Consider the following 72,089-nt stretch of genomic DNA (forward strand, 5'->3'; position numbering starts at 1 on the left):
TCTAATTGGTTATTTTCTTCACATATCATTCAACATCTTACCTCTTGAATATGTTGTCATCAAACATGTTATTGACTAAACAAGAAAGAGAAACCAAGGAAAGAAAACAGTATGCAAAATGTTATGCTACCTGAGTTCCATGGCTATGTACACAAGTTATTCACCATCGTATCCCTCAATGGACTTTAATTTAGCTTCTAAAGTATCCAGTCATCTAGCGAATTCGATACCTTTAGTGGTAGTCTAAGTAAAGCAAATAAAATGCATGTGCAAAGCAAGCTATTTCCAAATTCATCAATATGAATAACAGATCCTATGTAGTGGGGGACCCAAAGTATTGATGCATGTCTTGTAGACTTTATAGGGATTTACAGTTGGATAACATGTACATTGTATCCAGTATTCTGTGTACCCCTTCTTCGTGCAGATGTATATTCAAGTCTGAAGGCTGCGCATTGCTAGAATTGATAGCACTCGAGAGATATGTGGCCCTTTGTATTCATCTGTTCTAGCATAAATAATGAGAGAGTCAGCACATGTTTTTTCTCTGTACAACACGCACCCTCGAAAGCTGCCCAATTAAACCGTTTTGTATTGCCAAAAACAGACGTGCATGGAAACATTTCATGAAGAAGGGTTTAAGCTGTGCTTCACAAAGAACATTCAGCATATTCGTGTGGGTTCCTTCCCATGAACAGTTAAATACAAATGTACATGAGGACTTTCATAATCGTGAAATAAAACCATATGAAAAGCAGAAAACCCACTGGCAAAATCCTTCACATCATCTAATGTGAGATATACAGAGAAAACATGACATATTCAATTTAATCAACTTTCAATGGTTGAGCGCGCTTGGGGAAGACGTGCAGTAAAACGGGCTATTTTCCTGCGCTTCGGGAAAGCGAGTGTAACTACTAGTGAATCAAATACCACAAAGCATGAATTTGTCTTGTGATATACAGAAACTTGTTTACTCAAGTTATAAGGAGTTTATTCTTTTGTACACTGCAGACAGCAAGTCAGAGTTGGGGGTATGAGCAGCCTAGACTAGCTTTCTGCCACACGGCTAAACATAAACCACTCAGAGCTGAATTAAAAAAGAAAATCCCCTTTTAATCTTTTGCACTACACCAACTACTTACACTATTTGAGGAGAAAGGCAAAGTGCTTGCACAGCCCTCAGGTCTGAAACTTTGGAAGCTAGCCAAGTGGTCCAGGGAACCTGCCACCCTCCTCACTCCCACCAGACACTATTGGATACGGCCTCACCAGAGATCCCGCAAAAAAGCTGCGATCCCTCTCGCCTGGCATTTATAAAACATGCGCTCAAAGTCTCTATATGTGAACACCACCCAATTTGTTCCGTGACTTCACCAGAGCCTGCCACTTTTCACCACCATGTGACGCCTCAGCAATGTTCCCCTTGCTTTTAGCAACCTCCTCACTCTTATGAAAAAAGGATAAAATATACATCTCACCAGCACCCTGCTTTCCTTCAGCACCACGGCGATAATCGAGGTAATAAATCCTCCAACAGGTGCCTTGATACTACTACACGCCATGCAAGGGTCCTTTATATAATAATTGGACTCGAAACATACACATAATTTACTCAGTCTTACCTATATAGTTGTTCTAAGAATAGCACTATTCCTTGTCCAGGCTTTGCTATGCTTTCTGCTCCTTTCAATGGTCCATACTATCTCCATCATTACCAAATAAGTATATTTTATGATCAATTCCTTAATAGTAACATCACAAACCTTAAGAAAGCAATACATCAGGAAATAGCTCACTCTGGCCATCCTGTTGCCTTTGTACTCAGCTATGTACATTCTAAGCATCTGGATCTTCGCTTTCAAAGTATCTATACGCTTGAGTATTACAACCATACCTCATTTACTAGCAAGGGTGTTGGACTTTTGTTATTGTGTATATGACCATATGTTGATGATCTCTATGGTTAATTAATCTATCCATCAGAGTGAAAGTCAAACTGAAATCGCACACAATGATATTTGGAGAAAGTTACTCAAATTCACAGCCAAGTCCTGCAAACGTACATAGTGATGTTGAATTGGGCCAAAAGAGGTTGCAAACATATAAAATACTCAATTTGTTTATAGCTATGTTAAACCCCATCTGCAATTTGGATGTCCGGTTTCCATCATCAGTTTTATATTTAATACAGAGTGCCAGTAAAACTGACATCCATCCGTAGGCTACTATAGTGCTAGCTGAAGCAGCTTTTTCATTACATTTACATTTAATAACTGAGCTAATGCTTTCCCCCTGACAAATTAGTTTCTAGCAGAAAACATATATCCACTGATAGACCATAGATATATTTCTTGAATTATCTGTGTTTACGGTAGTTAATCACCATATTGACATTTGGGAAGACACAGATCATGGTTCGAGTTCTAATAATTCACATTTAGAAAATGTCTTTTTTTAACCTTGTAGCTAGCTTACAAATGCTAATATCGCGCATTTAAAAATGTACTTCCCACCACAATTGACCTTACATTTCTCCTCTGCCCTATCCGTCTTCCCTGCCCATCCTTACAACCAACCCTCACTGTTCCTCCAGCTAGGTGTAAACAAAAATGCTGATGGTTCTGTGAACTTCCCTCCTATCTTCACTGAGTATAGCCAGTGGGTTATACTTAGCTGCATTTTGAGGACACACACTGGGCCTCATTCCAAGTGTTACAGTCCAGAAACAAGGGCACCCGCTTACCGGCACCCTTGTTTCCAGACCGCCACACTACGAGGCTGCCTGCAGGGGCCGTAGAGTTAGGCAGGTCTAACCCTGCCGGGCACTTCCTATGGGACTCCATGAGAATGGGGAGTTACCAAATACACTGCCTGACTTCCCACGCCGCCGGGACCTGTAATTTCCTAGTGGCACCCATAAATCAGGTGGCGGATTCAGTGTCTCCGGCCCGACGGCAAGCCACCAGTGGCACCGACATGTTACATCCGAATTCGGAATGACGCCCACTGTGTCATTGTTATCTGCATTTGAGCATAGTCACTTTGTTAAACTTAGCTTTTTTTTAGTACAGCCACTGAGTTATATTTAGCTGCATTCCTGAGTATAGCCACTGTTAAATGCAGCAGCATTTTTTAGTGCAGCTAATGAGTTTAAATAAGCCACATTTTGAGCTAGCCACTGTTTAGAATGTAGCTGTGCTTTGCATTCTCCCCTTTCTTAATTCAGCTGCATCTACTAAACCAAAATACCGGCCAGGAAACACAGGTACTTATCACACTCCATATCTATGGAAGATAGCCAAAGGCACGGCGACCCATCCACAGCCATCTATTATACACTACTCTAAGACACATTGCACAACACCTTTGCCAAAAGAATGCAGCTATCCCCCATGAAAAAATGTTTGTCATGCTGCACACATAGTGAGCCTCCTGCTCTCGCATACTCTCCAGACTGCCTCACAACACCCATCCACATGCCATCTTGACATGGATAGACAACAGGGACTTGGCCTCCCCTACTTACCATTGTATTGGTTAAAATGTGCACACGCATTCTAAACTCCTCTAAAGAAATATCCCATAGCTAGACTTCGGTCCCCTGAGGGTGTTCACCTACATCGTTTTGAGACCATACAAATGGGAAAAGGCACTATACAAATTACAATTACATTACATTACATAGCAGTTGGGGGATCTAGGAAGTATTGACATTTAGGGTAGGAACATCAAAAAGAAGAGAACAACATCTATCTCATTTTATCCAATCTCTTTACCTCTTCACATTACTCTTTTCCATCTCTGTTACTTTCTCCCTCTTGCCAACTCACCACACCAAGCTACCCCTCCTGCCGTCCCTTCTTTGAGCTCTATCAATACCCCTCTCCTTAACCCACAAGCCTTGTGCAATTTCTATAATTCTTTAAGTGGCTTTGAATTTCATTCAACAAGCTTTGTTGGTTCTTGTTCTTTACATGTCTTATATTCAATATTGTCTAGTAATTTACACTTTCATGCCTGTACTATTTTACCTTGTGTACCAAACTTGTAAAAATTCATTGTTGATATTATCATCCTTTCCTGTTTCCTAGCCATGCCATTGCAAAGACCAGGAAATATTCAAACAGTAATGCCATAGTTGTGGTATCATTCTGCACTTGTCAGATGCAGTCCAGAAAATATCCTTGCATACAAACATTTCGAACCATATACACATTGTTTGTGGTGTGCCCTTGGTTTAAGGGGAATTAACACAACTCTATGCGCATGAGCCATTGACATAGGTTGTTGAAGGAAGTATTGCCATATTACATTTTTGATATTTTGGATCTGCATTTTTGCTATTATTGGAGAGCAGGGTGTTTGGATCAGAAGCGCCCATATAGTATAATTATTTCAACAGAGCAATCCCACAAGTGGGTGGATTGCGCAATATCAAATGAGTTAAAAGTACAATTTGATCAATCACAATCTGTCTTTCCTGGGCGTGATTGTGCAATCAAAGATTTGGGGTTGTATTACTCCGGGTTAAATGTTCATGACGGAAATGACCGCATGAGAAATGTACGTTATACAAAATTGTTTGTACATTTCCATTTCGTACATCCATGGTAAAACAACCCCAAATGTATAAAACACTAACCCCCACCCACACCCCCGCTCCCCTACTTACCTTTCATTCCGATGTGCTTTGTCCCTGCAACGCTGGTTCCCTTTCACGTTTGTGATCGGGAACCGGCGCCACAGGATCCTTTCCTTTTTACTTTTTTTTTCATGTTTGCAGGACAGCTGTGGCAGTGTCCGGGACTGTGGGACAGCTGCAGGGGAGCCCCCCGCAACCCCTGATCCCTATGCTATATAGTATAGTGAGTGGGGTGTTGTGGGGGACACCCCCGCAGTCACAGCAGCCTTTTTTTTGGAGGGGGGACTGCGGGACAGCTGTGGGGGACACCCCTGCAACCCCCACTCACAGTATAGTAAGCAGGAGTTGGTGGACACACCCCTGCAGCCCCCGCAGCCCTGGACATTTGGTGGTACCTAGTTTTGAACTTTTAGATGGGTAGGCCATTTGGATTCGGTCTTTTTGGCCGAAACCCAATCGACGGCGCACCAATAACTTCTCAGGCTTCAATGGATAAAAATTGTTACCGTGACATAGTCCCTTTTTTATTTTTAATTATAGCAGCCTTTTTTGCCTTTTTTATGTTACGTCAGGAGACCACTGCCATTCCAGAGGGATCACGTACCTGTTCAACTAGCGGTGGCCATTTTGCTTATTTCTTTTAGGCCTCATGCACTACACACTGAGTCCATCTCCCGAGGGAGAAAAAAAAAAACATATCCCGGTAAATCCCAGGGTTTGATTTGGCTTTCAGGCCCAGGTGGGGGGCGGTAGGCAGGCGGACATGGCCTTTAACAGTCCGCTGCCCAAGCTGAGGCCTAGCTTCACTCGGGCCTACCTTAGCTTGGGCTGACAGGACCTTAAAGACCATGTCCGCCGCCTCCACCCCATCAGGGTGTGAAAGCCACATTCACAGGTTGGCACGGTAGTGAGTAAAGACCAAAGCCAAGAGCAGGACATTCAAAATAACAGGGGAGTATGTACAAGCATGGCAGAACAATGCCTAACAAGGCTGCAGCGAGGATAAATACGGTGGGGGGAGGTAATTTCATTGTAATTGTTTAATTATATGTGAGGCTGTATTATGTTACATTATGTACATTTATACCACGCACAGCTTCCATTTCCTTCGTGAGCTCTCTATGTGTGACTTGAATGCTCTTTATGGTTCCACCCTCATTCACCTGATGCCTTTCAGCACGGTTTCTCACCAGTTTTCTTTCTCTTCTGTTACAGAACTGTAAGGACCAGAATCCCTGGTGGTGGCAAACAAGCAGGGCCAGGGAGATGTAAACGCTCTACACAGCAAGGCCTGCACACCCTCACCAGGGCCAGGGAGATGAAAACGCTCTACGCAGCAAGGCCTGTACCCCCTCACCAGAAAATAGTTTCTAGCTCACCAACAAAACCAACAGCTTACTGCAAGAAATGAATAACGAAGTTTCAGACCCACAGCATGCAGATACACCATAAAGGATTGCTGACACACCGGTGCTGGAAATGAGTGAGGGGCTAAGAGGGTTTTTTAAAGGTTTTTACCTCTGTAACCCAGATCCTGCTCCATATTGTCAGGTGGGCACTGGGACAAATGGAAGGTCGGAGGTAGAATCAGGAAAAACACATTTTATAAGTACAATGTATGGAAGGCAAAGTGTGCAGTTCAGGGGTGAGGTCAGAAGGAGTAGACATTGACCCATAGACCAGGCAGAGGAAGAAAGGTTGAGCAGACTGCTGTGGAGTTGTTGGCAAAGAGTGTGCAGAGTTCATGTGAGGTACTGGTTGTGAGAGAGAGTGGTATCATTTTTGAACGTCTTAAGTTTTGAATGGGAGAGTGAGTGTGAGAGTGAATGGGATAAGGAGGGGTGAGAGTAGTGGAGGAAGGAAGGGCTGAGGATAGCTTGAGTGAGGAGTTGGTTAGAGTAGCAGATTGAGGAGGGCAGATAGCGGCGTGAGGAAGGGGTGAGAGTAGGAAAGGGCAGGGGGGTGAGAATAGTAGAGTAAGGAGGGGTGAGAGGATACGAGTGAGGAGGAAAAAGGATGGGAATGTGGATCATCTGAGGGAAAGGAGAGAGGGACATACAGTGAGAAGGAGGGAGAAGGGAGGAGAGGGGATATTGGATTAGAGTAGGAGAGCAAGGAGAGATATGTAGTAAGACCAGTGAGAGCAGTGAAAGGGCGCACATGTATAAGCAAATAGAACAGGGTGGCTGTTACTGACACAATCACACCATCAATTTTCTTGAACAATCTGGGGAAGGGTTCCAGGCTAGGGAAACCCTTAAGAAGTGCTGGAGGGAGTAAAATAGATATTCCTTTGCCATGGATCCTCTAACCATTAGCCAGCAAGTTTTTCTTAGATATTAAGGTTATTTATACCTAGTGAACATCATCCTGGGGGTAATGGAAGATTAGGCTATGGAGGAGGGAGCCCACGGGAGAGGAGAGAGGAAGACGAAGTAGATTGAGCCCCCTGCACCCTAAACACAAAACCAATAACCAGAAATATTTGTTTTTGTTCTAATTGATTGATATTTTTTAAATTTTATTTCTATCGCGCTGGTACACAAGTGTTTCAGAGCGCGACAAGGCAAGGGAGGGGAACATGGGAAAACAACAAAAACGATCTTACTAGGCCCAGTGACATTGAGAACGCGCAAGTGCATGGGAGAGGGGGAGGGGAAAAGTGCATGGAAGGAGGGAGAAGTGGAAAGTGCGAAGCAGAGGAGAAACAGATAAATAACAATAAATTAATAATAAAGGCAACAAACAGTGGTAATACAGCCAGCAATTTGCAAGTGCTAGGTTTAAGGCAGCAGACAGGGTAGGTCTGGTAAGTGCAGGAAGAAAAAGGGGGGCTGTATGGGTACAGATACAGAACCCAGTGCAAGGGGTGGCCCGGAGGCAGTGCGGGAGGGTGGCAGGATGAGCAGGTACCTGGGCCCGAAGGACAGAGGGTGGCCAGGTGCATAGTGCCAAGAGAGAACAGATCAACAGGGGAGAGGGGGAGTGAAGGCAAAAGAAAAGAGGAAGGTCTTGCTTCCGGAACCGGAGATGGTTCTCCTCAAGTTTTAGAGTGGCAGGGAGGCTATTCCAGAGGGAGCCCTAGCCGAAGACAGACATCTACCCCCAGCTCGTTTCTTTGAAAAATGACTGACCCTGAGGGAGTTGGAGGAAGAGGAGCGAAGAACCCGAGAAGGGAGGTATTTGCGGAGGGATAGCTGAAGGTATTTTGGACCCAGGCCCCAGAAAGCCTTGTGGACAATGCAGAGGGTTTTGAATTTAATCCTTGCATCCACTGGGAGCCAGTGGAGAGATTTCAGAGCTGGAGAGATACAATCCCAGGGCTTGAGGCCAAGGACAAGTCTTGCAGTCCTGTTCTGGATTATTTGCAGAGGGCAGAGAGTAGAGACAGGTAGATTTAAAAAGAGGCTGTTGCAATAGTCCAAGCTAGAGAGAACTAGAGCTTGGGATACCATGAGCTTCTAGGGGAAGGAGAGGAATGGGAGAGTACCTCTGAGGAGGTGCAGTTGGAAATTTGACTTTTTAGAGACCTCAGAGATGTGGGCGGGGAAGGAAAGGGTGAAGTCAAAGATGACCCTGAGGTTCTTAGCCTCGCAGGTGGGGGTAGGAGGAGGGCCAAGGGAGGCCGGCCAGAGAGTGAGGCGAAAGGATGGTGAAGGTGTGCCGATGAGGAGGATCTCCGTCTTGCTGGCATTCAGACAAAGATCATTGGCAGAACACCAATCTTGAATGGCAGTTAGGCAATCAGAGATGAGAGAGGGAGAGAAGGTGGCAGAGGGCAGCCTGAAAATGACTTGAGTGTCGTCGGCGTAGCACTGGAAATTTGAGCAGAAAGTGTCAATGCAGTGGGCGAGAGTTGCCAGGTATTTGTTGAAAAGCCAGGGCGAGAGGTTAGATCCCTGAGGAACACCACAGGTAGAGAGCAAGATAGATGAAAAGAAGGACCCAAGTTGGACCTGGGAGGGTCGATCTGAGAGGAAAGAGGTCAGCCAGGACAGAGCCTGATCAGTGATACCCAGGTTTTCACAGAGACGATTGAGCAGGATGGTATGGTTGACCGTGTCGAAGGCAGTAGAGAGATCGAGGAGGATGAGGACAGAGGGAATGTTAGAGTCAAGGTTGGAGAGCAGATCTTCATGGATGTTCAGGAGAGCAGTTTCCGTGCCTCTGGCAGCTCTGAAGCTAGACTGGTGGTCATGGAGACAGCCAACAGAATTGGAATGAAGGTTAAGCAGAGAGATGGCCAACTTTTCCAGGTGTTTGCCAAGAACGGGAGTAATGGAAATTGGGTGATAGTTAGCTGGACAAAAAGGATCAGCTGTAGGTTTCTTTAGACGAGGATGCACAAAGGAGTACTTCAGAGGGGAGGGGAAGGATCCCGAGGCAAAGGAGTGGTTGCAAAAATCAGCAAGTGCCGGAGCGAGGGTGTCAATGTGGTCCTTGATGGTTTTGGAGGAACAGGGATGAACCTGTTCTGATGAGGCTTTCATAGATCAGACTTGTCTGGCAACCTCGTCAGGGGTGAACAGAGGAAAGGACGAGAAGGATGGTGGGAGGGTGGCTAAAGGAGGGTCAGCAAGCACAGATGGAGAGAGGAGAGGGGGGTATGGGTGGAGAGGGTGGACAGGATGTTCTGGGTTTTTTAAATGAAGTGAGAGTCAAGGGCATTGCAATGAGCCTGGGAGGCAACAGGTGGGGTAGAGACTGCAGCAGGGTTTTCCAGCTCCTTGCAGATTTTAAAGAGTTCGTCCGAGTTGTTAGATGCCACAGAGACACAAGCTTAAATGTGGACTCTCTTCTTGGTGAGGACAGAGAGTCGGTATTGCCTTTGTAGCAGGCGACAGGCTAGTTTGTCAGATGATGAACAGGAAGTTCTCCATTTCCTCTCAGCTGCCCTACACTTACGTTTAAGTGTAGCTAGGTCAGAGTCATACCAGGAATTGCACTTGGCTTTGGACTTCAAACAGATCCTCATGACAGGGGCAAGAGCCTCAATCGTATCAGAAAGTGAAGAGTAGAGCAGAGATAGGGCTGTGTCAGGATGTGAGACAGCCAAAGGTGGAGGAGGGGGAGAGAAAGTGGCGGCAAAAGCCTCAACTGACACATGCTTCATGGGCCAGATATCCGAGAAGGTAGGAGGTAGTATTGGGGTAGGCTTGGCTTGGGGGGAAGAGAGGGCGAGATGAGAGGAGGGAGTGATCTCTCCAGGAGAGAGGAGTGGTCAGAGGGATGGAGAGGGGGAGGTCAGAGGAGATCAAGACATCCAGTGTGTGACCTGCCGAGTGAGTCGGGCCAGAGGGGAGGGTGGACAGGGAGAGGGAGTCGCAGAGGTCACGGAAGAGTACAGAGGAGGAGCAAGGAGAATCTAAATGTATATTTAGGTCACCGAGGAGGAGGAGTTGAGTGGTAGAGGCCAGAAGGGAGGAGGAGACGTCTGCCCACTCAGAGAGAAATTAGGTAATGTGACCAAGAGGCCGGTAGATGGTAACCACAGTAAGAGAATGGGTAGGCGAGAGAGAAAGCCTACAGACAAGGCATTAAAAAGAGGAGTAGGTCTGAGTGGGAATGATAGAGGCAGGAATCCACTCAGGAAAGATCAGGGCTACCCCCCACCGGACCAGGAGGATCTGGGTGCTGAGAGGATCTTGTAGCCATCAGGGAGGAGAGTGTCAAAGCTTGTGACAGAGCTGGCCGTGAACCATGTCTCAGTAAGATCAAGGACATCAAGGTCTAGTTCTTCAAGGAGGTGGCAGATGTCAGAGGAGTGTTTGACAGCAGAGCGAGAATTGAGAGTGGCAATATGAAGAAGGTTGCCAGCCTTAAAGACCTTCCGGGGTGGGGTACAGATCAGGGGTATGCCCTGCGGAGGAGAAAGAGCCCTAGTAGGGGCAGAGGAGGAGGAGGCAGAGATTGAGGGCAAGGTAGCCAAGGGGGAAGAGGAGGGGACAGCAGGAGATGAGAGGAAATTGATGAGGCGAGGGAAGCACCTATCAAAGAGGAGGAGATTGGCCTGAGGGCCCTGGACCATGGCAGTGCCATTTAGGTAAAAAAAAAAAAAACTATATGTGCTTCTTATGAGTGAAACCACCTTTTGAAAATTGGAATTTAGAATTTTGATTGTTGATGTTGAATTTTTCTTTCATTTTTTTATTTTTCTCCTATTATTTTAGAATGTTTTTGGGATCCCTTTTAGGTGCTGCTACCTTTGGGGACCCTTACGCACGTGAAATCTACCCCAGTTGATTTGTACATGCGACAACACAATGCACTCAGACATCCATACCACAGTTAAATGGGTATGTGCATGATAGTAAGTACTTCACAAGCACCATGTTCCTCTTAAACAACAGTTTTCATTGCACAACAGTTTTCATTGCTCGCCTATGTGAGGTTCGAGTGCAACTTGCACCCGTATTTTCTAGTAGTGTATCTCTTTAAATACCTCACACTCACTTTCCACCCAGCATTGACTTTTGGCTACTAATCACGTAATAAATAGGCTTCTCTGCCAACTCAGGCGAGACAAACTCATTTCATAGGTACTAAGCTTTCCCTTAACGCACAGAGCGTTTGTTCTTGAATAACCCAACACTACATTAACAAGCGTCTAGTAGTCATGGTGACAGTCTGCCTCTTGTGCTAGCACAGAGTCGGGACCCAAGGCGTACGTGCAGCCACGCGACGCCTTGGTATCACCATGGCAACCAATAAATACCGCCCTTGTCATTCGCGCTCGAACTCCTGCGGCAGCGTCTGACATTGAAGGAGCGTTTCTGCTGAGTAACGGTAAGCAGATTTTTCGCGCTCGAGATCAGAACATGTTTGAAGATTGACTGCATTCTGATACCTTTTTCACATAACCTTTAACAGGATTGATTACTCAGACTGGACTGGTCCATAATGAACATTAGTGTCCTATGGATTATGAGGTACATTTGATTGATTACACATATTTTTATACGCTACACCAAGGACATCTTTAACAGTCCATTTGCATATCTTTGATTATGTTTCTTGTTTCTTTTTCTTTCCACTCTGACAACCACTACTATATCGTTGGAATACTTAAACACATCTTGGAATTGGTATGTGTGTCCATATACGTTTGATTTTGAATTGATTGTGCATTGGCTGTTCCTGCATTGTGTTGAATTATTGTTTTGTAACGGCGACAGATTGGGCATATTAAAATCATTGTACGGCCCTGATGAAGGTTAAATTAACCGAAATGCATTGGCTAACATACACAATATTATAGCCAGTATCTTTAAGCCCATCCACTTTGAATATGAGAATGAATATTCAGGAGTGATGAGAACATTAATAGATGCGCAATAAATATTATATTTTTTTGAGAAAACGACGGACTATGTCTAAATTGAATTTTTACGTAAATACAGTAATTACAGCAGGAATTGGAAGGTGCCTACTATAAGGGCAAACTGAGAGCACCAGTCTTAATAGAGTTATTCCACTCTATGTTTTTTTTTTCATATATTTTGGTCCTTATGCCATAGGATCTTCATCAGACAGGTTGCCCGGGGCTAAAACTTGATCAATGAATACTAAATGAATCATGATTGATTAAAACTACAGTAACAGGACGTGGTGCCCACCTTCAACCTCTTTGTGAGTGCCATTTAGGTAGACATTAATGATGACTTTAGAGGAGTCGAAGGAAGCCATGAGAACATCCCAGCGAGTGCCACCATTAATGGGAGAGGAGGAGATAGGGCAGAGCACAGAGACCATATGAGGAGTCCATAGATCTGGCGAAGGAACGACAAAGAGGATGTCGGTAAGGGTCTGTCTGGCGGAAGCATTGGAGTAGGTGTCGGCGATAGGAAGACCAGGGTTAGAGGCCAAGATATCCTTTTTGAACTTCTTCCTACCAGACTTAGTGAGAAGGGAAGGATAGTCAATGGAGAAGCAATTGGAAAAGATAGGAGAAACAGAAAGCGCCATTGGGGTAGAAGTGATGAGAGGATGGAGATACTGGGGGGATAAGGCAGGTAGGTGTGGGACAGAAGAGAGTGGTGAGATCACTGGGCTGGCAAGTTACAGAGAAGAAACAGTATACAAGCAAAATACAGACAATTTCGCAATGGCCAGCAAGATTTGACTTTTTAGAACAAAGCAAAAACAGCAAGATTTGTTTTTTTAGCACAAAGCAAAAAAACAGCAAGATTTGACTTTTTAGCACAAAGCAAAAACAGCAAGATTTGTCTTTTTAGTATAAAGCAAAAACAGCAATAATAATAATAAAAAAATAATAATAAAAAGCATTTGAAACATCTTCAAACTTCTGATGGTTATTAAGACCATTGGCGACAGTATAAAGAAGTCTCAGAACTTTTGGGAGACAGGAAGAGATAACATTTTGTGGCTGTACCTGAGTGCACCATATTTTTGTAGTCAGACTAAATATGTGATACTTGCCAAGCTGTGAATAAAAAGTGGAAGAATTATTCTTGTGAACTAAATGTCTTAGAAACCTTTTATAGGCAGAACAGTGCATTCAGTGGCTGTAACTGAGTGGTTTGTCTTTGTGTGTCCAGTCCATTAACTTGTCAAAGGGTCTTAACATTCTTTGGTGGCAGGAGGGGATCATATAATACCAATGCCGAGTGCCTGTATGTATGAAACACAACATATGCATGGGGAGTAGGAGGCAAGCAAGTAGAGGTTGTCTAAAATCATCCAGTGCAGCAGTAGTTTGCACTGGGAATGCCAGAACGGTGCTCAGGAAATTGAGGCATCAAAGTAGCTTTCAGTGGCACCTGTTGGAGAGGAGATGGTAATAAATGCTCAGGAATTGAGGTTGGCAGAAAAGGTCTAGTGCGCTGTCCTTGGAGCAGAACGGGGAGAGGTGCAAATTGCCTCTATTTATGAGCTAGGAGACATAGGGCCTCATTATAACTCAGGCGGTCCGGAAATAACGGTGGCGGTAAACCCGCCGCCACCGTTGTTTCCGGACCGCCTGATCCCGACTCCTGCAGGCGGGAGGTGATGTTCCCGCCAGGTCTGACCTGGCGGGTTTAACACCGCCCGCCTGCAGGCAGCCGAGGAAACACCGGCAGCATTACGAGATGCTGCCGGTGTTTCCATGATCCCCATTCCCATCGAGTCCCATAGGACTCGATGGGAATGGGGATTAACAGCATTCCGCCTCCGTGATTCCCGGAAAACCGGGGTTGTAATGCCCTGGTAATTTCGGGAATCACAGAGGCGGAATGGTAATACGAGTCCGGCGGTAACCAGGCGGTTTTACCGCCGCGGTTACCGCCGGACTCGTAATGAGGCCCATAATACACTGGGTATGGAAGCCTGATCGTGCAGGAGCCACTATGCACAGGGTGCATTAGCATGATGAGGCAGGAGACACATCTAAGAGTGTAGAAGAGCAGGCTTTGAGATATTGCTGGTATCACCCTGTCACATCCAGTGATATTGAATAGGATGCTAAATAAATGACCCATCTGAGCATCTGAGCACAGTGACCTTCTCACCTCATTTCATGAACCGCATGTCAACATCAACGTGGCTGATTTCAGTCTCATGAGACCTCTGAGAACCCAACAGAATGAGACACGGTTCCAATTTGAAAAGATGCACTGCTGTAACAGGAGAAAATATAATTATATAATGAACTTTGTAAGGAAGAAAATGCAACAACTCGTGTAATCAATACACCACATTCAGAAATGTCAAGAGCAATATCTCCTTCATCAGCAGGGTGTATTTTGCTTTTGTCGAATAAGCCACCCGACCCAACTCATATGAGCACCATTGACAGCGATGAGCTAGAGATGGTGAGTGGGTGGGGTACAGTATTCACACAATCTGGGATCATCAATATGGGTGGGTCTAAAAGAGCAAACAACAGGCCTTCAGCAGATCAGATGGGGAATGTATTTCAGCACGATCCATTTCAGATAATTAAGGATGATCATACAGTACAGCACACAATCAGCACGAGGTCCACCTTGCCAGCAACAAATGCGAGAGATGGTGTAGAATACCTAAGCGGCCACCTGTCAGAACACAGTGTGAGGGTGTCTTTAGCCCGGTTGAGACTAGTGTATCTGACTGCAGGAGAAGACTTGAAGTGACACATTTTTAAAAATGAACATTGAGGAAGATTATGACAAGCCACTTAGATATTGCCAATACACCAGATCCAATAATGAAAATGTGATGACCACTTCAAGCCGCACACCCATTAGTTGAGTGGTGTTGCTTAGCCACTGTGAAACAAAGTGCTCCAGTAATTAACTTCTAGTGTGGGTGAGGTCTGTCATTTCGATACTGCCCAACTCGTGAGGGACAACTCATTGCAGTGATGTGTATGCCTGTTTTGCTGCATTTTTTTGGGAGGTATATTTTTATAATTTCTAAACATAGTCAGGAGTTGGGGAATGGGGCATAGAAGGTTGGCATGGGGTGCTTGCCCCGCTTGAAAATTCAGCAAGCAATTTGGGGAAACAGTCATAAAGTTTTTCCCATCTTCAAGTTTCACCAAAACCTTCATGTCATGACAAGGTGCCATTGACTTTCATGACTACTCTTCTGTTGTTAACTCCTGCTCCTATTTTAAAACCACGCCAATGTAGGGGAGATTTACCTTTCAACAGCGCTTAACACTACCAACATGAGAGGTTCCTTAGTTATTCCCCCTGCCTGAGAGCCACAAGTGTGAGAATTGTTTGTGTTTTACAGGCTAGCTCAGAGACATCGACAATAAAATTTCATTGGTTCTACTCACTACCTGGTTGCTGCCAAAATGAACATTCTTCAAGTTCTTCCATCTAATTGAAAGCCAACGATATGAGAATTGTTTGAGTTCTCTCCACTAGCTCAGATCTACCCACATGAGAATATTTTGGAAAATCTCTGCTAGTTGTGAGCCACCAACATGGGAATTTTTCGAGGTCTCTCCTCTATTGGAGATCCCACAACACTAGATTTCTTTAGGATCTCTTTACTATCTGGCAGATGCCTAAAAGAGAATTAATGGGAGTTGCCTCTCAATCTGAGAAGCATGAACATGAAGAATCGTTTGGGTTCTTCCCACAACCTTTTTAGTCTTCCATGCCCTGTAAAGGGGAAATCCAGGCTCAACAGTATCTATCATCCAGGCTGAAATACGCAGAAGAATGATGCACAAATATAAAAGTGAAAAAACGTGTTGTGTTAATTATAACAATGGAACAATATCTCAATGGAAGCACACATATTTATGTTCTAATTAGTAAATCACCACAATTGGTCAACAAGTAGAAGTAGTATTTGTGTATTTAATGCTATAGACAGGATAGAATTATTGTTCAGTTTTAAGATTGACATAATACATGGCTTGAGATTTGCCACAATCTTCAGCCCTGATCAAACAGTCGATAGTGAACCAGAGGCTGCTGAAGAAGGTGACAAGATGCATGTGATAGTCCAAGGTATGCAGCCAGTATTTCACACTGTTAGGCGGAAACCTGTGCAGTTCCCTCTGGGACCACTGCAGAAGATTTAGGACTACAGGTGTTTGCAGTAAACCGACTTGGTAGCAGTCTGTACCACACAGATTCACTTGGTAGCTGTGGCTGAGCAGTCAGACTTCCCTCAAGAAGAGTTGGGCAGTATGTGGAGTATACAAAATAGGGCAATTTACACAGTAGAACAAGCAAACACGGACAGAGCTTCGGTGTAAAGATATATAGTTATTTATTTATAAAAACACATCTATGAAAACACACTGGCACTAATACGGTAAACACTTCAAGCACAATTACTATAAGAAAAATCAATCCCCCTAACAATAGTTCGACAAGTCTAGGTTCAACGGCACCACTTATTTGCAGACAGAGGTGAATGCTTTAACCTAGATGGCACTCTAGTATTCGTTAGGACGGGAGAGAAAAAGGCAGGGTATGAAATCAACTCGGTACCAACACTTTTACGAACAAATGCAAGGCAAGTAAGGCAGGGTCTACTGTAGATCATAAGTTCAGAGGCCAGGCCCACTCGGAGAGAGGCGAGGCAATATGTCCCAAAAAGTATCACAGTGGAAATGCACTTCCAGTCTTTGTTGCAAATTGTTATCGAAAAGGTTGGACTAGTTCAGAACAGAAAGATGAGAAAGCTTGGAGGCGACCCAATGGAGAGGCGAGGATTCAGACACCTCACACTAACCGACACCAGGGAAGCCAGGCGGACACGGTACCTTGTTTGTGGAGAGACAGCTCCGGCGGGGGCAGTTGTTCCTGGTGGTGGATGCACGTCGGGTCTTTGCCAAGAGAAGAGATGATCTCGTCGTCGAAGGGAAGTTGCAGATCGTTGCACCACCAGGGAAGAGACCAGCCGCGGAGTGCTCCGTCACAAGGCACCACCTTTTGGTCACGGCACAGGGGTAGTGGCTATCCAGTTGCCGGGGTGCTCTGCACGGTCAATTCGACCACTACGTCCTGGAACGAAGAAAAAAGCAAAGGGGACTGGTTGTTCCCACCAGTCAGGGGAAGAGCCTCTCCAGCAGGGAGATCTCCTCTGTCGTCGGGAAGTGGTGAGTCGGTTCAGCAGGGCTCCACCAGAGGTGTCGTCGTTGCAGGTCGGCTCAGCTTTACCCTCGTCGGATTCTTAGGTCCTGTGGCGACTTCTGAAGATCCTGTCCCAAAAGCCCTGCTTTTATGCAGAAAACCCCCATTCATTCAGCCTAGCTGTCACTCAAAACACGCTAAGTGGTGAGCGGAGTGGCTCACCACTTGGGCCAATCACACCAGAGTGCGACTTGAGTTGGCAAGGCAACTCAGTCCAGGGTGCCTAAACCCCCTCCCACACCCCCTGTGGTACCCAGACAGAATGGCACCACTTTGGAGGGCCTCTGTGTAGAGGCCCGCCAAAAGTGGAACAAATGGCTCAACCTTTGGTTTAGGAGTCACAGAAACGGACACAGACGCCATTTTAAAAACCGAGTTCTGGCAGAAAATACCAACCGATAGATTTATTTAAGATAAATAAACCGGTGGCATGTTAAAGATTAACGAGAAAAAGTATTAACCTCCAACAATGGGAAGAATCCCATAGGGTTATACTCGGGGTCGAATATAACAAGTAGTTTCCACTGCCACCAGCCAAAACTCGACGAGGGGGGGCGGGACAGTGCCCCCTCGAATAACAGACCCAGGAGTAATCGAATTACCCCTACTAGTACGTCCACAATAGGATGGTGTGTACTAGTTCTGTTAGTAAATTTAGGCCTAGTAAAGCCAATGGTGACTTTACATGCCCGAGGAGACAGTAGTCAGTCCCCGGGTATGGAGTCTATGATGGAGGTCCGCTAGGACGCCCCAGTGCTACGGCACGGAGGGTGCGGTGTAACACACATAGAAAAACATATGAGACCCTATGGGATAAAAGACCCCATAGCTCAAAGAACACATTGACATTCAAAGAAATTACACACATTCATGTCCAAGAGTGGGGAAAAAGAGTCTCACTCTTGGCAGGATGGAAAAAAACAAACTCCAGAAATCCAGCAAAGCTGCTGGGGGACTCACTAGGTTAGGAAATTCAGCCTAAACAGAGAATTCTCCCTAACACAGACAAAATCTAACAAGTACATTACATATTGAAGATCTTTTTGGTGGGTAATGGCCAGACCCCCTAAGCAGAGGGGAGACTGTGACCTTTTTCGAATAAAATTCCAATGTTGAGGGCACTTAACTTTTTAGAGTTGGATCAAATTAAGTGTGACTATCATTTAAGTGTCACACGAGTCAAGGCCCAAAACGTCACTGCCGGTGGCAAGTTTGGTACGTGAAAAAAGAGTTAAAATACTTAAAATGGACTATGATGTGACCATTTGCTAGGACTAGAGAAATGAGAAGGTCACTGAATTCAAAGGCATGTCCAAAAACTGGACTAAAAGCGAAAGGATGCAGTAAGAAAACGTACAGCCAATAACATGCTGTAAGAGGGTCATTCAGAAATCTAGATTAGTTGTGCAAGAGAACTGTAAGGTGCACAGCTCAAAGGACCTGTCAAAGGACTGTTGTTTACTACCATCTGTTTAACAGAATGAACTACTTTTGCATCTCTAGTAAATTTTGTTCAACATTATTTCTCCTTTCATGAAACACCCAAAACTGTTCTCACGATAAGTACAGATGTTCTTCCTTAGCTCAACACATAGCTCCATTCATACTCAACACATTTCTTAAATTTCTGGCCACCTATATAAAGCCTGGCTCACCTCCTATTCCTTTGTGTGTTTTATTAGGCTGCAAGCAAAAGAGTTACACCGGTCAGACTCACACTTTGATGGTATTTGGAGGGCTTTGAAGAGTCATTTACAGGAATGTGCTGTGTTTTCCTTGCTTGCTCTTTTTGTTGTTTCTTGTCATTGAGATTACTTTGAGTCAATGTTATGTATTTTGCCAGTGAGTACAGTGTCTTGTGTTTGTTTCACTTTAACAAATGCCTTTTCCATTGCTGCATTTCCCCTTTTTTTTATCCCTTTATTAAATATACGACAAAACAATCCCACATCTATTTGTTTCCCCAAAGGTACCAAAACCACAAAAATACAGTTGACATGTTTTTTTTTCTTTCTCTGCATTGTTTCTTGCATCATACTCTATTGCATTTTAATAGTTTTATGTTGCAGTTAAAGGTTGGGTTGTACTTGCAGATTCTTATAGTATAATTGCAGGTTGTAGTCACTGTAAGACCTTATCCTGTGGGAAAGGTGGATGAAAAAATGCCACTTTTACTGGGTTCACAAAGTAGGCCAGCTGGTAAAACATTTAAATCTACATAGCTGTGGATCATCACACAAGGTTGAAAGCAGGTTCTCTCCCTTGTTGCACCGTATTGGAATGAAGTAAAAAGACAAAGGCCCTGGTCAGGTTGGTCATGTTTCAGGTTGAGTTCACGTAGATGGGCCAGAGGGAGAACCTCACTCTGGGATGCATTGTGACAGCTAACCTGTTTGGTGGCCTTCTGAAAAGGTTATAGCACAGAGCAGACATTAGACAGTAGCTGCCACTGACATGGTGTTAACAATACCCTATCTAGAGACCTTTTTGGAGTGTTGCATTAATTAATGATGTCATTACATTGCACACATATGTTGTCTAGCCTGTGCACAGTACAGTTCCAATGTGTGGCCATTGAGGGCTTCAGGTTGTGCAGTGGCAATTTGTTTCAAACGTGACGTTGGCACAGTGTATTTTTGTCATGGTAAGCCCGTCTGTAATGGGAGCAGATCTCTTGGGCCACACAAAGATTTTGTTGGCAGGATGGAAATCGGCGATAAAGCATGTGGCCACCAGGTGAAGGAGATGAGCAAAGCAGGAGGTGTTCATTTAATTCCTTGCCAATTCATGAGGCATCAAGGGCATGGTTGCCACTGTGCTCTGCTACAAAGCCTAAATTCAAAATATGAGGCTTTATTCACTGCACCTTTACTTTCTGCACCTTCCCAAACAACATTAACACACCTGTAGTATATGCCCTGAAACATTTGCATGCACAATGATGCCTGATGCCACAAGACACTTTCTACTGCCCCCGTTAAATACTCTGGTAGTGTTCTAGGCTGTTGGAGATATGAAAAACCAACCAATGTGCAGCATTGACTGATGACTGTGTAGTCAATACTCTGACCACATGTCCATGGTTAAGTGGATTTTTGCCTTACTGTCTATGGTAAAGCCTACACCACTTTAGACATAACTTTGTCATAATATTGCTGTACAATTCTGGCACCGATTTGTGAGAGACAGAATGTAGGCCATGAATATCCCTGTGGTGAATGACTTTCTCAAATGTTTACAGAATCCAGAGATTCCACTAATGAGTATTCAATAAAACTATTCCAAACATAAGAGCCTGGTTAGCATCGAACAGGCGTTGTCTGACATTGGACAAATGGACACAACTAGGTCTGTAATTTTTGGACAACATGAATCAGCAATGATTGAAAAAGATTCCAGATATATTATCAACACATGATACTAAATCATTCTGAGACTTATTTAGTAATAGGGAAATCAAAAGAGAGAATTCCATTCCCAGCAATCGATCATATGGAGCTAAATCTGTTGGATGAACTTGTTAGTTTGTGGGATTGAAGCAAGACTTCTAAAAATTATAAGAATGTATAAGCTTAATAATATCCGGTTTCACAATTTGGGAAGACTTTGAAGCAGCAAGTAGTGGAAAAAGATAACTATATTATCAACTCATGGTACTACATAATTTTGGAAAAGCACCCCAAGCATCAGATTGATCAATCGATTATCAGCACAAATTTGCGAGGAGTTCATAATGTCATCTTTTCACTTTGCTGCTGGTTCTCTGGAAGGTCTGCTCCGAAACTGAAACTTCACTGTTGAAAGACGCGCTCTGTATGTGCTGATGTCTCGATTGAAAACAGCATTATGTTCCGGGCCTAGACCAATTAGCCAATGCGGTTATCAAGAAAATTAAAGATTCCTGAGAGCGTGGCCATGATATTGTCAATGATACTTAATTGCATCTTTTCCACTGGTCTACTACAAGCTTCTAGGAGTGATTCCGTACTCATCCTAATCTATAAAAAGGATTTACAGGAAGATGCAAGAAATTATCGAACAATAACGCACCCACAAACAACAAGCAAGTTATTTGCATCCTGTCTAATATGAGAACTAATGGCATGGATTGAAGATAAAGGTATTTGATGACTTCTGAAAAGCGATACCAGTGGACTACAATATTTTATGATATATGTTGGGTTTTTCATAACATGCTTAACCGGGATCGAACCTGTGTTGCTCCTTGTCATCTTGTTTCCAAGGTTAGCGCGTTGCCCCTGAGCTATCCTTCCGGATTGTACTATTAAGAATTCTTAGCACTAAGGGTCAGAGAGCAGGCAGTCATCCTTTGTAGGCCGTCTTTCTTGAAGACTTAGCATAATTCGACTGCATAGAAAGAAATGTATTGTGTTGTGAACTTGATTACTGGCTTAGTGGAGCAAGTCTTTTAAAATGCTGACAGCTGATGTCTGATGTCAAGTAAGATTAGATAGTAGCAGCATAGAAAGCCATCAGAGTCATCATTCTATGCAATCTTTAAATGGAAGACAGGCAACGTCCCTCCAAACATTGGGAGGCATTCGATGGTTGGGTACGCTGATGACCTCATTTAATTTGATCAGACTACATTTGGGTTACAACAGAACATCAACATCATTGTCCTTTTTATAATCAAAAATAAGTTATCTAGCTGCATGGAAGCAACATTCATGTGCTTTATATGCAAGAAGGTTAGGAAGGGAAGTTTCAAGCACTATCTCAATAATACCCACCAAGCGGTCATCAGCTACCTGAGTTCTTTATTTCATCACAAACATAGCCTAAGAGCTTTGAAGGAAAGGCTTCTATCTAAATATAGCCGGGCAAGAGTTTTGCTCAGAACATTTGACAATAACTAGCGGGGATGGGGATATACACTGAAGCCAATTCTTCAAGCCTATACGCAGACATCAGCCACATTGTTGTGACCAGGGTAAAATCTTACCCATCCCTGATTACTCACTGCCGAAGACACCTGGGCTTGCCACAATGGGTACACTAAGACTCGAGCTGGATCTTTGTATCCTTAGAGAGATTGTAAAAAATCAGAAGTGCTTTAAAATCCAATATCTGAAAATACAAGGAATTATGCCACTGCTTGGAGATTTAATTGACAGTGGAACCAATCCCCATATTGTAGCTTTTGTAGAGTATAATGAACACGTTTACACTGATATTCAGATTTAGACAATCTATCTGACTGAGCGGGCAATTAGAATTCAGACTTTGAAGTGGACAGCAACTTTATGGGACTGGAACCAGAATCTATATGTGTGCAGACAGAAAAAGATGCTAACATAAGTTTCAATAGACATACCTTTAAGCTCAGCCATACATTTGCCCGTGTCCCGACATAACCAAAGGCAGGGTCGGATTGGCCCCTCTGCCATTCAGCCATGGCTGGTCCGAAATCATGACGAGCAAGTGTTACCTTTGGTGAATGCGGTGGGCCGGAGGCGGCCCATGTCACCATGGCGCCAGCAGCAGTCAATGTTGCAAAACACTGGGAGGGAGAGGCAGGGCTGGGCGGGGCTGCCTCAGCCCGGCCTGCTCCCTCCCAGTGATTTTTAACAGACTCTCACTCCGCTTGCCTTTCCCGCTACATGCCACCAGTGCCGCCAGCACCAAAAGTTGCTGCAGTGACTAGCTGCTTTCGTGGTCGGTACCCAAACATGGTTTAGGGCAATGGCAAAATTGTAGCTAGCCAATAGCAGTCAAGGGTTGAAATCACTGGCAGAAAACATGGGGCAGAAAACGTGGGACACGCAAGACAATGCCAACAACAGGAGCGGGCTCATTCTTCGTGTGGCCCCGCAGGGTTTGCAACCTGCCACTCTCCAGGTATGTCGGACTACAGGACCCCTCACCATTGGCCCTACTGTGCATGGGAATTATTTGCACTCTAAAACATCCGGAGACGAGAGCCAAAGGTTGTAGACCCCTCAGTGCTCCCAGGGAGCCTTCTTAAAGAGATAGCTGGAGAGCCTTTCATTTGTCGGTATATTAATTTTAAGAATTTGGCTCACAAACAATATTCTGGCATGGAATCAATTTAAAGCAAATTGCGTGCATGTTTTTTTTTTTTCAATTTGCCTTTTTTGTTTGTTATTCGGACCCCTTTACTAGTGGTTTCTATGTTTTTGGTCTATGCCATGCCTATGTGGTCGAGTGAGTGTACTGTACGCTGAGACAAGAACCTTTGGCGGTCAATGCTGGAATATAATGCACCAGATTATATAATTCACAAAAAGGGACAAACCATGACGTTACGTGTAGCTTTCGATAAGTAATTGAGCTCTGTATAAAGCCAGTGGTGAAGTGTGCAATCGGTGCGCCAAGACGTGTGTAGGCGCAGTCACACAGAGAGGGTTTCCGGAACTCTGCAAGCGGTACCCGCACCGTATTCCAAAAGCGACCCAATCCATCTTTGCGTCCGACGCTGTAACTGCTACCGCAGGCGCAGGTGAGTCGGAAACCTGTCCAGTGTTAAAGGGCAAGTCTTTGGTTTCAAGGCAGTGGGTGGTATTTAAGGGACACTGTGCCAGAGCTCTCAATTGCTGTCTCCATGTCATGTGAGTGTAGGACCACGTGCTTGTTTTAGAATTGTTATACATACCGTATGTCTTTTTTTTTTAATGAAAATTGCAAGTTTGCAAGTCCTGGAATGTAACAGAAAATACAGGACTGGGTGGGCTTCACCTGCCTCTCGTGGGTTAATCTGGCAACTCAGCATCACATTGTGACATATGCAGACCTTAAGATGTCCACATAGATCCCAACATCTGTTCAAGTTTGTTTACATTCTGGAACGTGGCGTTTTTATGTTCCTACTGTATGTAAACGAGGGAATAGGAGTAGCAGAATGCCACATAAACATAGTAGGGTTTCTAATTAGTTGAGAGGGAGGACATCCTCGTGTCTTTAGTCGGCAGGGACTCGCCCTCGTGTGGGCCCAGGCACGCATCTGCAAGGCAGTGTGGGCCAGGAATGATTTCTGTCTCCCCTTCTGAGGCTCCAATCAGGAGACATAGAGAGACTGCCTGGGACCCTAGGGGGAAGACCCTAAGCGATCCCAATGGTACAATAGGCGAGATCTCCCTCTGTAACCGTAACTATGTATTTTTCCTTTTTTTCGCAAGTTGCAGTAATAGCATGTTTTTTCTGCCGTTGTCTCTGTTACGATCATCACAAGACATTCCATCTCGGTGTCCACGGTCACTTGACAAAATACTTGTGCCTAAAAGCTTGTGCACAGTGTAGAAATATTTGACAATAGGCTATTTGCTGTTCATGTTCCATGCATTCTGTGTTAGTTTCCAGCGACAAAAGGCAGTGTGCGTGCTGAACAGAGGGAGATGTGTTAAACCAGGACACAATGTTTCTTCTAGGTGCACAGCTTCTTTTAGTCAATTTCTTAAATATGTTTTTCCCTTTTCTACGATTGTGCGTGTGTGTTCTTGACAGTGTATACTTGAATACATTCAGCATGGTTGAAGCCTATGAGTGCACTGCTTTCCCTATTTTGCCAACGTCTTAACCCTGAAAAGTGGATGCACGCAGGTTTAACGTGTGGGCAAAATTTGCACAGGACGTGCAGATGAACTTAACTGGTTTGCTGTTAAATCTCAGTTACCAGTTTAATGGTATCCACACTACAGAAAAATTGCTCAATTTACTATAGCCGATATGATAGCTCAGTGGCTTGAGCGTTCGCCGCTGTGATGTGTGTGTGATCTGCAGGTTGAAGGTTGAAACCTTCTGAGCCTTCCATCATTCTGAGGCTGATAAATGAGTACCAACACAGGTTGGGTGATATTGTATGTATAGTTGTTCTATAAAAAAGAGTTTAAGCGTAAGTGCTATACAATAACATATTATCATTTGGCCTCGGATGTCTGCTTGCATTCGCAGTAATTTGACAATATGGATGTAAACACACAGATATCAATGGTACATATGGTGATCCATTCTTGTATGAAATATTTAAAACATTAGTGAAATCATAACCATATTTTTTCGTAGTGTACTTAGGAACAATGCTATTTGATGCCCCTTCCTGTTTTGTCAAGGGGTGAAAGGTCATGTTCATGCCACTCCTGCACCTCAGAGCTGTGTACCCTGTCACAGAACTATATGCAAAGTTATATTATTTTATGAGTTGTATTGTAATGTAACAGACACACAAACCCTCCAATAGTAGCATTTTCTGTAAAGTCATGAATTGAGGCGATTCACGAATGATGGTTTGAGGGCCACTTTTTTTGAGGCGTGGGATGACCAAAGGTAGGGGATTCATACAGTTCAGGCTCAATCTATTGGAATCAGTGGAGGCACTAGACACTTGATGGAATCAGTGGAGGCACTAGACACTGGATATAAGTTAGAGGATGACGTTTGGAACTGTAGCTCACGTGACAATAAGTCTAACAAAGAGACTTTGAAAGACTTAATGACTGAGTCGGAAAACCTCAGAACACAACAATGTATGTTTTTTCAATAGATTCTGTCACTAATCAGAAATTGCTACACACTGACTTCCACTGAGAAAGAAAGACGGCTGGAGTCCATCTGCCACTCATGTTTCTGATTCTTGAGTTTTTTCAACGAAAATAAAGCATGCGTTAAATGGGTAATTGTAAGTAGTATTTCTTTTTTAAAACATTGTGTAACGTTTAATTGAAATGTACTTTTTTTAAACGTAAATAAACTTTTAATTGTGAGCTGTAAATGTACTGTAAAAATAAACAAAACAAATAAATAACATGTTCTACCTAGTGATGATGGATGGTAAGACGTTAATTGAGTGCAGAGAAAAGACCAACAGGGGGAAAAAGCAGAGTGCTCAGTGAGCAAATATCCAGTGGCAAGAATGTGCTGGGAAATCCTGGGCACCCCAATCAAGTGTGTGAGATGGGGTGGCAAGTTGACTTGGTAGCAGACATGTGGGTTGTGGTTTTGATATAAGGTAGCGAGTTCCAATGGTGGATAAAGGGTAGGGAGTTCGATTATTTGGTGCCAGAAGAAGAGTGATGAAAGATATGAGCCGGCCCTAGTCCACTTAAAAATATATGGAACACTTGTCACCTTTGTCCTCTTTCTAAACTGTATGTTGGGTCGATTTATATTTGTATGTATTTATATTTGAGGAGCACTTTTGCCAAAGTGCTTTGACAAAAAGATACAGTTAATAAACAATGGTACAGAATAACAGGAACATGACATGGCGTATATAACAGGTGAGCCTCCAGAGCATCTTGAACAGCAGTGTCTTCCAACTACTGTCCGGCTGTCCACCACATCACAATGCAGGCAATGTGACCCTGCATGCCAGAACAGGCCATCACATTGTCTGCTCCCATATGCAGGCACTGCAAACCTTTCCACTAGTATGGGGTGTGGAGAAATCCAAAGAAACCTAGTTCCACTGGCTGTGTTTGTGCTTTTTATTCATGCTGCTATGCTCTATGTCATGGCATGAAAGATGCTTCCGCATCCTCAGTGTAGGTGTTTACTGTGGAAGAAGGGGCAATGAAGGTCACATGCAGATAAAACACCGGCAGAAGGTATCTAACAGATCTAGTTGTAAAAGCCCTAACACAAGACACACTATTCAGATTCCATGCCAAGAAGGATGTGCCAGCAAGGTCTGTATTTTGTTCCTGTCCCCGCGCTCCGAGTCGTGTTTGGGGGATCCCCCACACAAATGTGTGCATTAGGCTGCTGAGCTCAGTGTTCCCACAATAACCATGATGCTTCCCTCACAGAAAGGCCCCCTCTTTGATCCTCCTATCAAAACTTGTCACATCCTCCAAGTATTAAGAACACTCTCTTGGGGGTTTAGCTAGAAACTAGTATTTCAGAGACAGCCCCTGCTATTGCAATGGCACCTCTCACCAGGATACTAATTACTGGAATATATTTGATGGAAGCAGACAGAGGAAGAGATGGAATTAGACAAACATAATAGAGTTTCAGTCCACAGAGCGGTCTCACCATCTTGGATTTTGCAGGGGTTGCCAAACTTCCCCACTTCCTGAAGCCAACACACCTTGGATATGATGACATCAGAAAATAAAACACATTTGTTACAGCAGCCTGGATTAGCCCCTTAACAGATTGACTATGGTCCAATCCACTGTGACATTTTGTCTACATTAGGGTAGAAATCATCTTTGGACAAAGCTTAAAAAAGGATTTATTGGAACCTGATTGGGAGCATAGTCTACTCCAAAATCCTCTGACAGAAGTAAAGTCCAAACGTTCCAAGGAAGAGGAAAGCTATGTGCCCTCACCACATTGGCATATGACATATTTGAGTTGAACAGCTACTGTAACAGAGAAACTGATGCTCATGACCCTGCTCACCAGAAGTGGATAACCTTGAAAGTGCTCTCTAGAAACCTTCCTCGTTGAGAAGGACAGAATAAATGATTCACCTTGACCTTGAGACCCTTGACTGGGTGTCCCAGCACCCAATCAACAATGAATGCTATGCCTGGTTTTCTGTGCATCTCCGAACTGCCTTGAAACCAGTTTGGGTACTTGCCATGCTGTTAAACCTGCTGCAAGGGAATCACTGAGATAACCCTCAACCTCGATGCTCAACTACCTCAGCATCTTTGAGTTTCACCAGAAGGGGACACTGACATTCCACTGTCTCCATAGCTGAGACCTTCTGATTCTTCTAGCATCCCCAACTCAACACCACCTGCCTGGTCACCAGATTCTTTAAGCTCCAAGCCATCATAGCAATACAACAATTATATTTTGACCCACTGATTGCCACTGAAAGAAAGTATCCAATTCTCCAACCCTTAGGCTGCTGATTTGTCATGTGCTGCCAATCCAACCACAACTGCAGGTTGCAGCGTCGCTGATCATTAAGTCATTGTCGCTGCCTAACCGAACTACATCATTGGAACATGTTGCTGCTGCTCGTCTGAAAGTGTCCAGTCTCCTTGCTCAATTCTGAAAAGCCTGGATCAACACTGTTGAAACCTGAAAAACAAGATCTAAATGTATTACAAATGTCCCTGTCTCTATATCCACCTATTGGCATTAAAAGCCCCCTCTCTAATTTTTCAAAAGACATGTCCAATAACCTTGAAATTGTGCTTCTAAATTCTTTGTCTTAACATCCCTGTCTACAATCCCAAAGTTCCCTTTTAATTTAAAGTCTAATTTTTCTATGATTTCCTTACTGGGGTAGACTATTGGTGTTTCTATCAGTTGTGGGCATTTTCTTTAGTTTAATTGTAGATGCTATTTTTATAGAACCTTGGTTGGACATATTTTATTTTTTATTTTGGTACCACAGTAATATTGTGGTGGGGATTGCTTCTGTACCAGCTGACATCCCTCCTGAGGAGTATAGCTTGGCCTCCGCCTGCACTACCCACAAATGGCATATGAGGAATACATGTTGGTCTGTGCCTATTTCAACTTTATGAGTGGAATCACTGCTTCTTTAGCAATGGTATGGGTCAGAGTAGGCCCTTTAGCCACTACTCATGCCTGTACTCTTACAGAGCATTAGTAATTGTTTTGCACCCGCTGTACAGCACAGGGACTGCCGGTACTTGCTCGGCCAGCCTACTCCTCATACCACTCCTCTGGCTGTTATACATCCACCTCCTGCATGTCTTTTTCCTCCTCCATTTCCATGCTCCTCCCCCTCATCCACTCAATTGCATGTGCAACCTTCTGTTCCACCACCTCCTGTATCACCTGCTGCCCATCATCTGCCTCTTCACAAGCACCCTCCTGCAGTCTTTCACTTTCTGCATCATTGTGTTCCTCCTCCTGCTACACATTATCACTGCCTCCTCCTGTTTCCCCTCTTGCTTCCCCTTAATATAGGCTTCCTCAAATGCCACTTCCTGCCGCCCCTCCACTTCGGTTTCCTTGTGTTACACCTCCTGATGATGAAAGGTTTACACAAGTGATTTCTACTAGTTCAAATGTTTTCATAGTGGGTTTCTTAGTTCTGTTTTTGGGGTGGTGTAAAGGAAATAAATAAAAGAAAAACAATAGTAATGTAGTTCACAAATTGTTCCAAAAAAATGATTTATTATTTATTATGTTTTCAAGGAAAGTTAAGCAAAAGGGATTTGGAAAACAACAAATTGCTTCCGAAGGGTTTTTAAAAGGGTTTATTTTTTCAGTCTATTCTTTTTGAGGAGGAGGTCAAAGCTGGGTCTCTGATCACTCCATTGTTCAATTTAAAATTTTAGTCCCACTCACTTATAGTCCTCCTGTTTGCTCTTCAATGACTTAAAGGAAATACAGACAGGACTCTCTTGCCCCTTACAAAGGACAATGTGATAACCTCTCTCCTGTCTCTTTCCACTATTCATGCCTCTTTCTATCACCATGTATTCTCTGACTTTTACTATGAACTTATGACCCAATTTGAGCAACAATATGTAATTCGCAAATTCTCACCTTCTCTTCCTCAGACTTGGATCACCTCTGAAATTCAAAACAAAAATGTGTCATGACCTATGATGCTGGCAACAATCACAGACACCTTCCCTTCTCCTAGCCTACAAAGATTCCCATGCTGTTCTAACCTCTATGCTGCACTCAGCCAAAACCACCAACTTCACAAACCTAATATCCACCCTTCACAATCACTGCTTCAATCACTGCTTCAAACGTTCTCCTACCCTCCAATCTTGGTTCACACCTCCCAAGTAAATATCCATCACTTCTTTCTGTTCTGATAATGACTCACTAATTTTCATCTAAAATATCTACAATTCGATACGCTCTCACAGCCCTTGACTCTCCCTCCCCAAGCCACCTTCTGCCCACCACCTCTTACCCCAACCTCTTTTATGTTCAACTACTTGTTCCGTACCTCCGTTTGAATTAGCACCCACCCTTTACAGTGTCAACCCATCTTGCACTCCGATGAACCCTTTCATACCTCAAATGATCAAAGACTTAGTTTCAATCACTTGCTCTAATCTCTCTAAACTCTTTAACCTCTCCCTCCCAACTGAAAGCCTCTTCTATGCACATCCCTTTGGACATTTCTGCTGATTCTGACATGCTTGACCATTCATATCTACTCCTCACTCACCAAGACCTTGAGTGTCGCAAATCTGCTCTTCCCTGGATCAACTCCTACCGAGAAGGTCAAACCGATAAAATATCTTCAAACTCACAAACCTTGGACACCACCCCTCTCCCTGTCAGTGTCCCTCAAGGATCAGTCCTTGAACCTTTGCTCTACAGCAACTATACCTCTGCTTTGAGAAGGCTTATCTCATCATTTGGATTTCAGTATCACTTTTTGATGATTACATTCAAATGTTTCCCCTTTCAATCCTTCACCACAGCCATTTTGGAACAGATTATGAACTGTCTAACTGCAATTCATCACTGGATGTCTCTCAATTGCCTCATGCTGAACTTTTCAAAAGTAAAGTACTATTTCTCTCAGCTTTCAAAGCCATCCCTACCCACCCCTCTAATATAACGTTTCTGCCTGACCTTGTTTTGCCTTCACACAAGTCTCATAATCAGGCAGTCCTCTTTCATAGCGACCTACAACTGCAACAATGCATCACTACCACTGTCTCTGCTGCTCGTATTATTCTCTATAACAATCACAAATTGTGTCCTTTTGTTACTAACGACTCTACAAAAACTCTAATCTCCACTCCTGTGCTCCGCAAATAGGACTACTGTTCAAGCCTACTCCTTGGACTTCTTCCCTACTCCTTTCTCCATCTATACAAAGTCCTACACTTTGCTACCCACACTCTTTAGAACCTAACCAGATCCTCCCCCACTTCTACATACCAACTATATGCCGGTTGGCTCTCCATGCACAACCACTCTCTTTTCAAATGTCTTTTTCTTGTCTAGAAAGCTATCAAGGGCCTTGCTCCTCAGTACCTGTATGATTGCATCTCTTTTTACTCACCGTCATGTTGCCTCTGAATCTCCTCTGTACTCGACCTTACCATCCCATACCCGCCCAGTATCTCCTCTTTCTTCTGCTCTTTCTTTGTACTCGCTCCACTTTACTGGAACCCGTTGCCCATGACCATCAAAACCAGCCCATCTGTGGATCTTGTCAAAGCTAATCTTAAATTTCACTTGCTTGCTCAAGAGGCAGCTCCACGTGCCCTCCCCCCATCCATCAAAACTGAACTCACCACTACCTGCAGTGACACATTATTCATGTAAATTTGTAGATTTATTTATGAATCCCCTTTAGTTTGAAGCACTTGACAATTTAGGTGAATGTTACATGTGTAGGTCAAATGTTTTCTTAAATATATTTTGTTTCTGTTTGCTTTGTTTTTTCACTGGAATATGTCCTAATTGATTACACCCTCATAAAGTTGCTATTTACTTGTTCTCACCTTTCTGCAATTGTAGAGGCACCGTTTGTGTAGATACCTCTGTCAACTGTAAATGTGTTATTTTAAGTAATTTCTGATTCAAATTGACATCCATGTTATTAGAATAAACACACAAATACAAAGGGAAGGACAAAGAAGGAAAAAAACAGACAGTGTGAAAGGTTTTTAAAGGGGTTTCTCAAATGGGAAATCTGACTTTGAGAACTTCACACAATGAGCACAACATAACAAAATATCCAAAACCGTGAGTTCAAGTTAAAGATGATACATTAAACATTCTCTCAGTGGCTACAATGTAAAGCTTTCCTGTTCTTTCTCCATGTGGATAGCCCAGTTCACCTCTCTAATAGCCAAGCACTCTATGTGGAGAACCAGGAAATGAGCCGGGATTTTCATTATGCGTCAGATCCTTGAGACCTAACAGAGGGCTCTTAGTGTCAGGCGAACCACTGCAGGAGATTCAGTGCGGTTCTGATTGGACAATGTATGCATATCCCACACATGGGTTTGAGTGCAATTTTGTGTTGCTGGTGGTCAAGCGAGATCTCAGAGGTACCCCTAATATTTCATTACTCGACTTCTCCCACAAGATCAGTTAAGCTGCAGTTTGTACACCCTTATTGGCGAATAAACAGACTGTAGTTGAAAAGCCAATGCAGCAATTCATCCTGACAATCCTACAAAAGGATATCCCTGCAAAACTGACTGACACAACTAATGGTGGGGCTAAACCACATTTCATTTTCTAAAGCCCTTACATTTATCATGAATGGACATCTGTTGGATATTGTATACTTCTGCACCGGTAATATTGAACCAGCATGGGTAACAGCAAGTGAGTTTGGCAGGCTTGCATTGACAAGACATTCGGTTTTCAACTCTTGTGATTACTGATCATTCAGAGCTACATGATTGCATATAACCGACAGGATAATGAGCTTGATGCATGTAAATGTACAGTACATGTTAGGCTGCTCAATATTTATATAAAGTCTACTGTCATAGTTATGTCCTCGAAGTGCAGTGGGATGAACAACCCATTGGTAGACCATAGTCGGAACAATCATGAAAATGCATAGCATTGCATGTGAACAGAAATTAAAATCTAGGTGATTGTTCTATTACTAGCATAGATTACCAGTTTAAAGATATTATACTGGCCATTCAATGCAAAGTGTTTGGGTGCAAGGAAGATTTTTACTTCAGTGTCTATGCGACAGCTGGGCCTACATTTTCGTGGGACTCATCTGTATTCTCTGGAGGCAACACTTAAGTGGGGACAGGCTATTATAAATTAGTCTGTGAACCCCACGTGCAACTGTCTACAGTTGAGGGCTGTACTATACATTACATATAGTCAGAGACAAATTATATATTTGATTATGTCATGTAACATGCTTTAACTGTCTCCTCAGGACTATGAAACATTTTGATGATGATTTTTCAGGGCTTTATGCCATAATAAGACTACCTCCCGGAACAGAGGGGCAAAAAGGGAATATTTCAGGATGCAAGGGGGTGTTGATTGTCAAAAATGCAAACTTGGGGGGGGGGCGTGGCTTGGCGCCGTATAAGATGGTGGGCTAGTTCTCTGCTCTTCACTTTGTACCGTTTAAATATCAATATTGATGCTAAAGAAGTTACCTGTCTGACCTGGCATTAATGTGGAGCACCTCTCGAAGGACTGGGGGATGTGTTGCGGTGCTTGAAAGAGCTGGTGGTGCGGGTTGACTGGAGTGCAGAAGAAGCTGAGAGGTACGGCCTATGAGACAGTGTGTGGCAGTGAAAGTGGAGCAGAATTTCTTGTCAGTTGGCTTGGCTGGCATCATATGACTTGATATGATATGGAATTTATAACGCGCCTATACAAAAGTGTTTCATGCATCGTGAGTGTCATTAGCTTATGGAAGTTCTTTTTCCACACAACACAGCTCTCTTAAAGACAACACATTGAGTTAACTGAATATCAGTGAACAAACGCACATAAATGCTCCATGTACTTTCACAAGTTACTACAATCTAACATTACGACCTGGTTCATCTAATTGTTGTGCTTTTTGAAGGGCAGAAACTGTTTTTTATAATTAATCATCAGATTTTACAGACATACCTGCAGAGACGTTCCTAATTCTACCATACTGTATGACAAGTGTCTTTCCTTCCCAAGTGTATGACTTTGAATTTTGGTGAAGGGAGGATAGCACAGGGGTAGTGAGCTGGACTTCGGAGCAAGACCACACAGAGCACCAGAGGTTCAAATCCCATATCAGTGCTCAGAAACCAACATCAGGTATGGTATTAGGTGTGTTATAAAGAACAATTAATTTAAATAAATGTTACATTCTAAATTGTTGTCCCATGCAATATTAATAGGCACTCTCTAATGCCAATATAATAACTGACAAGCTGATTATACTCAAGATTTTTCCACAATACAATATGTCTGCATCTAAGAAAACCCTTGGTAAAGACTCCACCACCTTAAAGAAGCAAAAACGTGATTTACCAACTCCTGAAGAAGCTATTGATCCTGCCATGTTTGCCATATTAACTGAAATCAGAACATTAATATGTTTATGGAAGCAACTAATAATAAACTGCAACGTTTGGATGACAAATGGTCTGCTTTTGATTCTAGGATATTTGAAGTAGTGCGCAGAGTGAGTGATGCAGAAGATATCACTAAAAGAGTTGAAATCTTGGAAAACACGGTTAAAGAACATCAAAAACACTCTGAAAACTTGGATAATAGGAATTGGAGAAACAACTTCTGCATTGCCAGCCTTCCTGAAGGAGTTGAAGGAGAAGACACTTGTTTATTCCTTGTCACCATCCTCTCCAAGTTATTGGATCTATCTCCTACACTACAACTCAATGTCTAGCGTGCTCATCAAATTGGTAATTTGGTCCTCTACGCTCTTTAGCCAATGCCAGAAATTCTTCAAGAACTCTTATTTTTGCTCTCTTGGATTTTAAACATGTTCAGCTTATAATGAAAAAAGTTAAGCTAATTAAACATCTAACCTGGAACAGAAATAACTAGATTAAATAACATTTTGTGTTCAGGCCAGCATTAAAACAAATTAATGCCAGATATAGAATGGTTTATCCTGCAGCACTAAAAGGAAATCTTAATGGCCATACCACTTCTTTTGATAATCCAGGAGAGTTGAAACAATGTATTCAATCACAAAGTTTGGATGTGATGGATACTGCAAATCCTTCTTCTTCTAACAATATGACAAAAAGTGTTCTAATTAAGCCTTTTTGACTCTTCAAACATGTTTTCCTTGACAGTGGAGCCTTGACTGGCCTAACCTCATTGGGCGCCCCACCCTCATCACTATTCCTCTGTTCAACATGAAATGTTTTGGAATTTTCTCCTCTTGTTTTTCCCCAAGGGTAATGTACCTTACAGAACAACTAAACTATATTCCATAACTGCTCAGAAATGTACACATCAATACTCTCAAATAATTCAATAAACTTTTTATTTTAGGTTTATATTGTACACCTTTGCATTCTTATATCTATAAACATATCATCTTGGACCGGCAAAGGTCTTCACAATCCCATCAAAAGGCAAAAGTTGCTTATCTAAATAGAACCAAACCTTCTATTGCATGCATTCAAGAAACCCACCTTTCATGTTCATAAGCGGCTAAACTCAAGAAGCTATGGGTGGGAAAAGTGTTTGCTAGTGCAGCACTAGGTAAGAAAAATTGTATTATTATCTTGGTGAATAGAACATTTGATTGTAAGAACATAAGTTCAGAATCTGAGAACTCAGGTAGATCGGTCCTGTTGAATATCTTCTTTAACTCCACATGTTACCCAGTTCTAAATGTATATGGCCCTAATGCACCAGATCCTGCCTCCTGGAAGCACCTTAAGGAACAACTGCTCCCCTCAAATATACAAAGTCTGATTGTATGTGGAGTGTGCAATGAAATAGTGGATCCATTTCTTAACAGAAAGTCCACATTTCCTTTTAAAAACTCAAAATCATAAGATCACATTATCCCCCAGACATAGATTATACCTTTAATTCCTGTCCCCATGATTATTTCTCCAGAATAAATCATATATTCCTGGCTAAATATATGTCTGCTAACCTAGTAGAGTCTAATAATGACTGTATAATCCTGTCAGATCATGCTGCGGTTCATGTTAAATTGAGAGATATCAATGCTGTTTCCAAGTCAAATAGAAGGAGATTTAATTTGGCCTTAAAGATAGATGAAAAATGTACCTTATTTCTAACAAGAATCCACAAAAACTATTATGAGATCAATAGAGGGGAAGACACATCTATCCCTAATAATTGGGACTGCTATAAAGTAGTGCTCAGAGGGGTAATAATGTATTTTGTTGCAAATAAAAGAAAGATATGAAACACAAATCTGAAGAAATTCTAAGAAAATTAAGAATTCTTGAAACACAATATTTACCTAACCATTTTCGGGGAATTCAATGTAACATATTACAGCTAAGAATTAAATCCAATAAATTGCATCTAAGTACTCTTGTGCAAACCTCCTGAAATATAAATCATAAATGTATCCCTTTTCTAATAAGATAAGTAATTCCTTAGCTTCCTATCTCAAAATCCCCAAACAAAGAAGCAGAATTACAGAAATAAGGAAACATATGACACTAGAAAATGTATAGTCAAAGAAATCATGGATGACCCGATGGATTTTCAATTGATTTGTATGCACACTTTAAATCAGTACTTACTCTCAAACTAGTAGAACTTTTCTCTCATTTTGTTTCTAATTCTAAATCTGTAGCCACTTTTACTGAAGCTATGCTTCTAGCCTTCCCGAAACCTAACAAAGATCGGGAATTACCACAAAGCTATAGACCAATTTCCATAATCAATACTAAATGTAACATTTTCGCAAATATTTTTGCAAATAAACTCCTCCCCTTTTTGCTCAAACTAATTAAACAAGACCAGGTTGGTTATGTTAAAGAAAGGGTCTCGGCATCTAATATTAGAATTTTTGTTTAATGCTGTGAATGTCACTGCCTTTTCATCCTTAAGCAGCTGTCGACTTAGACGCAGAAAACACATTTGATAGAACAGAGTGGGATTGCTTGTTTGAGGCGTTGCATTGGCACGGCCTGCATGAAACTTTTATTTCCATGATTAAAGTTCTTTATACTAACCCCGAAACCTCTTTTTTTAATAAACGGTTCAATGTCTCCCTTGTTTTCTTTAGGCAGAGGTACACAACAAGGATATCCTCTTCCACCTCTGTTATTTATCTTGGCCGTTAAATCATTTTTTAGAAACTGTTAGAATACATCCATGCATTCAAGGAATACCTTTTGCTGATTTAAATATTAAATTGGCAGCTTATGCAGACAACATTCTTCTATTCCTTAAGAATCCTGAAATGAATTTGCAAAATGTGCTCGATATGATGTCACATTTCTCGTTAGCCTGAGGAAACAAATTAAATATGGACAAATCCAAAGTTTTTCCCCTAATTATTTACTGTAAAAGAATATCTGGTTCAAACATATGGCATGAGATGGTGTGCTAATAAAATCAAATACTTAGGACTGCAATTTTTTGTTGTCAATCGAAGATATAAAAAAATAAAAACACCATTAGTATCTTAACCAAAATGAAAAGTCAAGGTCCCCGTTATGCTTATCCTGGTGGGGTCACCTCCAATCCATTAAAGTGATGATCTTCCCGATTATTCTGTATTTGTGTCATGCTTTTAATCCCTATTGCCAGTAAATTCTTTAAATTCTTTAAATATGTCCATTCCTGCCTTGCTAAACTTTTATGGGGAAAGAAAAAAAATAGGATTTCCCTTAGTAAATTAAAGATAAAAGTCACCTCTGGAGAGGCAGGTTTTCCAGATTTTGCCAAATATCATTCTGCCTTTGTACTAAAACAAGCAGAGTGTTGTTTTTTCAAGATGAACATTGTTTAATCCCTATATGGGTTCATGCATAAAGTAATATGGTTTGGCATTTCTCTCTAGCTGATTGTTATGCATTTGATTCAAATAACAGATTTATTAAATACACTAATGTTCAATTCACAGCCAAACAGATGAGAATGTATTTTATCTTTCCAAATTCATCTAAGTTCAAATAACAGTGTATATGGTTCAACAAGCTAATATGGATTACTGGAAAAGTCATCTTTTGGAAAAATTGGGTTCTCAAAGGAATTATATCTGTACAACCACTTTTCAATCAAGATATATCGCTAACGTTTGTGATGCTGGAAATGCATTGGTGGGACAGGGCCACCCTGTACTTGTTCTGTAGTCCATTTTCATGTGTGTTCTGTATTGTTTTCTGCAGAGGAGTCCACGTGGGACTCCTGACACGGCAGCTCTTCCTCTTTTTGATTTGGTGTACAGACCCTTGGGATACCCTTATGGCTCCCATGGGTGGAGGTCCAACCCTGTACCCCTAGTACATGTGTTGGGCACCTGTGTGTGGCCCACAGAGCAGGGTATGGGCTGGTGGCAGCTCCATGCTGAATTTAACAGGCGCTCTGAGTATCCCCCATTTTGGGATACCCATGCACTGCCATTGGAATCAGTTGATTCCTGATAGGAGACGAGATGGCCCATGTGGCTTCTTGCTTTCTATTGCCTGTTACCTTGTTTTCCCAAAGTCCTGGGAAGCCCTGACTCTGCCCCTTCCCCCTGAATGGCTGTTGGATGGAAGTTCCATATATTGTATTGTGGGGAAGTCCAGGCCAGACTGGCTGGAGCCATATTCACCCAGGTCCCTGGGGTGGGACCTGGGTGAATATGCACTTCTTGTTATGGGTGCCTGGTTTCTGGTATGTAACACAAAGACTGAGACAGCCCTGCCCGAAACTGGTATGAATGAAGTGAGGAGTGCTGAATGGCTGGGTACTTGTCCCAATACGCATTCCTTGTTGTGAGTGTCTGGAGGGAGGAGAATGGCCTGAATGGACTGTGAGCCTGATAGGCTGCTTTGCTGCATGAATGCCCTTCTGATTGATTGGTTTCCTGGTTGTGACCCAGCAAAGTGAATGAGAGACCAAGCAGTATATCTGGACACCTCTCACTGATGGAAATTGTTCAGAAGCTGAAGTTGATACTTGATGCTTAACCTTGAAGCACACTGGATGAAGAAGAACTGCTGCTGCTTACCTTCACCAATCTGAAAGCTGCTGTGGCTTCAAGGAACTGATCCAATAGAGGACCTGGCTAGGAGGCCTCTCCCCGAGCTACGAGGGACCATCATGCACCGCTAACCTTTGCCGAAGCGCCCTGGAAGTCAGTCCTCGAAAGGCTGCTGACCAGAGACGGGGGCCTCCGCGGAATCACAAAGCAAAGCACCTGGACATTGAAGTCCATCACCGTTGACAACGATCAGTGTCAACCAGAGCTGCAACGCTCCATTGCTTAAGAACACTTTGAACAAAAGGAATGCCTCGCCATCACCGACGACCGCTTTGTCTCACTGGAGCATGTCGAGGCTGCCGACGTGCTGAGGAGAATCCACCAGTGGTCTTCCCACCACCGAAAGACCACAAAGGCACTGATGACCCGACGCCCTTGCTGGGCCAAAGTTCTTCAGTAAACTTTGCAGCAACAAACTATCCATGTTGAGGTGCAACGCACGCCTCATCTTCGCAGCTCGCCCAGCACCGATCGTTGATGAGCACCACCAGGACAGGAGCTGCTGCCCTGATGCCATTATTCACGCTGTTGTTCACCTTTTCTTCATGGAATCTCGACGATCTGTGACTCCTCTCTTAATGGGGGTCACTCAATAAGGATCCATTGATGACCCGACGTCAAACTCTGCTAAACCAGATACTATGGTGCGGTAGAACTTTCATAGAAGGAGATAAGACTCTATTAGACAATATATGGACTGGGCTTGTGTTATATCTTATTTACAGGTCGTCCAGGTGGAGGGATCCTCACACAGAACGGTGCCTGATGGTAGGGGCCCAGTATTCTGCCAATTGTCTAAACCATTGCATTCCTCCTATGTCTATGGTTGATACCTTTTACTATATTGATTTGTATGCTATTTGAACTGTCTACAGTTGATGCATTTTAGTAGAATCAGAGTAATAGTGGTAGAAACTGTATACATTTACCATTTTAGAATTGTTGGAGCACAAAGTGTGTTATTGTGATTGTGTACTTAACGTGAACCTTATTTATATAAAGACTTTGGGCTTCATTACAAGCATGGTGACCTGGGAACTACGGTACTGGTAAGCATGCCGGTACCATTGTTCCTGGACCGCCATACTCAGAGCTGTGCTCGTAGGTGCCTGTCAGCACGCCAGGCCTGGCCTGGAGGGCAGAGCAGAACCCGCAAGCGCAGCACATCGGATGCACTGGCACCATTCTGAATGGTGCTGGTGCATCTGATGTCACATTCCCATTCAGCCCTATGGGGCCGAATGGGGATGGGGAGTCCCTTATTGCCGGCATCTGTAAATGGGCAATTACCGGGTCCACTGAACTCAGCATGACCCGGTTCTTGCCCATTTGCGAGTGCCGGTAAAAATGCAACTCTGGCAGCAGCCATGCCGGTTTTTCCGGCACCCATACTCCCGGAGTTGTAATGAGGCCCTTTGTTTTCACTAACATAGTGTGTGGACATTCCTTTGTGGGTGCTTGGGGACTACAATGTACTTAGGAACCAGCCTGCATCACCTCCTGAGAGCTTATGCCTTGACTGCTCGACCTTCGCTACCCTATAGATAATGTTGGCTGGGGTGCTCTGTGCTTCTACTCTGCCATACAGAGAGCAGGAGTACAGATGCCCCCCTCCAGTCTTTACAAATTCCTCACTCCCCAGTTGTTTTATCACCAAAACTCTCCAATAATTAATGCTATTACAGAAAATCTACAGCTCCTGTAGGAACTCTCCAGACAAACTACTGCCATTAGACATAAGCATACGTATAACCGCTAGTTTTCAGCCTCTCACTTCAATAAGGAAATTATGAACAACTTCATCCAGAACCATCAATGGAAAGCACAACAGGAATGGCAAAAAGACTGTTCAATCACTTTGAAGACCATGGCTGGCCGTCTTTTTGGAAATAGACCTCTACCATAACTGTTTCAGCTAATTTAACCCACACTCTCTCCCTTTTTGGTCACAGACTTTTTGTTTCCCTGCTAAGCTTTTTAAGTGTAAGATAGCCTCAGACAACACTTGTTGGAATTGTCACGATGGTGAAGGATCTTTCAAACACATTATTTGACCAATGTAAGTTAATTGGGAAATTCTGGAACAATGCATGGCATGCATTAAATGTATTTTTAAGCTAAATGAACCCTTCAACTTTAAGATTATATTTATGGGTAGAAACCTCTTTCATCATTTGGAATCCATTACATCTAATGTATTTGATATTTTCATTATAACTACAGTCCAGGTTATCACAACATATTGGAAGAAATCTGATCTTATTAACCATAAAATATAGTGGAATTCCATATGTAATAGACAAAGAATGGAGGCCTGTAATACTTCAACCCCAATACTGTATCACAAATATGAATTGAAAATTAATGTTTTTAGATTTACTCGCCTTAGATGATTATACTATTTGATATGATATCAGTATAGTATATCAATCATTAGCCTCATTTTATACTTCCATCCTTCCCTGTGCTTCCCATTCCTTCGCTTCTTGTCTGTTTTGTATGTTATATGTCTCTTCCCTGTCCCCGTTATCCTTAAAAATAATGTGTCTTCCTAATTTATATATAGCTTTAATTCAATGCGTTATTTTTACTTCAACATCTCAAGTCCCCTAAGATTGACTTTTACACAATTGTTTTTACATTGTTATTTCTTTCTATAATGTTTTGTACATGCATTGGTTGTGTATCCCTAATATAATATGGTAACTGAAAAAAAAAACAATGCAAACTTGGCATGTTTATGACTCACTGAAACATGAGACAAATGTTCCCTGTCATTTCCTTACTTTTTGTTACTGCACTGCCCCCGACCACCAGCTTTGTAGTAGTCTCAAAGTGCCTAGGCTTATTTGTTTCAGCAAAATGTTTAAGGACAATGAGCACTGTCTTTGGTTCAGCAGTGACATGGCATTTAAGCCTTACACAGTGTGCCATGGCAAGCCTGGGGCAAGTTGAATCCAATCCCCAACAAAACAGGAGACCAAATCCCTTCCAGTTACAATCCTACTCCTCTGAACAGCCACACAAAGCCAGGTGTAATCTACAGGAATGCTCAAAGGAAATATGGGCACTTTTAAAAGAGGGTGGGGTTTTAACCAAGGTTACTCTGCCACAACCAAACTTCCTGGAGGCTCTTGAAGCTTGCTAGGAAATGTATCGGGTGGTTATAGTCAGAGACATTTTTTATGGGAGGACAAAAGGAGCACTTGCCCAGGGCCCACACCTTGGAGGTGGCCCCCAACAAGGCTGCCTGATCTAAAGCAAGATTCCATTATTCACCAGACATAAATAGCACATGCCAGGAGATTTTATGGCATTATGCTGAGGTGCTAAACCTATTGCCTGTCTGTTTTGACAAGTACATTCTACCTTGATCAATTAATCATGTAATGCTTTCTGTGTTCACTGTGTAATACATAGGGCTTCATTACACGGATGGCGAAGAACCATGGCGCTGTTAGCGCCATGGTTCATGCCGGTAAAATACCGGCACCGCCTTGGCGGAAAGAGGAATTACCGCCCCATTCCAAGGTTGGCGGGGCGGTAATTCCCCCTTCCGCCATTGCCCTTCCCCATTCCCATTTTTGCCCCATAGGGCTCAATGGGAATGGGGAAGGCGCTAATTACGGTACCGCAAATTGTGGTACCGTAATTAGCTCCCTGGGTCCCTTTGCGGGTTGGTTTTTAACGCCTGCAAAAAGCAGGCGTTAAATCCCCCAACCCGCAAAGGGACCTCGTAGTAAGGCGGTAAATCCTTACCGCCATCCGTGTAATGAGGCCCATAGTCTGTTCTGTATGGCACAACTTCTGTAGCATTCTTTCCTTCCTGTGGGAATTATGTTAATCATGTGCAATAGCCAAAGTTGAAATCCATATTGATAAATTGAGTGCCACAATGGTTCAGAAGGTAGCTTAGTGTGTTAAGCACTCATTGCAGAGATATGTGTTCATATGAAAGATTAGAAGAGCACATTCCAGCAAGGCTGGCTGAACCTTTCCTACGTCTGAAGTTTATAAACATACCTGCATATGTACTTGGTTTTGCATCGTAATCGGTGCTATTATCAGCAAAGTTCCTGCACCAGATAGGGATTGCTATAAAAATTAACATGTCATTTGTATGGTGAAGGTCTAGGCATTGGTTTGTTCAGATGGGGCGTTCTTAAACCAAGGCAATCCCCTCCAAAGATGAGCATAAACTATTAGTCCAAAAGGTGAATAAGAATCCAAATTCAAGACTGTGGAACCAAAGTGTTCATGCTTGTATCCTGACTTTGCTAGCAGACGATACAGTGATCCTGGTCAAAGCATATAATATCTCTTGCATGACTGTGCAGTCTTCTGTGAGGTTTGCCTTCTTGCATGCTGGTGGCATCGTTTTGCTCATTACTTTATCTTTCTTTTTATGTAGGCCATTTGAGTGGAAGGGGTGGTAGACAGGAGAGAGCGGACCAGATGTTGTAGGCCTTGGGCAAGCATATTTTAAGGTCTGTTTGTTTGACACAAACAACTTTTTGCTTTATGTATAAAAGTCAAAGGTTTTTCTGCACGTTTATGAATGACAATTTCACAAGCCATTGTTTTGGAAGTATTTAAAGCTTAAAAGTACAAAAGACATACCTAGATTAAATATGTTATATCACATCAATTGGTATGCTGGTACTTATATACTTCCCTTGATGATGGAGAGAATGTAGCTAGAATCATTCCCATTTTTGCATAACACCCTTCTGTAATATTTTGGTTTTGGAAATGTGATCTGTGTACTTTGCAAGTGAGTTTTATAAAATGAGATTGTTTTAGTACATGGCAAGAGCTGGAAAAGAAAGTGCTCAAATGCAGAAATTGCAGAGTTGTCACACATCCCAGCTTCACCGCTTTAAGCAATGTGTGACTCTGGGCATCTCATTTAATCTTGTATTGCCTAACCTCTCGAATTGCCAATGCCTAAACCTTTCAAAATTGTCAGACCTTCAGCGTGTTTTCCTTCTCAGGGTATGATCTTCATAGAAACCTCACTCATGGTTTCACTGGCTATAGGATTGCTTCCACTATAACAGTGAGCATTGATATACTACACACCTTGATCTCTAATGGCAACACTATTTGAAAAATATGTCCCACTTCTAATCTCTGTCTGGCTAGAGACACCATCCTGGTAGCTTCTAATCTGCATTCTCTATCCATGCTACACTGTGTGTAGATTTCTCCTTCCTTACAATTGATCTCTATCCATGCTTGAGCACTTTTGCATTCTCTGAGGCAGCTAATGTGAGTTCTCTGCCTATTTTGGGTTGCATGCGCCTTTTACATACAGTCCTGCATTAATACTACAGGCTGCATACCTTCCAGGATGGTACTTGTTTATCTTTCTGATTAGAGCAAGAATGAAGAGGGTAAGAGGACTTAAAGGGAGTAAACATGCTTAATGTGAATGCTGCGAGGCAGCATATCAACCTTTAGGCTATGATCACGACCGTAGGAGGGTGCCACCAGATATTCTTGATCACTTAATTCCTTTGGTTTGGTGGAGGGGGGGCCCAAAGACGTCCATGCCCAGGGCCCCAAATATGCTTAAGATGGCCCTGGTTATAGTTTTGTGTGAGGCAGGACTCTTCAAATGCTGACAACAGTCTCTTATTGGAGTTTATCTGCATAATTCAGCATTTGTAAAAACATCTCGATTTGGGCTGCAGTTAATTTGGCCTGTCAACAGAGGGAAGCGTGAGCATTTTAGGACAAAACAGGAATATAGCGTCAGATGCTTCAATGTGCTTGCACATTAGACATTTATGCAAAATGGCTAAATGAAACATCAAATAGTACAATCTGATATAACATGTAGTGTACTTGTTAATAGAATACTGGAATGCAATATGAAATGATTAGAGGTGAGTTTGTAAAATTATGCAGCAGCAAGCTCTAAGTACAACCGGCCCCTATGCAGAGGCTGTCTGGCACTTATAACTGGCCTTCCTACACATTGACACACACATATGGCATAACAAAACATAACATGATATGACCTGGGCGAGTGGCGTGGAAGTTCCCCATTGGCCAATTTGTGGGCCATAAAGCCTGGATGGCTCAGAAAACAGAACTGCCCCGGTCACCGCCACCAGCAGGGCACTCAGCTTGGTGCTCTATCTCAGCACGCAAGCGCCATGCTGAGAGATCCCCCCATGCATGCACCATTCCTCTCTCAGACCCAGTCTCCTCTGAGAGAAGCTACCCGGCAGTGTCTATTCCGCCCATCCCTCCCACCCTCTCCCTGTGCCCCTTACCTGAAGTCAAGTGCCGCCGACACACAGCAGCCTATTTGTTTTAGTTTATACTGCCAAAACACTTTCAGATACCTTCTTCCTTGAAGAGGATATCAGTGGCAGCCAGGGCAAGCATGCCAACTTCTCCCTCCTTAATATTTATACGTGTAACACTTATGTTCTTAATACAGAAGGCCTCTTCACCTACGCCAATATGCATCTCAATGTGAAGACTGAAGTCTCAGACTGAAGTAATACTTGAACTGTGTACGTCCACCCTTCTGTATTTGCAGTCACTGGCACTCAAGGAGGCAGCTATGGGATCCCCCACAGCAGCCGGCAAGCCGCCTGCCTGCCCGTGAAGAGAATTCCCCACTACGGTACACGCATGACATGTGACTGATTCTGCCCCACCCTTTCAGTGACAATAGTCTCTCTAAATGGCTTTTCACCATAGTCCACCTGCATCTACTCTGGAACTCCCAGCACCAAAAAATCAACTAGGGCCTGCCTGATTCATGTCATCTTTAGCCTTGTGCTAAAAATGCCATGAATCAGGCCCATATTGTCGTACTATAAGCGCCCTTTCTTTAGCAGTGTGTCCCAGCACCCTGCAACACTCGCCAGCCAAACTAGGGTTCCCCTAATCTCCAGATAAATTAATCTGCTGTCCCTTTAACCTGTTTTATTTAGTACCCACAATAATTACACATTTATGTGACTATATGGCTCATTCTGAGTTGGGCGGTAAGGGTTAATGGTCACCGGTAAGGAGACCGGTGCCGTTAAACCCTTGCCGCCCAATTCCGAGGTCCCTTAGCAGGAACCGTAAAGGACGTGTGGTCTGACCACACATCCTTTACGGGTCCCGCTAAGGGACCAGGGCGCTAATTACGGGCCCGTTATTTGCGGGACTGTAATTAGCGCCTTCCCCATTCCCATTGAGCCCTACGGGGGGGCTCAAATGGGAATGGGGAATGGTTGGTTGAATAGGGACTTACCGGGTCGGCACAGGTCAGAATGACCCGGTAAATCCCCATCCAACCAGACCGGACCCGGGTTTGGAGGCAACCATGGCGCTAATAGCGCCATGGCTGCCTTCAAACTCAGAATTATGCCCTATGTCTTATTGAGGCCACACATTACCAGTGGGTAGGAGACTTGCAGAGGTTCCTGTTTGTTCAGACTGGAAGAAAGACCTCCTATCAATTGGTAATATATTTACTTGTTCCGTTTGTTTTTCTATATATTGTAGTGTTTTATCTACCATATTGCAAGTGGCACCATATGTTAAATGTTTTTCCAAGCAAGGATCTATTTAATGTGTGTGCAATGCAAATCTGGTGGCGGGTGTGGGCAATAATTGCACTCCGGGTCAGAGAAGTGGGTGGGTATTGCATTGCAATGAACTGACTGTGGTTGTTAAGTGTGGTCTAAGTAGTAGCACTTTATATCTATAGCGTGCGAGGGAGAATCACACCTGCGGCCAGATTACAAGTGCAAGTTTGGCATATTACAAGCAGAAGTGCAAAAAGATAATTTTCAGCACATTTTGGCACCAGGGCAAACTTTGCTCTAGTGCTATCGTAAAGGTGTTCAAATATGTCCCTGTGTTTTTAGAAAAACGGCAACATGTTAGTCCTAGTGCTAATACCGTGCAACTTTGCTCTTGCACCAGTGCAAAGTTTATCGAATCTGAAGACCACATGTTACCATCCCTCCCATCCTCGTCGCCCCTATGGGCGCTCAAAACACCCCCGTCAACAGTTTAGGAGCCGGCGGCACGCGGGAAGGCCTGTCAGTTTCTTTAGGCCTCGGGCAGGCGCCGTTGCGGATCCAGAGAAGAATTTCCAAATGCCAGCCTGTCAGAGACTGGCACGTCAGGTCATTATTCCGCACCAGTGCGCAGATTACCGAACGTCTCCATCTGCGGCTGGGAAGCCCTGTCACACAGTCAGCTTCACTCCCAGGGATGCTTGCCAGAGCTTCGCCATCCAAAAGCACAGGGCTGTGGTTTATGAACGCGATAATGCCCTCTTGAGAAGTGATTGGCTGTCAAGTTAATGCTCTGGGGGTTAACCACCAGCGGATACTCCCAGAAACAGATTCCCCTACTGGTACACTTTCCATCGGTAAATCCCAAAGGCTAACATTTCTGATGCATTCTGTGATGTCCTGTGTTCATATTTCTGGCATGTTTTATCTGCTATCTGTCTCCACATCTTAGCAAGAAGGCCACTAAATACGTCAGTGGAAGTAGCTCTGTCATTGGTTGCATTGTGCGTTGCCCATCAGGGTGCTCCTGTGCACAGCTGTTCTTAGGTTTTAATTTTAGTGATTTATTAATGTGCATTTGTAGCGTGCCCACACGGCCCTGGGGCATTGAGGTGCTGTTACAGGTAGTTGTCTGAGTTGCAGCACATAGGTGGGCGATCGGTTACATTGGCCCGCAAACATGTATTATTCACAATATTTCAGTAATTTGCTTGACTACATACGCAATACATAGGTTAGATAAGTTGAATACAGTCACCCCTTCGTAGGCTAGATAAGCTTTGCAGGTTCTCTAATTAAACTGTGCAGGCTTGGTTACAACCTTTGAACAGCAGGGATACATAAGAGCTGTCATTTTACAGAATCAGCTTTTTAGACAGACTGGTTTTGATGGCCTTGCGGAAGACAAGATGTGAAGGCTCACTTCTGATGGAGTGGGGCAGTGAGTTCCAGTGTCTAGAGGCAATGAATGGGAAACGAGCGACACCGCCTCTTGCACGTTTGATTTGTGGAACCGGCAGTCGATTGGCATATGGGGTTCTAGTGGGTCTTGCATCCGGAGGCAGGAGGACTCTTTGGGAAAGGTAGGGGTGTGTGGTGTGGTGGATGCATTTATGCGTGATGGCAAGTGCCCTGAACAGGATGCATTGGTGGACCGGAAGCCTATTTGCTCCTGGCACTCTACTAGGAAACAGTGTTGTGTGCTTCAGATTTCAGTGTACAGGACTAGTGCTGTAACTGCTGACCACAGCACATGGTGGCAGAGATGAGGCTCACCATTAATCCTTAGACGTATTCGTCCTAATAGGTGCTGCCTTAGTTTTAGGGCTTATGCAGTGATATTTTGCTTCTGACACGTGAAGATAGTATTACACTTCTACAACCTGGGGGCTTATTGGTGCAAATAAGGAGCTCCAGCTCTGGGCCCTCTAGCCACCTATCATTGTGGCATTCCTCAGCCGGATACAGATCGGGGGTGCACGGGGTGTATGCTTGGAGAGGTTCGAGATGGCAAAGGATAATACAGATGTATATGTCAAACGAATCTGAGAGAGAGGGAGAGCAGGGGATATCGCAGAGCGTTCGTTCAGCCCCTGCCAAAGTAGCCGCTGAGAGTCTTGCGATGATTTAACAAGTGAGTCCGAAGACGCGTCAGAGGCATTATATGGCAAGATGTTGATGACGGTATTGGAGTGGTCGTAAGAAAGGAGTCAATGATGATGAGTGTTGAAATTTTAACCAAGTCCAGTGATTTTGCGATCGGGTGGTTGGGAAGTGAGTAATTGTTGATGACTTTGGGCCTCATTACGACCCAGGCGGTAAGTTACCGCCTGGGCCGTGACTTTACCACCATGGCGTAAACTACGTTTACGCCATGGTGGTTGGCGGACTTACCGCCCCATTCCGACCTTGGCGGGGCGGTAAGTCCCCAATCCCCATTTACCCTTCCCCATTCCCATTTTTGCCCCATAGGGCATAATGGGAGTGGGGAAGGCCTTAATTACGCCACCGTAAATTACGGTGGCGTAATTAACTCCATGGTCCCTTAGCGCCATGGATTTTAACACCTGCTAAAAGCAGGTGTTAAATCCGCCATGGCGCTAAGGGACCTCGTACTCAGGCGGTAAGGGTCGGCGCTGTTTACGCTGCCGTAAACCCCTTACCGCCTGGGTCGTAATGAGGCCCTATGAGTCTAAAAAGTTTTTGAAAGAGTAGGATTACATGGGGTTGACAATTAGTGTCTATGCTGTTGGATCCCAAGAACAGGAGGGAGTTGGTGGAAAGCAGGGCGATGAGAAAAGTGGGCAGTCCCTTAAGTCTCAAGGGTGTGGTGTTGTAGTGGAGGATGATGATGATAATAAGTGCAGTGGGTGAGCAGTGGGGCGATGCTTGAATGTGGATCATGTGGAGTGTGATATTGTGGTTGATGAATAAACTATTTCTGAGCATAATACCCAAACCCCACCCCAGCATTAGGGTGGAGTGAAAGAAGCTCTGCCGGTTTGAAGTGCCACTAGTGTGACAGGAGGATTAGGTTGGCAGCAAGTCTCTGGTTGTGAGATAGAGTCCGTGGAATTAAGAGTCAGATCTGATGGACAGAGGTTTTCCTTGATGGGTACATCCTTCTCCAGGCAGAAGGTGATCATGTGGGCAAGTGGCTACATGAGTAGAGAATGGATTTGTGGGATTACCAGGAGGTTAGGGAAGACCCGACTCCAAGAACAAAGTAGATCGAAAGATACAAGGTGGTGATACAGTACGAGCAAAGAGGAGAGGAGTGGTGTGAAAATTGCAATTTAAAATGAATCAAGAAGTATTTCTGGACCAGCAGTGAAATTCCAATTTGAAGTAAGTGCATGGGAGATGCAGAGAGTATGAAACACAACGGTTTGTACTGGGACAAAAATAAGCCTGGGCACTCACAAAAAATCCTTCCAAATTTGCAAATTGCAAAGTTGTTCTAGATAGAGCTTTTGTATGAGTAGGTTTATGCATTTTCTGGCATTTTGATCGAGGAACATTGTTCAAATCTACCAGATGCACACTGACCTAGGTCAATAAAGTGGCATTAATCTGCATAGCAGTGCCAGCCCGGTGCCTGTAGGCCAGACTTAGTATTGTGGCAGAGTGTCTCAGGAGAGAAAGCCTTTAAGAATGTTGTGCCAATCAGTGTGTGAAGGAGGAGGTGGACAGGGTGAGGGCAGCACTTATCAGACATTGATGAAGAGTCAAAGTTTGTGCTTGCTGGGAAGATGGCAAGGGTTAATTGTTCATGCTTTGTTATAAGGGAAGCGTGCAACGTCACTGTGGACTGATGTTAATGGACTGCTAATGGTGGTCAAGAAGTGGTAATGGACAACTATAGGTGGATACTAGAAAGAAAAGAACAGTTAGTGCTGGAAGAAGCTAGTGTGAAATCTGACAACAGAACTAGAGTGACAAGCCTGCACCTAAAGTGGTACAATGGAAGGAGAGGGGTAGGTTTAGCATGTGTTCTATTGGTCTGTGATTACAGCAGTGCTTGTTAGGCCTTTGAGGGCCAGACTGGCTGCCAAGCAGCTGTGACAGGGTCCCTTTCTCTAATATCATAAGGAGCTACTAAATGATGGAAAATGCTGCCCAGACGTTTAAAAACACTAGCTCAACCATTTCCATCCATAGTGAGTTAGTGGCAGAGTGCCACCACGTGCCTCAATCACAGGAAACATGCTTGACTATCAGGCGGGGACATCATTTCATGAAAAAATGCTAGGGGTAGTGGAAGTGCCATCACACAACCCTTGACCCTGTGATGACATCACAGGAAGTGATGTCATTTGACCCCCTCCCCAAGTGGTATCACAGGAAGTGATGGCAAACGACTTTTAGATTTTTCAGATGCATTTAGCACCCATGTTTCCTGGTGCTCTAATTTCAGCCAGATAGTAGAACCAAGACACATAGGGAGGCATGATTTGTCCCTGATCACACATTTGGGGACTGTCATTTTCCAGATTCAATGTGGGATCTATATGAAAAACATATATAATGCAGTGTTTGTAACAGGGTAATTAAAGTCTCTAACACAGGCTATTGCCAGTGCATGAAACTGCTATAGATCAATGGACACAGAAGTTAGTGCTATCTGTGGCATTGCTGGGTTAAACAAGCCAAAAAAGCACTGACCCGGGAAGGCGTGCGCTGCTTACACAGGAGAAAACTGCTGCACGAGCAAGGCCTGAAAATTAAATCATTGACCAGGATTTAGTATCTACAAAATTCCCTGGTTAGAAATGCCCCTATGAACCAGCTACCACTAGGAAAGAAGAAACCTAATAGACTGGTATGCGTGCACACAGGGGAGTGCACCCAATAATGTTATATTTGCTGGAGTATAATACCGTGGAAAAGTTCTTTCAATGTAGCCAAGACCCCCTATTTTTTTATCATCTAAGCATAATACTGGGTGCCAGAGGACTTAACCCATCTCCCCCAAACAATTTAATGTAATATCATTGCTGCACACATAAATCCATGGCACCACAGTTTTTTTTTTTTTTTTTTTTTTAAATTGAAAACACCCACAAGCTGCTTCTCACCCGGGAACTCACTGGAAGACTTCAAGGTGTGAACTGCACACTAACCCTTTGTCAGACCCAGTGGCGCCCAACGGCGTAGAACAACATTTGGCAGCTCTCCTGCAAGCCACTATCTGAGGGTCCCCCAAGCTCATTAGCAAAGCACAGGGCATGCCACACCACGGGCCGGTCCAGACCACCACGTGTGCGCAATGTCCATGATGATTATGCCACTGCAGGGGCATGTACTACTGCAAGTAACAGAAGTAAATATGTTTTTTAATTAATGCTTAAATGTTTAACGTAACATAGAAAGAAGGGGGTGTTGCCTTTCCACAAATATACCAGCCACCAGTGGTGACTGGTGAGTTGTTTTTTGGAAGGGTGTAAATATTTGCCATAAGTATTTGATCGCGACCGAGCGTAGCCAGGGAACCGCAAACTAACGATAATGGGTATGTGGGAGGATTGAAGGGGGGTTCTTCTCCTTCCCCTGAGAATATGTTTTGAATAATGGTGCCTTACACAGCACACTTTCTGTGAAGATATTGGTAAAATGACAACATTGTGGGGAAAAGGCCAACAATCGGTTTTGTAGGGTGTAGGGTAAATCATGAGAATAGTCACCAAAAGTGTACAGGGCATTTCCAAATGCATTATCATGGCGGTCCCTGCAACATATGCCAGTATAAAAAACATGTTCATGATGGCTGTGCCCATACATTTTCATGCAGGCTCCACCAACATATACTTTAAGATTTTTTTTTTTTTTATAGTATCATTACTGGCACTGAGCACAAAACTGGCTCTGACAATATATGCCAGTACTCCTATGTAAGAACATACTCCTATTGGTTTGGGTATTAAAAGTGTTATGTCATAATATGAAAACCTGTCCATACTGGTTCAAATGTAAGCCAGTCTAGACCCATAAGAACACTTATCATGCTTGATTCATCATAGATGCTCAGTTAATAAAAGTTCATGCTACAGTAAAAAATATAAAGGCTGCTATACCAAAACATCAGTCTTGCGAGGTAACAATATCTGGCATGCTTGCTTTTTTAAAGATGCTAAGTAATACATTTCACACCACAGTAAGCAATGGCTAGACTGACTGCACCAAAATGCCAGTCTAGCCAGGTAATAACACACATGGGGCCTCATTCTGAGGTGGGTGGTAAAGGTTAACGGGCACCGGTAAGGAGACTGGTGCCGGTAAACCCTTACCGCCCTATTCTGAGGTCCCTTAGCGGCTCCCGCTATGGGCGCCTGGTATTACCAGGCGCCCTTAGCGGGAGCCACTAAGGGACCAGGGAGCAAATAACAGGCCTGCTATTAGCGGGCCCATTATTAGCTCCATCCCCATTCTCATTGAGCCCTATGCGGGCTCAAATGGGAATGCGGAATGGTTCTCGGAATGGGGACTTACCGGGTCCTCCAAGGTTAGAATGACCCGGTAAGTCCCTATTTCGAGAACCCGGACCCGGAATGCGGTAAGGGGGTAGCCATGGTGCTAATAGCACCAGGGCTACCTCCTACCTCGTAATGAGGCCCATGAACTTGGCTCTGTCCGAAAATGCCAGTTCAAAAATGCAAAGTCAATAAAGGATGTGGCAAAAATGCTCCAGTGATCTCCAATCTCCCATGGCCTTACAGACACATGCATTCCTTTACACCCACCGGTCACTCACACAGACACATACCAAACCCCATGCAGAACATTCAAACACACACCTGCTCATTCAAACTCGCTCACCCAACAGTCACTCACACATTTTCTTACATCCACTGAATGCATTCTATACACAGGCACACACCCACCAAACATGACCATTCACAAACACACATCACATCACTTCTCACTCACCTACCATTCACTCACACCTTTTGTTACATCCACTCATTTCATTCTCTGCACAGGAACACACCTACCCACCCAGAACATTCAAAAATACACATCACATCACTTCTCATTCACTCACCAGTCACTCACACCTTCTATTACATCCACTCATTGCATTCTCCACACAGGCACACAACCACCCACCTAGAACATTCAAAAACACAAATCACATTACATGACTTCTCATTCACCCACCATTCACATACATATATCTGGCACACACTTCACACATGAAAAATACACTTATTTCATTTTTTAAAAGCCTACTTACCTTTTTCTTGCAGCTTTGATCTGTACTTGCAGGCCGCCCTCGGCTCCTCCATGCTGATCACAAACAGGAAGCTGTGAGAGCTTCCTTAAAACCTTATGTGAGCTGCGAGGAAGCCAAAGGGGGAGGGGTTGGAGCAGAAAGTGGCATTTGGCATCTGCCACTTGTCACGGTCAGCTTGGAAATGGTTGTACAGCAAGCCATGTAATATCAATGAGAACAAACGCTTGTTTTGAATTAACATGGCAAAATTTACAGACAAAACTGCACAAATGAGATTATATACACGTTATAGAAATGGGAAGTGCTGGAAATATGATTAGGTGTTGGCTGTGGGGGCGTGTTGGGGTATGGGCGGTAATTGGTGGGCTGCGATGGGGTAGTCCCTCTTTTATGTTGTTGATCATCCCGGTTTTTTGTTTTGGAAATCTGGTCACCCTAGTGCAGTTGGCCATTCACTTTATGGATGCAGGGATTCCGGTCTGATCTCCATCATACACGCATGCGCAGCACACAACAAAGTTGTTTAATCGTTGATGGCATTGCTATCAATCACCCAGCATTTCAGCCATCAAATTGCATGGATTGTGCCTAGTTTTTACTTCTGAAGAATTCCACGGGAGGCACTTTGGAATCTGGCATGCTCTCGCACCAAGACGTGTGGTGTGTCTCCTTGCATACAGTGTCACAGTGTGACGATCTTACCCACGGACAGACTCCTCAAAAAGTCTCTCCTGATGAAGGCCACCACAACTACAAGCTTCTACTAAGCCATTGTGGCCGAAACACAACTGTGTCGATCACTTGTGGCACAACTGTGAAAATACCCTTTGTTGTATGTTTGTAATTTCGTGTGTACACTGTTTTTGTTTAAAACCACACCCGGGTTGAAGAACAGCCTCGGGCAGCACTTATCTGAGTTACTTGTGTCACCTACTTCGAATACTCATATGTGCTTGTCACTAGGGTACTCATCCTCTACATCCCTATGGGGGTGCACAACTGCACTTCCCTATGTTTTTATTGAAATCTGTCCGGTATCGCTTTCGTGCTTAGCGAAAGTTTGTAATAATTTAAGACACTGGTTTTTGAGATTGAAATAAATATGTCCAAAAACTATGGATTTTTGTGAGGATCTCGCATTCTGATTATTTGTGTTATCAATATATGTACCCATCTGGGCATATCAGGACCCCGCCAGGAGCCCTTTATTTTCTCTCCTTGCATACAGTGCAAAGTAATCTCACACAAAATACCTATCTGTCTCCATTTACACTCTTTAGATGTAAGCTTTGCAAGCAGTGATAGACAAGTCTCCTTGCAAAAACACAGTAGCTCTGATTTACATACCGTTTTTTGAATGGAATGGAATGGAATCAGTCACAGGGTCTCTTACTCAGTGACTGCTAATTAATTTGTCCTCGCCACCCGGAAAACATAATAATGTGAGGTCATAAGGACGACTCTCCCGTTGCTCACACGATCTAATGTGGATATGGTCCCTATTCATCAGTGCTGGATTATCCATTAGGCCAAGTAGGCACCGGCATATGGACCCTGCTCTTTTTAGGGGCCTGCAACAACAGATCAAAATAAAGAGGTGCAGAGAAATTAAAAACGTATTGCTATTCATGGGGCACATGCCATGGAGCAAGGATTATTCAGCAGGTCACTGATTCGTGCAGCTTTGGAATAGAACATTTCCAATGTTCCAGGGTTTGCCCTATTTTGCCTAATCCAGTTCAGGAGAGTGAATGCACTTTGTTATAATGCTTAGAAGCAGAGATGCAGCACCAACGTGCGGTGCATGGCCAGGGACGTTATTGCACCAAAATGCCAGGTATAGCAGAGGTGACATCACATGACCCTTGACCTCTGATGACATCACAGGGAGGGTTGTCATTTGACCCGACCCCGAAGTGACATCACGAGAAGCGATGGAACACAACCTTTCATACCTCGACAAAACAAGAAGTGGCATAGCATTGTTTCTAAGTACACTACGAAAAATATGGTTGCGATATCGCTGTAAAGTGATATACATTTCATACAAGAATGGATCACCATATTTATCATTAATATCAGTGCATATAGGCCCATATTACCAAATCACTGTGAATGCAAGCAGACGTCCAAGGCCAAACGATAATGATGTGTTATTTCATAGCACTTACGCTTAAGCGCTTCATCTGGAACAAATATACATACAATATCCCCCAACCTGTGTTAGTACTCATTTATCAACCTCAATAGGATAAAAGGCTGAGTTGACCTTGCTAGTAGTTGAACCTGCAACCTGAAGATCTCACACACAATGCAGCTGCCAATGCTCAACCCTCTGAGCTATCTTACTGGCTATAGCTATCAGACAACCAGCCACTCCAGAAAAAAAGATCCAGATTCTGCTGACCACAGCCCATGAGACACAATTTAAAAATAATAATAAAAAAACGTTTATTTTTTGCATTTTTTTGTGGTAGGAAGGGTGACCTCAGGGATAGAACTTGCACCCCCTGGCGACCACTAAATGACGTCCATTTCGTCCAAGCATTCGAACAAGAACTACAGTCCTCCGAACGGACCACAGATGATTTCCTAACATTGGAACCGGCCAGGGTTTCATGCAGTAGGTTAAGAAAAACACTCCTCATAACATGTGCCTGTCAAATTGTCCCCGGGATAATTTAAGTTCCCATTTAACTATCTCCTTACATGTAATACTGAGCCAGTGTCTACCTCCTGCCAGTTACAACCTTCTTTAACACACAACCTTCTTTTAACAGTCCTCGACCCGTTCCACGCGACTTGAAGTAGGGATATCTGCGGTTCCTTCTCTGACGGGGACAAACGAGATTACGTTTTTATGAAAGCAACTCGGGGAGTAGCACCCTGTGGTGATTAGACAGGTTTAACATGCTCTGCAATTATCTGTACATCTGCTCCACTTTCCACCCCGCTGTCTCTGATTCCACACAGGCCCCTGCCTTAGGTCCTGTCCACAGCTAGAAAGCAGCCTCAGAGGGTATGGAATATGGAAGTTGTAGCAGAAGTAGCAATACATGATATGATATGATATGATATGATAAGTCATTTATAACACGCCTGTACACAGGTGTTTCTAGGCAGGACAAGACAAGGGAGGGAGGACAATACAAACGATTGTACTCGATCTTGTGTCATTCAGATCGTGCAAGTGCGAGAGCAAGAAGTGGAAGGAGAAAGGGAGGGGGAATTGCAATTGCAAGGGGGGGGTAGCAGGGAAAAAGTGCCTCATTACAAGTTTGCTGGTCCGGGTACTACGGTACCGGAAAGCTTGCTGATACCGTAGTTCCCGGACCAGCAATCTATGAGTTGTGCTCCTGGGTGCTTTTCTGCCCACCAGGGCGGCACCCACAAGCACAGCATGCTGCATGCACCGGCACCATTCACAAATGGTGCCGGTGCATGCAGCTTCCCCATTCCCATTGAGCCCTATGGGGCTCCAATGGGAATGGGGAACAATTTTTTCTGGCGCCCTGGAATGGGCAATTACCGGTTCTGCCGGGGTTGTAATACCCTGGTAATTGCCCTGCCCATTCCAGGGCGCTGGAAAAAAAACGACTGCGGCAGCAGTCGTGCCTGTATTACAGGCACGGCTGTCCGCCAGGGTCGTAATGAGGCCCATTCTGACTACGGCATGAGATGATTTAGAATGTGTAAGTGCTAAAAATATGAAAAAGGGAGAGGGGGAGGAAGGGAAGTGTAGGGGGTGTTGAAGGTGAGAGGAACAATACATGAAACACGTAAAAAGTAAAAGGCAAGTAGGTACACTGCAATATAGAAAACCAGCCATGCCACTGGGCCTCATTAGAGGTTTGGTGGTTGCCATGCCGGTAGAACCAGCAGGCTGGTGCCAAACTTGAGAACATTTCTGGTGCCCGCGAATGGGCAATTACCGGGGCATTCTGGCCCAGCTGAACCCGATAATTGCCCATTTTCGGCCACCTGAAAAAAGATGATCCCCATTCCCATTCGCCCCCACAGGGCTAAATGGGCATTGGGAGGTTGGATGCGCCGGCACAGTTTATAATGGTGCCGGTGCATCCAACATGTTGTGCTCGAGGGTGCCGTTCTGCCCGCCAGGTCCGACCTTGGCAGGTTCCCAGACCGGCCAACTTATAATGAGGCCCATTAAGTTAGTCAGGTAGATTGACTGCAGACTGGAAAAACCTCACCTCATAATATGAGGGGCTACCTCAGTCATGCAGGCAAGTACATAGACTATGAAAACAGCAATGGAGCACAGCAAAGGAGTCGGTGCGCAGGTATGGAGGCTACACCCAAGGACCAAGGGGCTAAATCGAGTATGCAGGTAAGTGGGCACAATGTTAGAATTAAATGCCAGCCACAGGGCGAGGGGGACTAGAGCAGCTATATAAGTCACATTGTACAAGGTAACAGTGGGATGCAGCGGCTAGGAACTAAATCAGGCGTGCAGGTACAAGTAAAATAGTACCATTAGGAGTCAGGGTGACAGAGAGAATGAAGGAGAGGAAGAAAAACGATGCACAGTGGAGAGTGACAACACGTGCTAGAGGCAGGAGTGAACATACAACATACAAACACACACTAATACATTTCTGCTAGGGATAATTCTCAGAAATGTGCTAATTGCCTCCACCTTAGAGACCCCGAGCACCTTTGCTGTGTTTTGAGGACTTGATATTTTAACCTTGAGAGAGTGAGACCCTTTTTTCCAACTCTCTCATGTATTTTAATGTGATTTTGAACTCTGTGTTTCTTTTGGTTGTGGAGTCTGACAAACTCCGTAGGCATCATCTTTTACATTGTGTCACACAGCACCTTCAGTGCAGTGGCACAGGGAGATCTTTCAGATTCCCCAAAGGTTTAAATAACTTCTCTTGGATAAACTACTGTTTCTAAGAGCAGTAAAGTGAAATTGACTTTACTTACCTTACTTACCTTTGTAACTTTCTAGACCGAGCACGCACGAATGATATGATATGATATGACATTTATAACGCGCCTATACACAAGTGTTTCAAGGCGTGACGAGGCAGGGAGGGGCAACAGAGGGAAGACAGACAACAGTCTTACTAGACCAGGTGTCATTCAGATTGCGCAAGTGCAAGCGATGGGGGAAAGGGAAAAAGTGCAGCGGGAGGGGTAGGGGAGAGTGCAGTACATAGGATGATAAAATAGCGAGATAAATAAAAACGGCCAGCTGGTGGCATGTGCAGGTTGAGTGCAGACATAAGTGCTGGTGGGGGGGACTTTAGGGATACAGAAAAAACGTCCCCAGGTGCAGGGGTTGCCAGGGAGGTAGTGCAGGCGTGCAAAAGGCAGGACTTGGGCCCGAGAAGAGAGGTGTGGCCAGCTAACCAGTGCAGTCTCAGTATCAGCCAGGAATTCAGAAGGGGAGAGGGGGAGAGAAAGCAGAAGCAAAGAGGAAGGTTTTAAGGTGCTTCCGGAACTGAAGATGGTTCTCCTCAAGTTTCAGGGAGGCAAGGAGAGTGTGTTCCAGAGGGAGGCCCCAGCCGAGGAGAGAGATCCACCACCAACTTGTTGCTTGGAGAAGCGACTGAACCTGAGGGAGTTAGAGGCGGGTGAGCAAAGAGCATGAGAAGGAAGATATTTAGTAAGAGAGAGCTGATGGTATTGAGGCACCAGGCCCCAGAAGGCCTTGTGGACGATGCAGAGGATTTTGAATTTAATCCTCTGAGCTGCTGGGTGCCAGTACAGAGATTTCAGGCCTGGAGAGATACCATCCCTGGGCCTGAAGCCAAGGACAAGTCTTGCAGGCCTGTTCTGGATGAGTTGCAGAGAGAGGAGTGTAGAAGCAGGCAGATTTAGAAAGAGGCTGTTGCAATAGTTCAACCTAGAGAGAACCAGTGTTCTGGGGACAGTGTGCTTTTGGGGGAAGGAGAGCAAAGGAAGAATACCTCTGAGGAGGTGCAGCTGGTAGTGTGACTTCTTAGAGACGTCAGAGATGTGAGGAGAGAAAGAGAGTGTGGAGTCGAAGATGACCCCAAGGTTTTTAGCCTTGCAGGTGGGAACAGGAAGAGGGCCAAGCAATAGGTGCTAGAGGGGTTACCTAGTATCCCCTTAGTCAAGCTTCTCATGTAACATTTTTTATGTTATCCTTTTCTCACTGAATGGCTGGTGGTACCATGGTGTGCATTTAACGCAGGCTGTGTTTGCAGCTGCAGTAAAGCACCCAAGGGTGCCATTTTTGTCAAAATGTCCCTGGTCTTCGTTTTTCACCATTTCTTTGTGGAAAGGTCCTTCTTGAGATTTACTTTAGGTTCGGTCCCATTGTTCGCTTTGCCTTTGATGAAGCCCGCCTCTGGCTCCAGGGTGTCTGGGGTAGGCAGGAAGTGAGGGAGGTGCTTAATCTCCTAGGAGACCCAAATGCACTCTATGGTGATTGGCCGGCTTACTATCCAGCAAGGAAAGCTGCCTTGCTGGGTGACTGACAGCTAGGATGTAATGAATGGGAGAGAACTGAATAAAAGGTGTGTCTTTTGGCTTGGAAGGCAGAGTCGACCACTGGATGAAGGAACCTAAGAAGAACTTGAAGAGGACGCCTGCTGCAACCCCTGGACCATTGGTTTGCCCGGTGAAGCACTGTTGCAGTGCCTAAATGCCAAGTCTGCATCGACAGAGAAGCCCATGACTGAGGCCCAGGAACAGTGAGACCTGCAGAGCTGCACAGGAACAGGAGTCATCTGCTGCATCTTTTCTTCATCTTTAAAGGTACTGTACAAAGTCTGAGAGAACTTACCTCTTGCTGTAGAGTTGCTTGCATCTTCTACTACTCACAAGTCTAATCAGCTTGTGGTCCAACATGTGATTCTTCTTTTCTTCAAAGACATCTAAAACATTGTGCAAGCAATTTTCCATTTACCTACCAGAGGTGCCCATATACAAATTTTGCCCATTGACTTTGGCTTAGCCTATTGTATTGAATGACTCTTTCTGGGGGATCCAAAAGTATTTGCCTGCTTGAGAATGTTTGTGGTCTCTTGTATGTTCTAAATCATCTTTTGCTTTGACATCTTACACCATGATACTAAATGCAACAGTGATATATTAATGTCCCCAGCACCCTAGCAGTTGAAGTCTCCTGAGGGTGTAGGTAGTGTCTGTGGGCCATCCCAAAAGGGTATCTACTGATTTAGAGATACTAAGAGTGTGTACTTCATGAAATGTTTTTGAGTTTTACGATTATATTGCTTCCTTCTGAAGAAGGCTTATTCTAACGGACTGATAAATAAATTAATAATTGTTTATGCAAGAAACCTTGGGTGTAAGAGTTTATTTGAACACTTGTAACTGTAAATCTCTGTGTAACTCCATAGCAGCTCACATTGACCCCTCTTGAGATAAGCCTGGCTGCTCAACACGCGACCAACACTGTGTAGTACAAGCTTATACTAAAGGTTGGGTTTACTACACCTGTAGTCAGAGTTGTTTGTAGTGTTCCCAGAGGGTACTACATGCAAACTTTGCTTAACAATTCCTACTCATTCTCCCACCAGTCACTCACTCATACACCTTCTCTTCATACATTCTCACTGCATTCTCCACACCCTCCCAGAACATTCAAACACACACACTGGAGACTAATGCTGCATGAGCAAAGCCTGAAAATTAAATCATTGACTAGGATTTAGTATCAACAAAATTCCCTGGTTATAAATGCATCTATGAGTCAGCCACCACTAGGATGGAAGAAACATATTAGAGTGTCTGCATGCACACAGGGTAGTGCACATGATATTGTTATCTTTGCTGGAGTATAAACCATGGGAAAGGTTTGTTCAAAATACCCCAGAACCCCCAATTGTTTTATTATGTAAGCATAATACTGGGTGCCATTGAACTTAATCCCCCCCCACAAATTAATGTAATATCATTACTGCACACATAAATCCATGGCACCACACAGTGTTTGTTAAATTGAAAACACCCACAATCTGCTTCTCACCCGGGGACTCACTGGCAGACTTCAAGGCACAAACTAACCCTTTGTCAGACCGAGTGGTGCTCAATGGTGAGCCATTCTCTCAGGGACCCCCCTAGCTCCTTAGCAAAGCACAGGACACGCCACACCACAGGCCGGTCCGCACCACCATGTGCGCCCAATGTCCATGATGATTATGCTGCTGCAGGGGCATGCACTACTACAAGTGAAAGAAGTACATATGTGTTTTAATCAAAGCTTAAATGTTTAACGTAATGTAGAAAGAAGGGGGCGGTGCCTGTTCCATAACTATAGGGTGGAGGGTGTAAGTATTTGCCACAAGGATGCAATCGCTACCGAGGGTAGTATGGGAACCCGAACTAATGATAATGTGTTTGTGGAGGGATGAGGGAGGATTATTCTCCCACCACTGAGAATATGTTTTGAATAATAGTACTTTACACAACACTCTTTCTGTGAAAATGTGAGTAAAAGGCCAACATTTAGGGTAAAAGGCCAACAATCGGGTTTGTAGGGTGTAGGGTAAATCATGAAAAAAGTACAATAGTCACCAACAGTGTACAAGACATTTCTCAAAGCATTATCATGCCGGTCCTTGCAACATATGCTAGTATAAAAATAATTTTCATGTTGGCTCTGCCCATGCATTTTTATGCTGGCTCCATCAACATATACTTTAAGATGTTATTTTTTTTATAGTATCATTACTGGCACTTAGCACAAAACTGGCTCTGCCAATATATGCCAGCACACCAATGTAAGAAGATACTCCTGTTGGTTTGGCCATTAAAAGTGTTTTGTCACAATATGAAAACCTGTCCATACTGGTTCCAATGTAAGCCAGTGTAAACCCATAAGAACATTCACATCATAGATGCTCAGTTAATAAAAAGTCACACGACAGTAAAAAATATATAAAGGCTGCTACACCAAAACATCAGTCTACCGAGGTAATGCTATTTCTCGTGCTTGCTTTTTTAAAGATGCCAAGTAATACATGTCATGCCACAGTAAGCAATGGCTAGACTGACTGCACCAAAATGCCCGTCTAGCTAGGTAATGAATAACACACATGAACTTGGCTCTGCCCGAATATACCAGTAAAACATGCAAAGTCAGTAACGGATGTGGCAAAAATGCTCCAGTGATCTCCAGTCTCTCAGGGCCTTACAGACACATGCATCCCCTTAGACCCACCGGTCACTCGCCCATACATTCACTCTCACATGCACTGGATACACCACAAAGGCACACACCAAACCAAACACAGAACATTCAAACACACACTAGCACAATTGTATTCCTTCACCCACCAGTCAGTCAGTCACTCACTCACTCACTCACTCACTCACTCACTCATTCACTCACTCACTCGGTCACTCACCAGTCACTCACTCACTTACACCTTCTCTTACATCCACTCATTGCATTCTCTACACAGACACACACCCATAACCCACCCACCCACCCAGACCATTCACAAACACACATCACATCACTTCTCATTCACTCACCAGTCACTCACACCTTATATTACATCCACTTACTGCATTATCAACACAGGTACACAACCGCCCACCCAGAACTTTGAAAAACATACTTCACATCACATGACTTCTCATTCATCCACCATTCAACTACATACACCTGGAAGGCACTTCACACATGAAAAATACACATATTTTAAAAGATCCTTCTTACCCTTTTTTGCAGCTTTGGTCCTTCCTTCCAGGCCACCCTCGGCTCTTCTGTGCTGCTCACAAACAGGAAGCTGTGAGATCTTCCTTGTTCCCTTATGTGAGCTGTGAGGAAGCCGAACAAGAAGGGGTTGGAGCTGAAAGTGGCATTTGACATGTGCCACATGTCACGTCAGCCCCAACCCCTACTGAGCACGTTCCCGGCCCAGCTTTCGCCCTGATGGGTGAGGACTGGGCTGGGGGCCCACCAGGAGATTCTGTTTTTTTTTTCCAAATAAAAAAAATATATATTTTTGAAAACAAATAAAGTTGGGGTTGCAAGGGGGTACAGGGGAGTTGCAACTTCGACCCCAGGGGTCACAATTGGGAACCCTGGTGATCCCCAAATGGCATGCCTGCTATCAGGTTTATATCTCTCGTTCTGCAACTTCAGGTGAAGAGGTAGAAATTACTAGTAAGACGAATAAAAGCAACCCGGGTATTTTCCGGTTCTATTGCTTCATTGAAAGCCTAACTTGATATATGAGGAATGGCTGTGGGATCTAGCTGGTCCAATACCATAAGCAGAGGACTAGTTATTCCGAAGCAGCTCAATTCCTAGGCAGACTGGCAAGTAACTGCATGTATGCAGTTGGCCATTCACTTTATGGATGCAGGGATTCCGTGCTAATCTCCACCATACACGCATGCACAGCGCACAGCAAAGTTGTTTAATGGTGGATGCCATTGCTATCAATCACCCAGCATTTCAGCCATCATTTTGCATGGATTGTACCTAGCTTTTGTTCCTGAGGAAGTGGCACAATCCATAGAATTTCACGGGAGGTACATTGGAATCTGGCATGGTCTCGCACCAAGACGTGTGGTGCGTCTCTTTGCATACAGTGGCAAGTAATCTCACACAAAATACCTATCTGTCTGCATCTACAGTCTTTAGATGCAAGCTTTGCAAGCGGTGATAGACAAGTCCCCTTTGAAAAACCGAGTGGCCATGACTTACAAACCGTTTTATGAATGGAATTGCCCCATTTAAAAACTCGTTTTGTGAATCAGTCCCAGGGTCTCTTACTCAGTGACTGCCACCCGGCAAACATAATAACGTGAGGTCGTAGGGACGACTATTTCACCAAAATGCCAGCTATAGCAGAGGTGACATCTCATAACCCTTGACCACTGATGACATCACCGGAAGTGTTGGCAAAAATGAATTGGAGAGAGTGCACAGCTTATTTACATTATTTTCTTCTGTGGTATTGCCTTTTTGATGCTTTAGTTTACTAATAATTAGTAGGATGCAGCCCACTGTAAAGTGCCACCGTGCTGGGTACTGAAGTTGACTGATAAGAAAAAGTAAAATCGGTGTGGGCCGCACATACTTAATACCCACTTAGGGTTAAACAACTTAGTTCCGTCTGTATAATAATTCTGAACAAGTTATAAGGTGTTTCAAATTCCTTTATTTTCTCAAAAAATGGGTATTGCTTAAAAATCGTTTTCATTGGTTCTGTTTCACCAATTAGACTAATGCTGAAGTTGGGGCAAACAATAAGCCTTTGGCTAATGTATTTCGGAACAATTCCTTCTTCAGAGCCATGTTTTAAATACAATATTTATACTGTGGTAATATGCTGTTCGTGCATTCAAGTTGAGACAGTGGCATTCATCATTCAGTTAATAAATAGGGCGCCCACAGATAAGAACAAACATATATAAAGGAAGAGGAAAAAGAACTCAATTAACCCATTTGCTCTTAATGTTAACAAAAGTTCAAAGAGCTACACAACATTTCAGTAACCTGTGTCAGTCAGCAGTATGTTGGTTATTTTGCTAAAAAATCACGTGTGTATTACTGGTCTAACTGGTGAAACAGAACCAATGAAAACGATTTTTTAAGCAATATACATTTATTGAGAACACCTTATAACTTGTTCAGAATTATTATACAGATGGAACTAAGCTGTTTAACCCTACGTGGGTATTAAGGGTGTGCGGTCCACATCACAGGAAGTGTTGTCATTTGACCCAACCCCTAAGTGACATCACGAGAAGCGATGGAACACAACCTTTCAGCCCTCGATAAAACAAAAAGTGGCATCACATAGCATTTTTTCTAAGTACACTATGAAAAATATGGTTACACTATCACCGTACAGTGATATACATTTCATACAACAACGGATCACCATATGTACCATTAATATCAGTGCATATAGGCCCATATTACTAAATAACTGTGAATGCAAGCAGACGTCCAAGGCCAAACAATAATGATTTGTTATTTCATAGCACTTACGCTTAATCGCTTCATCTAGTGCAAATATAGATACAATATCACCCAACCTGTGTTATACTCATTTATGAACCTCAACAGAATGAAAGGCTGAGTTGACATTGCTGGGAGTTGAACCTGCAACCTGAAGATCTCACACACATTGCAGCTGCCAATGCTCAACCCTCTGAGCTATCTTACCGGCTATAGCTATCAGAAAACCAGCCACTCCACAAAAAAAGAGCCAGATTCTGCTGACCACAGCGCATGAGACACACACATTGCAGCAGCCCTTAGATGACACCCATTTCGTCCAAGTATTCGAACAAGAATTAGAGTCCTCCGTACGGACCACAGATGATTTCCTAACATTGAAACCGCCGAGCGTTGCATGCAGTGGGTTAAGAAAAACACTCCTCATAACATGTGGCTGTCAAACTGTCCCCAGGATAATTAAGTTCACATTTAACTCTCTCTGTACATGTAAAACTGAGCCAGTGTTTACTTCCTGCCAGTTACAACCCTCTTTAACACACAACCCTCTTTTAACAGTCCTCGACCCGTGCCACGCGACTTGAAGTAGGGATATCTGCGGTTTCTTCTCTGTGAGATTACGTTTTTATGAAAGCAACTCAGGGAGTAGCATCCTGTGGAGATTAGACAGGTTTAACATGCTCTGCAATTATCTGTACATCTGCTCCTCTTTCCACCCCACTACCTCTGAATCCACACAGGCAGTTCCTGTCCACAGCTAGAAAGCAGCCTCGAGGGTGTGGAGTATGGAAGGGTTAGCAAATTGCCACGTGCACAGCCCCCACCACAAAAGGAAAACCGACTCACAGAGTATTGTTAGGTGTAGTGACAGAACTAGTTTATTCTGTGGTAGTACCCATTGCGTTTCCAGGTACGTCATGTCACCAAAATGCTTGGGGTCGCAGAAGTAGCAATACATGATATGATATGATATGATAAATCATCTATAACATGCCTGTACACAGGTGTTTCAAGGCATGACAAAACAAGGGAGGGAGGACAAGACAAACGATTGTACTAGGTCTTGTGTCATTCAGATCATGCAATGCGAGAACGAGAAGTGCAAGGCGAAAGGGAGCGGGAGTGCAAGAGGGAGGGGATAGCAGGGAGAAAGAACAAAACATACTGACTAGGGCATGAGACAATTTAGAATGTGCAAGTGCTAAAACATGAAAAAGGAAGAGGGGGACGAAGGGAAGTGCAGGGGGTTGGGGGGTGATTGTGAGAGGAACAATACACGTAAAAAGTCAAGGGAAAACAGGTAAACAGCAATATGGAAAACCAGACATGCCATTAATTCAGTCAGGTAGATTGACTGCAGACTGGCAAAGCCTCACCTCATAGTATGAGGGGCAACATCAGTCATGCAGGCAATTACACAGACTAAGGGCATCATTACGAGGTTGGAGGTAAAAAACAGTTTTTACCGGCATGGAGCAAATACCATGTCCGTGTTGGAAAGAGGCCGCTAACAGTGGCCCATTACGAGTTTGTGTGCACGAGCGTAGCGACATGCCAGTAATGACATTACCGGCATGCCGCTAAAGTCCCAAAAAAGCCCCTTAGAGGCTTCATGGGAAGCGCAGACAGCACTACCGCCGCCGCCCACCTCTAAATCACGGGCCCAGCATCAAAGGATATGGCATTAGCGGTCACCGCTAATAGCAGAATCGGAAGTAACGTCATCGCGCCGGAACGAGAGAGGGCAGGTGGCCATCTTTAAAAACACAATCCATTGCCATCCTCACTGCACAGGACCTGGAGCCTCATTCCGACAAAAACATGTACCCCACCAGCATCATGCCAAAGGCTGTGAAGAAAGGGGCATTGCAGCAGCGTAAGGAGCGGTTCTCAGAGGACGAGCTCACAATGCTAGCAGACACCCTGGCTGAAAATGCTGAGGTGGTCTTCGCAAATGACCTCAAGAGAGCAGCCCAGCTCAAGAAAAAAGAGATCTGGGAACCAGTAGCCCATAAAGGGAGCGCAGTTGGGAACACCCCCAGCACAGTGTAAACGTTGGGACGACCTGCGCCTCAGAGCGCGTAACATCATGTCGGCCAACCGGAGCCAGGGCCTGGCTACTGGCGGTGGCCCTAGCTCTCCAATTAAACTCAGCCGCTGGGAGGAAACCCGCGTCAGCACTATCAGCATTGAGTCGATTGAAGGAGTGGGCGAGATGGAACATGGCACCACGTCATCAACAGATGGAGGTGAGTGTCCTAAGAAAACACTGTAATGCAAAGTATTATGATAATTCACCAATGTGACCATGTCATGAGGCAATGCATGGCCCATTACAGAGATATGGACACATCCCTCCATAGATGCCATCCTCAGGACTGACACATCGACATGCATGCAGCATGCCAATGCCATACCTGAGAAACATCACACAAACATGGAAATGGCATTTGTCACACTGCACGCAGTCCACAACAAAAAAGCATGTAACACAGCATACACCACCTCAAACATGTGGTAACTTAACATATGCCTGCATGCTGCCCCCATATAGCAAGCAACCTGAATGTCAAAACTCCAATACCTAATCTTCTCTAATGTGTAGAACAGCAATGATACCAATGTATGCATGATGCATGTAGAACCATCACTGATGATGTCCTTTTCTCGGTCCCCCACAGGCTCAGATCCTAACAGCGAGGCCCGAGACTCAGCGGCGCAGGCAACAACTCCTAGGAAGAAGGCCAGGGGCAGGGAAGAAGGCAACAGGCCTTCTACATCACAAGGCCCAAGCAGACCTTGCAGTGCTCAGACATGCCGCCACCAGATGCGGGAAGTGGGAAAAAGTATCAGGGGCAGCCTGATTATGGAAATTGATGCGGCAAGGGAGGGAGAGGGTGTGTGGGGGAATTGTGGGGGAGTGGGACGGGGAGGGTGTGTGGGGAAGTTGTGGGGGGAGGTGGAGGGGGCAGAGTGTGGTTGGGGGCGTTGTGGGAGGAGCAGGAGGGGGGAGAGTGTGTGTGAGGGAGTTGTGGGGGAAGGGGAGGGTATGTGGGACAGTTGTAGGGGAGTTGTGGGTGGAGGGGGAGAGGGTATGTGGGAGAGTTGTGGAGGAGAGGGGGTGTTAGAGGTGGAGGGCATTAGCACTTTTTACTTTTTACAGTTTAATACACCAATTGTATACCTGAAATAAATACTTGAGTGGACATTACTTATTGTGTATTTGTCATTTATTGGTTTACAGTGCATAGTGTCCATGTACTCCAACACCCAGTGCTCTCAGTCCCACTTTCATGGCACCCTCTGCACCCATGTGTCTCAGAAATATTGGCAAATCACAGACTGGCACAGGGCACATCCCTCCTGTGCATCGCCACCGCGATGATGTGCACCCACATCTTCTTCATCTTCTTCATTATCACCTGGTGGTTGCTGTTCAATGTCAGGGGGTAGGGGCACGTTCCGTCGGATGCACATGTTGTGCAGAATGACACATGCCATAACGATCTTGGCCACCTTCTCATGCCCGTAGAGGAGTGCCCCACCTGACGGCTGAGACAGAGAAAACGTGTCTTCAACAGACCAAAAGTCTGCTCGATGACCATACGGGTACGGGTATGGGCACGCTTGCAGTCCTCTTCATGTCTGTTCTGCAGGTTCCGGACAGGGGTGAGGAGCCACATCTTCAAGGGATAGCCACTATCACCTTCTTGGGTGCAAAATAAGGTATGTGTCAGTCAAATCATGATGGGCAGCTGTACTTATCACACATGCCTGCAGATATTTGTGGTACACATGCACATGTCCCTGGTTGTATGCACACATTTTACCTTGCCACAATGTGTGCTGTGCCATGGTCTTATGGTGTGGATTGCATCTTCGAGATGATACACGGTGTACACTGCCTTGATGTTGCACATGCACTTTGGATGCATACCGCTGTGTTTGTTTTAAATATGTGATATGTAGTGTTCAGTATGATTTACTTACTGGCAGCGTTGGCAGTAGTCTCTGCATTATTTGACATTCAGCGCATATTATTCCCATGGTGACATGCTGTGCTACTGTGGTGGTGGCCCTGTGAAAAGCAGTGGATTCCCTTTGTGGTTTCGATTTGTGCACTCTCATGGATGCTTGTCCTGTGTAGTGATTTGCTGCAGACATTTACATTGTGCATACTCACAGCATGTTGCTGGATTGTGTTACGGAGGGTGAAGACTGATGATGGGTGATGGACGTGTTGTGGGATCTAGGGTGGTAGGAAGTTCGGCATGTTGTGCTTGGTGTGCAGCTTCCATCATTGCTATGGGAAATGGTTGTCATATTCAGTTTAGGATGCTTTGGGGCACAGTGTTTTGGGATGTGGACATTGTGCAGTCACCACAACAATGACACCATGGTGGTGTATGCATCTCTCCCCCCATTACACTGCCACGTGCCTGTCATGCAACTTACCAAGCAGCCAGGCAAATCGTCCTACATGTCGCTCCATGTAGCGTGGTAGTGTGGAGTTGCGCAGGACCATTGAGTCATGAGTTGATCCGGGAAATCGGGCACAACAATGTGTGATGATCTTGCTGGAGTCACATACCATCTGTACATTGATGGAGTGATATAGGTTACGGTTGCGGTACACCACCTCCGTTGCATACGGAACCACCGATTCCACATGGGTGCAGTCAAGTGCACCAATACAATTTGGCATGTCTGCCAGTGCATGGAAGCCAACTTTTGTGTCAAAGATCTCCTGGGCAGTCTGTGGTAGGGATATGTAATTCCTTGAGTGTGTCAGGAGGGCATCCAGCACTTGGTTCAGCATTTGAGAAAATAAGGGTTGTGCTATGCCATGCATCTTCCCCACTGTGTGCTGGTAGGTGCCTGTGGCCAGGAAGTGGAGCACAGCCACTACCTTCAGTAGAGGTGGGATGGTGGTGCGTATTTCAATCAGGCTGACAATGTCATCGTATATCATGTCCACAATGGTGCTGATGGTGTCCCGGTCCAGACGTTACAGGGTGTGGATCTGCTCAGGGGTTAGGTTGAATGGACTGTCTCTGAGGCGAGGGATTGGGGGCTGCCTGCGTGGTACCACTGGCTGCACAGGTGGGGCTTGCTGGGCCTGTCTCACCCTCCTTCTCCTCCTGCGTCTCCTCTGTGGTGCCTTTTGTTGTTGTTGTTGTTGCTGGTGTAGCAATGCCAGCATGTCCTCCAGCCCCAGTATTGCTACTACAAGTGGAATCATTTTGGTGTGGAAAGGGGTGTGGTGTGTGGGTGTGCTCCTTTTATGCTGGGACAGACTCCATTGCCTCCACATCTGCTGATTGTGTGCACCTTTGGCAGTTGGGGACACTGCACATAGCTGTTTGCGGGTGGTTCGCGATGCCGGTATTGCCGGCATCCCGGTATCCCTTATTACCGCCCTCATGATGCCGGTATTTGCATGTCCACCTGACTTGTGATGTCCTCCTGTTAGTGGCATCCCAGTATTGCCGGACTGAAGGGCCGTGTGCCCACGCGCATGCCGGTAGGTGGGAGCACAGTGTCAGCGGTGCCGCTAATACCGGGTTCTTGAGTGGGAATAGTCCGCAGCAGTATGCAGTGCCGGTAATCCCTTACCGACATCCTTTTTCCATTACCTCCAACCTCGTAATGAGGCCCTAAGAAAATAGCAATGGAGCACAGCAAAGGAGTGGGTGCGCAGGTATGGAGGCTACATCCAAGGAGCAAGGGGCTAAATCGAGCATGCAGGTAAGTGTACAATTTACAAATTAAATGCCTGCCACAGGGTGAGGGGGACAACATAGCTATGTAAGACAAATTGTACAAGGTAACAGTGGGATGCATCAGCTAGGAACTAAATCAGGCTTGCAGCTAGAAGTAAAATGGTACCATTAGGAGTGAGAGTGACAGAGAGGAGGAAGAAAAGATGCACAGCAGAGAGTGACAACACGGTCTAGAGGCAGGATCAGATGAGGGGGGGCAGGATGTGGGAGCAATAGGGAAAGGGCCAGTGTGAGCATGGAGTGGAAACAGGGAGAGTACACGAGAGGAACACAAACACAAGGGTGTAGAGTAACAAAAAAAAGAAGCAGGTTAAATAGACAGGAATACAAATGGGCAGGCGCAGTAGGAAGGAGAGCAGCAACAAGAATTTGCACACATGCAACAATAATTGAGAATCAAAAACCATGGGTAGGACTAGGGGAGAATCCAAGCCTGAACCAACAGTGCACAGATTGGGGGCCGACCATGAGGGCAGTTGCAGGCCCAGGAATAAGGTAAGCATTCCAAAGAGTCTGAGTTTTGCACCGAAAGATAGTAGCAGAGACAAATAGTGAAAGTGCATGGCTACAGATGACAGGGAGCAATGCCACAAGACAGGGTAGGGTACAAGAATGAATCTATAAGTAACTTGGCAGCAATACAAAAGTGCCAAAGTACCCAGCAAGACACTGATGGTAATAGGTGGAAGTTATGGGTGGCGATGTAGTGGAAAAATCACAGCGCTGTGCAGGTAGACATCAATTCCCTGCAGAGTAGCAGTGG

The sequence above is a fragment of the Ambystoma mexicanum genome, chromosome 2p (genome assembly GCF_040938575.1).
Source record: "Ambystoma mexicanum isolate Mex_15411 chromosome 2p, UKY_AmexF1_1, whole genome shotgun sequence".
Lineage (NCBI taxonomy): Eukaryota > Metazoa > Chordata > Amphibia > Caudata > Ambystomatidae > Ambystoma > Ambystoma mexicanum.